General features: G+C 35.2%; 1 long non-coding RNA gene across 1 annotated transcript; it reads left to right on the top strand.

Annotated features, from left to right (window-relative positions):
- The first annotated feature begins 16,722 nt into the window (after positions 1-16,722).
- Positions 16,723-44,751, top strand: LOC144375877 (uncharacterized). Its single transcript, XR_013435727.1, has 3 exons — positions 16,723-16,815; positions 37,105-37,160; positions 44,314-44,751. It is a non-coding gene; the product is annotated as an uncharacterized LOC144375877 (long non-coding RNA).
- The last annotated feature ends 27,338 nt before the right edge of the window (positions 44,752-72,089 follow it).

Raw genomic sequence — 72,089 nt, 5'->3', positions numbered from 1 at the left:
TACTAATCCCAGAAGCTTTTTGGCTTGAATTTCTTTCTAAAGTTAAAAAAAAAAAAAGTCTAGATTTCCTTCAAACTAAGCCTACCTATCAATACACTAACTATATTTAATATATTAATTATTTCTATTCGTTTATTCATCAATCCATTCACTTAATGATTCATCCATTTATCTATTCATTCAACAAATATTTACCAAATCCCACTCAAAGAGTTGTGATAAATGCTTAAGGCATACATAAAAGTAAATCTCTATTCACAATAATCCATAAGTTATTATGGGAACCAGATAAGCAACTAGTCAATAAACTATGTGATGAGCACTATAAGCACTATAAATGAAGTTAGGGATGGTTCCTTTTTCAAGGGTTAAAAGTTGCACAATTGTGAAATTTATGATAAGGTATTCAGTAACATACATTTTTTTCCTGGAAACATTGCACTAAGCAACTTAATATTGGAAAAATCTGTGTAGTAACTAAGTTTTTGGAAAGGTGGAAGTAATACTTAGAAGTATTGTCACTGTGAATTATTGCATGACATTATATGCCGGCAACATGACAGGCATAGTTACTAAAATAACCATCGTGAGCCAATTATTGTAATTACCTTTCCATGGCCAGATACATTCATAGTAGTCAAAGGAAATGGAGTTGGTCTAAGAAGGTTGCAAAACTGTAAGAAGTAGGGGAAATAATCTCAATTGAGCATTGATACAGGATAAAGGGAGTTGGATGAATGAGCAATTTAATCACACAGTTCTTTTTGTGCTTTGCTTTATTTTTGTTTTTATTTTTTGTTTTTTATGGTAGAAGATCATGGGCTTAAGGAAATGAACGAAAGAGACACAAAGTCTTATATATATTTATATACCTATGTACATATAAATATGTATATTTACGTGTGTGTACATGTATAAAAATATATATATTTATATATACGTAAATATATATGGGTACATGTGTATTTTCTCTCTCTCTCTCTCTCTCTCTCTATATATATATATAGATAGATAGATAGATAGATAGATAGATAGATAGATAGATAGATAGATATATACATACATATATATTTTTTTTTCCTTGAAGTCTTTGTTCTGCTTCACCAGAAAGGCACTACCTCTCTCAAAAAAAAAAAAAAAGATATATATATAATGAGACTCAGAGAAGTCCTCAAATAAAATCTCCAGATTTGAACTTTTTTCTTTCAGCCAAATATATATTTGTTAAAAATTCATATGAAGTCTAATGAATTTACTTCAGGACTTCTCTGAAACTCCTTAGAACTTTTTTTTATGAGACTGGGATTTCCTATCTGGTGAAGCAGAACAAAGACTTGAAAAAGACTTGAAAAAGCTGTGCCATGGATAATTTTTAATTAACTTTGACAGCAATAAAAAGCACAGTTAACTTCAGATAGAGCCCTAATATCCAGAGTATACAAAGAACTCAAATAATTAGACAATAAGATAACAAATAACTCAATCAACAAATGGGCCAAGGACCTGAACAGACACTTCTCTGAGGAGGACATACAATCAATCAACAAGTACATGAAAAAATGCTCACCATCGCTAGCAGTCAGAGAAATGCAAATCAAAACCACCCTAAGATACCATCTCACTCCAGTAAGATTGGCAACCATTATGAAGTCAAACAACAACAAGTGCTGGCGAGGATGTGGGGAAAAGGGTACTCTTGTACATTGCTGGTGGGACTGCAAATTGGTGCAGCCAATTTGGAAAGCAGTATGGAGATTTCTTGGAAAGCTGGGAATGAAACCACCATTTGACCCAGCTATTCCCCTTCTTGGTCTATTCTCTAAAGACCTAAAAAGAGCATGCTACAGGGACACTGCTACATTGATGTTCATAGCAGCACAATTCACAATAGCAAGACTGTGGAAACAACCTAGATGCCCTTCAATAGACAAATGGATAAAAAAAATGTGGCATTTATACACAATGGAGTATTACTCTGCATTAAAAAATGACAAAATCATAGAATTTGGAGGGAAATGGCTGGCATTAGAGCAGATTATGCTAAGTGAAGCCAGCCTATCCCTAAAAAACAAATGCCAAATGTCTTCTTTGATATAAGGAGAGTAACTAAGAACAGAGTAGGGACGAAGAGCATGAGAAGAAGATTAACATTAATCAGGGATGAGAGGTGGGAGAGAAAGGGAGAGAGAAGGGAAATTGCATGGAAATGGAAGGAGACCCTCAGGGTTATACAAAATTACATACAAGAGGAAGTGAGGGGAAAGGGGAAAATAATACAAGGGGGAGAAATGAATTACAGTAGAGGGGGTAGAGAGAGAAGAGGGGAGGAGAGGGGAGGGGAGGGGGGATAGTAGAGGATAGGAAAAGCAGCAGAATACAACAGACACTAGTATGGCAATATGTAAATTAATGGAAGTGTAACTGATGTGATTCTGCAATTAAAAAAAAAAGCGCAGTTAAGAGCTTAAAATGTAGGTTTCTTACTAGTAAACCAAGGGTGAGCCAAGATGCTTGGACTTTCTAGTACCTAAGAGCACCATGTAAAGACAAGAGAATATTTGGGGAATTTACAAAAAGCTAAGCTGAAGAAATATGTGAAAACCATAGAATTATTGGCATATATTTTTATTTACACAATTACTTATATTTATGCCAGTCTTGCTCAAATACTGAATCTAGACTTAAACATATTCATAATAGTTAAATAGAGACCTTCAACTTCTGCTGCAGATATGCAGGCTCATTCTCTATGGATATGCTTATCGGTTTGCCTTGTGACCTCCATTCTCTAAGTGGAACAAGAAAAGTAATTGATTTTCAGTTAGTCTACACTTTTACTTGTTATAAGACAACAATGAGCACTTTCAACTCTCTTCATATTGACCGAAGACCTGAAGTTTTTCAAAGGGTTTCAAAAACAGAAATGGTATAATTCTAATTTTGCTTTTTAAAAGATTACTCTAGTATACAAAGCAGATTGGAGGATATCCGCTATGGAAACACGAAGATGAGTTTAAAAAGCTATTCTATCAATGTTAAGTAAGAAATACTGATAGTTCCTAATAACAATGCAATCTAATGTTGCTAAAATGTTGTAAGGGCAAGGAATAAGATATGAGAAAAGCAAAGAACCGAGATGCCCTGACAGATGCCCTATTGTGACCTTGAAGTTCTTAGGTGTATGAAAAAAGCTTGGCTTGAAGAGAAAGACTTGGAATCAGGAGAAAGATGTTTCAGTGAATGAAGTAGGACAATGAAGAGCTGTTGTATGACAGGATGAGGAAAGAAAAATAGTGGTGTATTTAAAATAGCAAGAAACTATGCATAATTGAATTTTATGCTTATTTTTTAATATCAAACTGGATGTATAATGGTCTTTCAGAAAACTGGTGAGAGACAAAGTCACCTGTGTTCTTACCTGCAAATCTGTGAATTGGAGGAAAAATAATTTCCATTTGATATAAGTTGAGTAAATATGGCATGTGCAGGGTAACCCTGGTTTAATTAAGGCACTTAGGTGGAGGAAATATATGGCAAGATGAAAGCTATATTGGGGACAATGGATCTTGTAATAATTTCTAAAATTCAAAAGATCCCTGAGAAAAGTGAAGAGTGGAACATTTTGTCGGAAATGAGAAACAATAACAAAAAATACTGAAAATATAACTGCAAAAAGAAAATCTGATTTTCTAGATTATGGAACCAGTAAAAAACAAAAAAGAAAAAAAACAGGAATTTGAGCAAGTTGACTCTAACCCAGCTTAAGAATTCTTAAGCTTTATGTACCCTCTGACCTCATCAAATTCCATTAAGTATTAGCAGAGGCTTGGTGGCTTTAGAGAGTCACTGGCCAGGTGACATCTATGCTAGGCAGTAGTAAATGGTAAGCTTGTAATTATATAGTAAGACAGGCAGCTGCAATAGGAAGAAGCAAGAGGCTAAACATACAATTAGTGTCCCTTTACAAAGTGTGGGCCTCAAGAGTTGTAATATGCTGGTGGGGCATATTCCACAATTGGACTTCTTTTAAGAGATGCTGGGAGCTACCCCCTTGTAGTCTATGTAACTTATTTTACCAGTTAAGAGAGTCCATATTTTTATGTAGAGAGATTTGGAATTAATTTCATAAAAAGATGAAACCTTGAGTACAGGACTTAAGTCTGCATTGGCAAAGAAACAACATTAATTTTACTTCAATTGTATATTTATTATAAGGAAGTTTAGGAAGGCTCACTGAGTCCCTCTGGGCATTCAGACACTAAAAATAAGACCATTCATCTTGTGATAGCCACTCCAAATGAGCAGATACAAACATCTATTCTTTTTTTCTTTTTCTTTTTGGATTATCATATTCTGCCCCAAATCCTAAGACATTTAAGACCCCTTTTCAAACTTCTTTCACTGTAGTTCCTTACCATCTCATTCCTAACCAGGAGCATTAGTACTGGGGCCTCTCCTGTTGTTCATTATTTCTTTATTTTTCAAAAATGTCTTCCATGTATAAAACCAATGCAGAGCTCTTAGTGTCAGAATTTTAGGTTTTGTTGATGAGAAAGATTTTGCCTTTTTTTAAAAAAACTTTACTTTTGCAGGCAGTAACACAGTGTTATCTTCAGAGAAAAGTGTCTGATAGTAACATTGCACTAATTAGAATTCAATACCTTTATTATATTAGAGTTAAAATCTTTTTTAGGAAAAATAAGTTTTGTGAATTATTATTATTGTTCTCATAGCTAGTCTTCCTTTCTAGGTGTGACAGTGCTGTTATTTGAGAGCAAGGCCCAGCCTGAATGACTTTTTTTTATTAAGATTTCTTAGAGAATTCAGAGTAGTGTTTTCTGAAAACATTAAGTGCTGATTCTATTTATCTAATGTTGCAAGAAGTAGATTTCCCTCCTTCCACAGACTTTCACAAAATATAAAAGAGTAATTCATTTTTTTTCCAATCATTTCATAGGAATAGTCACATGAATTCCAGAAATCAAGATCATAAAAAGAATATTATTCTTTTGAATTTATTCTGCCAGAACCTTTCTAAGTGACAGTGAAATAGATACGTAAATATAATTTAAAAATCATTATAAACTAGCATCCTTTTCAACATATAATTTAGAAGTCAAATGATTAATTGGTTTTACATCATCTTTATTTTTAGGCACAATAATGTCACTTCTGCAGTATTATGCAGTTCATCTGAAAGGTCTATCAAAAACAGCTTCACCCAAATTAGGAGGACAGTATATAACTCTCAGCATTCTCTAATGAATTATGTGGTTGAATATAACATGCATTGCTCTGGAAAAAAATAGTAATGATGCAATATTTGTTTTTATTCCATTCATTGCATATGCCAAACTTACCTTCATGTATAAAAAATAATGGATTTTTGAAGACAATAAAAAATTAATGATTTTCAATTGAATATTAAAAACCAATTGGTAATTAATAAACAAATATATTCTAGGCTATTATAGTAGTTTGCTATTACTGCCCTGATAAGTTTCTATAACCCTAATTACTTAAAATGACACAAATTTATTATCTCATGTTTTTGTAGTAGTTTGGCTGAGTTGGTTTCCCTGCTCTGGCTTTCATAAGACCCAAATAGGGCTGGGGATGTGGCTCAAGCAGTAGCGCGCTCGCCTGGCATGCGTGCGGTGCAGGTTCGATCCTCAGCACCACATACAAACAAAGATGTTGTGTCCGCTGAAAACTAAAAAATAAATATTAAAAAAAAAATCTCTCTCTCTCTCAAAAAAAAAAAAAAAAAAAAGACCCAAATCAAGTTGTGAGCTGTCTCTTATCAGGAGGCTCTGGGAAGAATATACAGTTCCTTGTAGCTAATGACTGAAGTCACCCTTTCATTGATGCCTGTCAGTTGGGGCCCTTCCTACCCCAGTCTTGGTATATGGGCCCCTGATTCTCAAGGCCAAAAACAGCATGCTGAATTCTTCTCATGACTATAGTATCTCTGACTTTCCCTCTGCCAAATCTGTTACTGCAGCCAGACAAAGTGTTCAGCTTTTAAGAGTTCCTGTGATTATATTGTGTCTACCCAGATAATTCAGGATAACAAATCTTGAGTTTGATAACAATTTCATTTGCAAACTTCCTGTTGGCCATGTAATATAAGATATTCACAGACTTCAGGGATTAATACATGGATATCTTTGGGGACTATTCTTTAAATTGTTACACCCACTAAAAATAAAAAAAGAAATGCAAAATTACAAAATAACAAATCTATGGAAAGGGTCTCTTTCTCTCTAATAGTGCTGTACTTCTCGGAAGGGAAAAGTTCTCTCTCTCTTTCTTTCACACACACGCACACACACACACACACACACACACACATGAATAATAAATAATGGCATATATAAACTACAGAATATTATACAGTCATAAAAGATGGTGTCATTAAAGTGTATTTTATTAATCAGTAATATAACAAAATGTAATTTAAGCAAGCAAAAACAAAAAACATCCCCAAACTAGGTATACTGCAAAATCCATTTTCATGTCTATCTAAAGATACACATATATGTACACATATTTATGCTTTTGTATTTTCACATATTTATATAATATATACACAAGCATAAATATATCTGTATGTATGTATGATTTACATGGCATATATAATATCTTTATATACTAAACATATGAGAATATGGGCATCACAATCTCTGGGCAATGATATTATATTTTTCTTTCCATTTTCTGTGTTATCACATTTTATAAAATATCATAATTTAAAAAAAAATGCTATCTTAAATTTAAAAGAATGATACCATGCAAAATTTATCCTATGAAATAACTTTTCCCCCTATACAAACACACACACACACACACACACACACAATAATACAATAATCCAAAGAGTATCACACTGCTTATTATGAATTAACCACAGAAGCACATATGGTATCCTGAGACAGGGCTAGGGAGAACTGAGGACATTTCATTGCTTATTAGCAGATCCATCACAGAATATAATTGAAGGAGATTTTTCCCTCCACATTTTTCATTCATGCATTATAGTTGTACATAATGGCGGATTTGTTGTTACATATTAGTACATGCACACAGTATAACAATATAATTCGGCCAATACCCTTCCCCAGTACTTCCCCTATTTTTCAGGTTCACAGAAACCTTTGTAATATATATACACACACACACACACACACACACACACATACACACACACACCATTTAAAGGCTTTCTTTCTCCAAACTTCAGTATAAAGATTGTCAGGTGTTTTTGTTTCTTTATTTGTTTGTTTTTCCCTGTACCTTGATTCTCTGCATCCAAATGTAAAAACCTCTGAGACAGGTTGCACTTCAGGTTCTTTGGAGTTGTCTCAGGCTGCCATATAGTGTTCCAAGGCACTTACATCACCATATCTCTTGAAGCAACCTCAGTGGACTCCTCCAATGAGGGAAAAATCAAACAAATGAAGCAAGATCCTTTCCTCAGCCTGGATGTGGGTTACTCTATACTGAATTGGAAGATATCGCTAGAGCCCTTTAAGAGTAAAAGAAAAATTACATGTGTACCTCATGCATTTTCTATGTCAAAAACATTTCAAAAGGATCTCTACTATCATCTTTTTCTTAGAACAATAAATCCCTGCCAAGGCAGTTAAGCACAATTCCAAGCCCCATCCCATGCCTTCATGTTTTGTTAATATCGAGACGTTGCTTTAAGTGAGGAACATTGACATACGTCATTACCAAAGGTTATTACTGTCATTGCTCCATTTTTTCTGAATTTTGCCAAGAAGGCAGTCATTCTCCTTTGGTCTGAATAGTGCTGTGTTTCTCAGAAGGGAAAAGTTAGCATTCCTGCAAGCCTGCAATTGGAGAAAAAGGTTTTCAGAGGCTGAATACTTTTAGGTATGACAGGCCACTTGCTACTGACTCAGAATAAAAGAGATAAAGGATCAGAGGATTAGATTGTCCCTAGTCTGTCCTTAGGAAAGCTGATCCACAAGAATTGTGGGAGTAAGATTGTCATGTAGTTTTTATTTTTTCTGGTTACATTTTCAGGAGTGGCAAGCATAGCACAGAAATCAAACTCTCATTAAAATGTATTGCCAAAAATTGGAGATAGTCTGTTAATCACAGGCTACAAATTGGAGACTCAAGCTTAAGCTACCCATGGATTAGTTTGGTCAGCAACAGGCTGCAGAGACATACCTGACTTTGAAATTTGGAGCAAAAAGCAAGACTGCAAATGATGTCTATGAATAGAAAAGAGAAAAATCCAAAGTCAAAGATCAATGTGGGGTGGGGCTGGGGTTGTAGCTCAGTGGTAGAGCACTTGCCTTGCATTTGTGAGGCACTGGATTTGATCCTCAGCACCACATAAAATCAATAAAGGTATTGTGACTATTTACAACTAAAAGAATACTAAAAAAAAGATCAGGTGGAGGAATGGATCTGGTGACACAAGTGCCAAATTTTGGTTTTTTAATGTGGTACTTTTGGTGTTGGGAAAGATCAGCCCAAAAGCCTTGCTGCTGAAGTAGCTCTGACACATTCAAATCATATCCTCGATAATCTACCTGCATGACAGGGCTATTTATTACTTTGCTTTATCTACTAGATTAGATCCTATAGCTTTAATATTTGGTTTGTCCTTATAGTTTGTTTGATATGCCCCATCAGCCCAAATTTCCCTTTCACTATCATTTAGATATTAATTATGTCCCAATTCCAACTTCAAGTTTGTTGTCCAAAAGGTGGACTTTGAAACCTTTGAACTCTACCTTACTTTTTGAATTACTGACATTGTGACATAGTCAGCCAGAGGCAGTCTCTCATAAAGGTAAAGACTTTAAGGTCTCTATTCAGGATCAAGAGAATACATTCCTGTAATATGTAGCCAAGAGTAATTGGATAATTTTCAATCTGCAATTGTTCTAGAACAAGACCTAGAAAATGAATTATTAATGCCATCTCTTCTTATAGAACAATGGCTCTCATTCTTTAGTGTGTATAAGAATTACCTAGGAAAAAAATATTTTTTAAATTACTTCTAGGGTAATTCTCTAGAAAATCTATAGCTCCACCATTTCCCACCATGTTCTTATGCTGGCATATGCAGAGTGCAATTTTCATTTTAGAGCGGGGTGAATAAGCTGGAATGGATGACAGGTAACATGGGGCCTCAGTCTCCCCATATGAAATGGTATCACAAATTTATGTTTTAATAAAATGTCTACATGTTATTCAAACAGAATTAGAAAGGATAAAAATGAAGACTCACTTAATAGTTGGAGGAAGATAAACACAGTCATGGAATGTGTATATGATTCCAAAATCCAATGTAGCAGAGCATAAATAGTCAATGTCCTCAAACAGTATTCTGATGTTTCTTCAGTGTCCCACGTGTCTCCACTCAGAGAGATATACTGACCAGGGAGTGGGAGTATTTGTTCCTCTTGACAGTTATGTTTCCTATTGACATTCTTGGTTGTAGCCAATCTCTGTGAGGTCATGCCATGTGCACCTGCTCTGTAGAGATGAAGTTGATTGTGGTGGGGTGATCGGTGATACCTGGCCTTGAGTATGCTGAGAAGGAGTAAAGCCTGGAAAACAAGGAACAAATCAAGGTAATAAATGGCCACCCTCCTGGGACTCTGGAATGGCAGAGAACTGCCCCATGGGCGGGGCATGGGGCTTTCTGCTACATTGATATCCTGGAGCCAGTTTTCAACTTCTCCAATTGCTTTTTAAAATATTAATTGAATTACTGGTTGTTTTTTCATCTGAGAACTTTCAAAGGCAGGGACCAGGTCTCATCCATCTTTTTGTCCTGAAAACCTAGCACAATTTTCAATAAGTGTCAAATAAATAAATAAATGATTGGGTAAAGAAATGAAAACACAGAGAAGACAATGATAGAGAGACAGTGGGAGAGAGGAAGGAATGCAAGTGCTTTAGGAAGAAGTGACCTCATCTTCCACCCCACCCTGATTTACCCCAGACTATGTGCTTCATTGTTTTACTCTTCAGTTGTTTCTAGTGACATAAGCACCCTCCAAACAGTTGGCAACAAAAATGGGACATTTGATGTGTATCATGAAGAAATACTTCTACATGTTTATATTGATAGTTTATTTATTTTTTTCTTAAATCCCTTTTATTTCTTCTTTAGAAATCCACTGATGAGATCGTGTTAAAGAGCTAGGAAAAGAACTTCGTTTTGAAGTCTAATATATGTTCTATTTGAAAGAACTGCTACTGGTGTCTGAGAATAATTAACAACACACTTTAATTTATGAACGCCTGTGCTCAAAGGTCCTCATCCGTGGGAGGGGTAGAGAGAGAAAGAAAGACTGGGAGGCTAATGGAAAACTTCATGTCCTTGTGCTCAGCTCTGGTGCAGAATCCGAGAGTGGTATTGAAGAGGCCAGAGGAACACTGCAGAGCTCCGTTTTACATATGTGCATTATAAATCGGTAACCTCCATATTTTAGGTCTTAGGCAACAGTCTCTCTCCTCCAGTGACTATGATTTAAGAATAACAATGTGACAAGAACATTGAGATGAGAGGATAAGTGAATAAAGAAAAAGGATGGTGGTGAATAATTAAAAGGAGGGGGAGAGAGGAGGAGGATCAAGAAACTGACTCATGGGGGAGCAGAATGTATTCATCTTTTCTTTGTCTTCTCCATGCACTGTACCTCTCAACTGGGAAAGCAGATGTCTTGGATGCTCAAAGGAAATAAAGGTGGCAATTAAATACTGACAAGAGAAATAATAAAAATAAAAAAAAAAAAGTACAGAGAAAGAAAGACCGCCTCCTTTTTCAACTGTATGCCGTGATCCTGTGATCCTGACAATCTTTTCCCCATTTATCAACATGACAAAGATCAGAGGATTTGATCTTAAGGGCCTGGGCAGTGAGGATTTTTGAGTCATCCAACAAATGGGTGTGTTTCTTGTTCACACTCTCCTCACCAGTCCCATCCTCCACCCAACCCCATCCCTGTAAGTAAGCAACCGATTTTCAGGGCACTTGCATGACTGCTGTAACAGGTCCCATATGCCCAGCCTCAGAGCCTCAGATGCTGACACTGCCCCAGCTGAGCTCCCAAGGCCCCGGACTGTCTTTAGTACTGCATCACCTTAAACAGTTCATATCCCCTACTCTCTCCCATCCTCCCCAGGTTCTGAGTGCTGCCAGGGGAATATAATAAACCCCAGAGAACTGGTTTGGAAGGACATTTTCTGTGCTTATTTCAACTGCCACTTCTCAGAAAACCTTTTATCCCACATTGCTCACTATTATGCTTCAAGTAGTTTTTCTCAAACCCTCAGCTCTAAAGAGATGTCCTGGATTTCTTTGTGCCCCGGACCTCAAATGATGACAGTTGTTCCTCCTACTAAGGTGACAAAAACAAGACAATGCCATAGGCATTCAAAAAATTGTCTCAATATTCCCTCTGCCTAATTATATGTCCTTTGTTCCCCACGCACAGGAAGAAATGCCCCTTTATCCCTTTTAAACTTAAACGTAACCTCTACCACATTTCATTCCTGCTTAACCCCACCTCCTTCTCTAGCCAGAGAACTTCTGGCTTTCATTCACTCTCTCTTTTTTTACCACAGGCTCTTGATGGTAAAACTCTGGTTAATATTCATTCCACTTTATTCCATCATGACCAGGCCTCTGTGTGGCCCAAACTTCCTCTTCTCTAACTTCATCATGAACTTGAGCAGCCTGCCTCCTACTCTCACTAAGGCATTGAGTTCACCAGTAAACTTCAGTATACGCTCTTCTTTGGGTTAAACTGATTGACTCCCAGGCTACATCCAATACATATCTCAGGGCTTTTAGAGTTACAAGGCCTTAGATTCACATCTTGGCTTTTCCCCATACTAGGTAATTACCTTGCTAAGTCATTTACCTTTTTGAGTCTTGGATTGCTCATTTGCATAATGAAAATGATAAGATTTACCTTATAGCCATATCACAACCAAGTGATGAGGGCCTTCTATTCCTCTCTTAACTCTACAATGGCTAGCAGAGAATTGAGCACAGAGCAGGCACTCAATGAACTTGGGCAATGGGTGGTAGTGCATTTGAAGTGACCTCAACAATAAATTAAATAGGATCAAATATAGGAAGAAGGGAAACATAGCTAGAAGGTTGAAGCATTTCTTTGTGGTGATTAAAAAAAATAACAAAAGATTTGAAAAGTAAAGGGCTCTTTAGTAATCCTATTGTGAAGGCCAAAAGTAACAAAGGCTTACATTAAAGTATCAGAAGATGAGTCAAAGGAAGGTTTCTTGTGTTTTGAAAGAAATTCAGAGGGAAGTTAGGGAGGTCTTGCTGCCATCTATTATCTGCCTTTCAATTTTATTCTTCTTGCCTCTTAATGGAGAGTAGAACCGTTTTCTACAGCTGTCTCTCTGGTTTCAAATGAGACAAGGACAATGCTTTGACAAAGGAGATGCTACCACTCTGCTTCCTGCTTCCTACAGCTTTTAAGCCGATAATTCTGTCCTTGATCACTGCATAATTATCTTCATTATATTAGATCCTCATATTATCCTCGTTTCATAAATGAGGAAACTGAGGTTCAGAAAGATTAAGTGACTCACCTTCTTAAGAAGTCCTCTTAAGATATTAATGTGATTAAATCCCTGTTCCTACAATAGGACACTGTAAAAAGCCTTGCATCAGATTTGTATGACAGAGATATATAAGGAAAAAAAAATCGCTGTAAGAAAAAGCTTCTAGATTTGACAGTCCTCGGTATTATCTAAGTCTGCAGAAACATGAAGTTCTTTCTGCTGGCATGGTTGAAATGAGCAAAATTAAGCCTCATTTTAGCAGTGATTTTTACCATACCTTCTTACATATTCTTTCTTTTAATTAAATAATTAGCTGTACTGCCACAGATGTGGTGAATTGTAGGACCTTGAATGCAAGATCTCCTGGGAAAGAACTGACAAAAACCAGAAGGGCCAGGGCTGGGGTGCTAAGCTCTTGGGGTTTTGACCTTAAGGGGATTAAGCAGCTTCCCAGTGTCCAAGGTACTGGGTGGTCTAATTGAGGGTTGATCAACTCTGATGTGCTGGTGACACATGGAAATAAGCCAATAATATGCAGAAAGTGGTAATATTTTGAATAAGTTGTATACATAAACCCAAGTGTTGGGAGCACCCATAACTTTAATGCAGTATCACAGAAGAAAAAGGCAGGGCTTGGATCTTGGAAAAATGAGGCTGAAGAGAATTAGGGAGATTAGAAATTGTCAGAACTCCAGGGAGAAATTTGATGCTCAGATATTCCCCCCAAATAAAGAAAGGAATGTAAAATGTGAATTAAGAAATTGATGGGGCTGGGGATATGGCTAAAGTGGTAACGCGCTCGCCTGGCATGCTGGGTTCGATCCTCAGCACCACATAAAAATAAAATGAAGATGTTGTGTCCACCAAAAACTGAAAAATAAATATTAAAAAGTTCTCTCTCTCTCTCTCTCTCTCTCTCTCTCTCTCTCTCTCTCTTAAAAAAAAAAGAAATTGAGGCACATAAATAATCACGTGACTTAGTAAGGACTAAGTCCCAGGAACTATTTTAGGCATTTTGCATGTGAATTACAAATAAATTCTTTCATTCATTCACTCTCTAAAAACAGTATTATAATCAGCAATTAGAGGAGGTAGTAAAGTGAAGATATAATAGCCTGACCTCAGAATGCATTTTAGTGATATGGGGACCTTTATACTTTCCCCTCCTCCATGTTTAGACACCCTGAACTCTTTCTATCCCACAAAGGGTCAAATCCTCTTTGCTCTTTGGACCTTTGGTGTATCAGTTTTCCTGTTCCATGGTTCTTTGCCTGACCTCCTCAGGCTGCACCCTAATCTTCCCCCACCGTTTACTAATTGCTTCTAATTTCAAAATGATGTAAATTCTTTATATACAAAATGATGTTTTACTCAGCCATAAAGAAGAACAAAATAATGGCATGTGCTGGAATGGAGGGAACTGAACAGCATCATACTAAATGAAATAAGCCAGGCTCAGAAAGTCAAGGATCAAGTGCTTTCTCTCATATGTGGAAGCCAGAGCAAAATAAGGAGGAAACGGGAAATAAATCTCATGGAAATAGAAGATCAATGAAATAGAGGGAGGGGATTGAGTGGGAGGGAAGAAGTTTGAGAAAAGAGAGGAACTGCAGGATGAAATTGGCCAAATTAAGCTATGAAACCTGTATGAGTATACCACAGTGAATTCCACCTTTATGTATGTCTATAAAGCATCAATTAAAAAAAAACAATAAATATAAAGTAGGAAGAGTACAGGTAGGGGAGAAGAAGAGGGAGGGGAAGTAAAGAAGAAGTAATGGGGACAGAAATGGGGAAAATCATATTCCATACATGTATGATTATGGTGAATTGAACCCAACCATTATGTACAACTATAATTCACTAAGAAAACATTTTTTTAAAGTGGAAAAAATAATACAAATTCTAACCTTATTAAATATTTACTATACACCTGCCTCTGATCAGGTGTATAGCATTTTGCAGTTATTTTTTTTAAGTCCTTATAATTACTATCTGAGCTAAATAGTATTAATATAATTCCAGTTTTAAAATAAAACAGAATAGAAAGGTTAAATAACTTGCCCCCTCATATTCAGCTAAAATAAGGAAGAACTGGCCTTGAATGTAAATAGACTGACTTCAGAGTCCATGATTTTATCTGCTCAACTATATCATTTCCCAGATGAAGAATTTTTTTCATTAAAAAAATGCTAACATAGACTTAGTAAGGTACTCACAAAATACATATAGAAAAACATTTCTGAGAACTAAATGTGAGACAAAGTGTTTTTTGATTAATTTATAACTAATCAAGATTAATGAAGTGATACAAGTCCAAATGAAAAATTTTACTAATCATTAGAAGAAAATTCTATAAAAAAATGTTGATAGAATTAGAATAATAATTAGACTGCCAAAAAGACCCATTGTGAAATGTTAAAATTGGCATCAGTGAAATGGAAAATTTTCCTTAATTTTAAATATCATTACTTGCTGCAATGCTCACCTGATATAATGGTGGTCTGTCAAGAATTTTTTAAAAAGAAGAAAAGAAAAACTCTTTGTCTGAAACAACTCAACTTTTATCTAATTTGATACAGAATATAATTTTGTAAGGTTTTTTTTTAGGTTTTGGAAGTCTAAATTCCATGAGGATTGATAGAAGATGTGTCATTTTTTTTTTTTTAAATGAGTGTGTCATTTAAACTTCCCAAAATCTGAGTAAGGATCATTTGCAGGGACAACAGAAAGTGCAAATATCAGGACACTTACAGAATTGTTTGTACCTGTTGTCTTTTTTTTTTTCTTGCATTGCTGATAATGTGTCTGCTACTATATAGATCCAGGTGGGTGGGTTATGAAGAGCAGTCTATTCGCATTTTGGGTTGAACATTTTTGGAGTTGTTTATATGCCTGATTTAATGTAGTAGCATCTCTGCACCCACACATGTTTCTGGCCCTTTTCCAAAGTGGTGGAGCTGCTTCCCTGTACAATACCTCAGCTCCCACCACTAATGAAGGCAAAACCTCTGGCATTTCAGTCCTAATGCACCCACAAACACAGGTCGAGGTAAGTGTTCACAAAGTTTTATGCAAAATTTACAGTGCTATAAGAGGTCATGAACTATTAACCCTACAAGGGGTATTTTTGTGTTTACCACACAATGTTAGACTAATGATTTGGATAATAAGCCAGCAGTATGTAGTATCTGTACCTGAAAGTCATTTAAGTCTGAATTAACGAGTTTGCTTTTGAATACATAAAATTATTTTATAATCTTTTCCAAATCTCTCACTATCTACAAAGAAAAATCAGGAACCACTAATCCTTTTTTACATATCTCCTTCTCCCCCTCACTGTACTGAAGATTGAACCCATGGCCTTGTGGGTACCAGGAACACACTCTATCACTGAGCTATATCCCTAGGCCTGTTTCATATTGAAACAGGGTCTCATTAAATTGCAGGCTGGTCTTGAATGTGTAATTCTCCACCTTGGCCTCCAGAGTGTCTGGGATTACAGTTGTGTTCCAACTTGCTAGTTCCTATATACTTTGCAGACAGTTTTTAGTGATTCATGTCCCTTTAGCAATAAATACTGCCAAACTTCAAACAGCTTGTTATCCATAACCAGAAACAGAAATTAGCCCAACCAAACAGTACTGGTGTTAAGAACATCATCTTAAAACATAAGTGGAACCCAGATATATTGATGCTTAAAACTTTATTTGCTGTGTGCCTTGATGATCTTTGACGTTCCATGTCTACCAGGCTATAATCACTGCTCATCATCATCTTCCTCTGCTACTCCTAGCACTATCTATGACTAGGCTTCTGGGTAAAACTAGGGTTCAGCTTTATTTTCCAGTGATTAAGGGACCAGCATTTGCAATCAGACAGAGATGGGTTGGCTCCAACCACTTAATGTTTGTGTAATCTTAAAGAAGTTACTTAAGTATTTTGTACTTCAATTTCTTTTTATTATTAATATTTGCTTATTTGTTTTGCAACTAGGAGTTAGCATTTACTCAATGCTTAATATGTGCCAGGGATTCTTTGAAGTTCATTAAACTGACTCATACAAGCCTTCTGAGGATAATTGGAGGTTGTAATTTTCCAAGTGGGAGAGGTAAGTAGGAACCATATCACTAAGGGCTCAGCCATAATATTAAAGAATTGGGACATGGACAGGCCTTGAGGTTTAACAATATCATCCTGACCACCTTCTAATGGAAGAACACGGTGAGTCTCTGGATATGCCAGCTATCTAAACAGAAATTTAAATCACTATCAGACAACAATACCTGAGTGGTAGGAATGTTGTGTTTTTTATCATATTACAACAGCCAAGGTGGTTGCTAATAGCGGGGCACTGGATACAGATTTGATTGGATAACTTTTGAGAAATTACATGTCCAGTGAGAATTTTATTTACCATAATTTAAGAAATTTTCTATTACTGGATAGTTCTTTCTAATTTCTTGACTATTTTATAATAATGTTGAAATGAGCATTCTTGATTTAAACCTTCAACAACATTTTCATTTATTCACATATAGAAACTCAGCAATGGTATATTGTTTAACAGCATAAATATTTTTAAGGCTTACAATACAAGGCACTGAAAAAAAGGATATTCCAATTTCACTTTACCTAGCAAAGACTTGAAAGTGCCTGATTCTTAACATCCTCAGCACAGTTGGATTATCCATACATTTGATAATTATTGCATGAATAATTAATTTGCAATTACTTCATGAAATACAGAAAGATGGGCTTGTATATTATCTGAGTTACCTTTGTTAAATGCCTGAAATCATGTCCTCTGTCCAGTATAAGATGGTTTATTGATTTTCCTGTTACTTTTAATTTGTAATGAAAATATTTAGGCCATGGCTTTACATGTGGGACAATTTTGGCTATATCTTGTAAATTAATTTGCTGTTTTAATTGTCATTTTTCTTTTAAAATGATATGTTGTGCTATATTCAGTGGCTGGAGTGAAATCTTTGTTTCTCCTCCTTTGGGCAGTATATTACTACTGAATTGTAACATGTTTTATGAATTAATATCATCATCTCTGTTTTATGTTTCAAAAAATATTTTGTTTGACATTTACCTTTTACTTATTATTCATAGAAATTGTTGACATTCATTTATATTTTTATTTCCATGTTGTTCCTTCTGTTTTCATAGTTTCTATTTTTCTGACATCATAAATCAATACACAAGTTATTGTATTTCATTTTATTCTTCTTTGATAATAAAAACATTTAAGCTACAGCCTTCCTATTAAGTTAATTTTTGTTTTTTTAATATAATTTACTGTTATTTTATTATCATTATATTCTCAAAATATATGCAACGCAGACATTAAGAGCTAGAGTTTCATAAGTCCCATAATTCAAACTCTGGTCTCTTAGGAGCTGTCTCTCAGTACTAGTTTCTTAACCCTTCTATACCTTGCTTTTATCATACAAAATAAATAGCAATGATAGTATCTACCCCATAGAATGTGCAAATATTTAGAAGAATCTACCCTGTCAAGGCACTGACCTGGATGCTTGGCTGGAAGACAAGCCACACCCCTGCCCTCGTGGAGCTTACATTCTAGTGGGGCCTGGAAATGAACAAATAAACACACAAATATGTCACCTAATGTCAGGAAGTGAGTTAGTGCTTAGAAGAAAACATAAATCATGGTAAGGATGTATGTATAGCCCTGGGCAGATATTCTAAATAAATGATTATGGGTTATAATATATAATGTATCTAAAGTACTTTGTCCAGTGCCTGACATATAATGAATACTTAACAAATGTTAGGAATTATGAATTGCAATTTAACTTTCCTCTTAAACTCTGAAGTTATTCTCGGGAATATTTTGTCAGTGTGTTTGTTTTAATGTTATGTGATAAGATTACATAGGCAGATTTTTTTTTAATTTTTAGTTTTTTTGCCAATTTTATGCAGAAAATGTAGCCTATATCTTCTGTATTTTAAAATTTTTAAATATTTACTTAAAAAATAGAATAAAGGCTAAAAAGTTCAAATCTTCTGTATAATGACTAACAAGTTAACTAACTATGTATTTATGTTTTTACTCAATAGGTAATTTATATTAAATATATTATTTAAAAGATCATCTCTTTTGTTATTTGTTATATAAAGGACTTACAGAGATTTGTGTTCCTGATCTCTTCATCTTTATAATAATTTTTGGTTTAAATATTTCTCTATAGTTATTGTTAGGCACAAATCTTTTTCATTCATACCTTTATTTTGGACTGTATCATTTATCAGAATGAAATGGTGTTTTGTGCCCTTCACTGTCTTGTTTGGGTTGATATTCTTTGAGAACCTCTTGATACAGATTTTACTATTATCAAAGAAATGCACAATTTTCCTTTGTCTTTGTTTGAACTTTTAAGATCTTCTCTTCTGTTTTTGAGTTTGCCGGATACTAATCTGTGTTTTCATCTCTTTGGTGCCATTGTGTTTTAAGTGCATCTCTTCTAAGTAGCAGAGTTTTTTGGTGTGTTTATGTGTGTGTGTGTGTGTGTGTGTGTGTGTGTGTGTGTGTTTTAAGCATAATTGAGAATCTTTTAGAAGCTTTTTTGTTACTGTGCAGGTTCTATGTTGCTGTTTGTTTTTTTTCTTTTTTTGTAAGTTGGGTTGCCTTCAACTTGTTTTTAAATTCAACCGACACATTGAGTAAAAACACAAACATGTGCATGCCTGAGTGTACACACACATTTTTCTATAATTACTATCATGAAATAATTCAGATTTACTCCTTAGACTTCAGATCACTCGTTCCTTCTGTTTACCCAGTGATAACCTGACCTGTGCCACATCCTTTAGTTTAATATATGCTAAATTAGGAAGGCTCTCCAGCTTAGTCTAATAGATACCATCATAATGACAATTCCTCTATGACAATTTTTTTACCATATCCTAGATGCCTGCTAAGACAAGAAATTTGCTTCTCTGGTTAAAGCAAAGGTGCATAGGCTTTGTGCAAGCGTTCAACAACAGTGATTATTAAGCCACATACACATATCAATTTTGAAAAGATATAGATTATTATTTACTGCATGAGGATATAAGCACAGAGTGACAGCTGCCCCATGTTATACTTCCATTACATCTCCCTGCACCACCTAGAAATGCTCATCATTCAAAAGTTAGTGAAACAACTCAAAGGTAAATCTTGCTGCATGAATAATATTGATAGAATATAATACTTTCATAGTCATTATCCGAGAAATTCATTTGATGTGCATCTATCTGTAATAAATAATTAGCAACCCCTATATGATGCAACTCATAGGTAATAACTTGAATCATATATGTACATACATGTCTATTCTTTGTATACCATTTTTGGCACCCCCTAGTTAATTTTCAGGTAAACACAATATAAATCCAAGTAAGTGAGAATAATATTGACCAAGACAAATATAAGACATTGATCTGGGCCAAAACCATAGGCAATAAAAAGCAAACATACAAACAACAACAATAAGAACTTCCCCACAAACCATTCTAGGTTAACAATAATGCTTCAGTTAATATATTGCAGGTATTATAGTTGTGCACTGTATTTCTTTCTTTATTCTTTTTTTTTTTTTGAGAGAGAGTTTTTTAATATTTATTTTTTAGTTTTCAGCGGACACAACATCTTTATTTATATGTGGTGCTGAGGATAGAACCCAGTGCCATGCGTGTGCCAGGCTAGCGCGCTACTGCTTGAGCCACATCCCCAGCCCCTCACTGTATTTCTTAATTCACTTAATTGTGGTAAGTATTCTGATTACCCTACAAGTTTTATCCAATCCTCAATCTTGACTGTCTATTTCACCATCTTTATGGTATTCAAAGCTTTTCTAGTATTTGCTAGGAATGAATAACTTAGACTCCTTCTTATAGGGAAAAAAAAAAGAAGACATTTCTCAAGATTCTGACTAGTGGAAAGGACTTTCTAATAAAGAGACTTCATCCTGATCCACTAAAGAATTGTTGCACTTGGGATGGAGAAAAAAATAGATTGTGAAATAAAATCTTAGCACATAGGAACACAGGTGAATTTTATCAGAAAAGGATACATTTTCCATGATTTTATGTATTACTATCAATGAATCAACACCTAGGGGATTATTTCAATATGCCCTGGTGGCGGGCGGGGTGGGAGGGCAGGAAAAACTCAGAGAGTATCATTAACTTAAATTTAAGTAAAATTGTAATTGTAGAAATACTGAAATTTTTGAAATTGAAATGTGTACAACTAGCTCCCTGGCCCCCTTTCTGGGAGCCTAATTAGAACCATATCAGTGTTGCTAATATAATGCCCTTCTATCTCCATAAGAGATGTTGATGGAGAAAGAAAGACCAAAGTCTTTAGGAGACTTTCAATGGTCAAAAAGGACAGCCAATGGGGCATAGGGTTGTGAAATAAAATGCAGGACATTAGGTTAAATTTGAATTTCAAATAACAATAAATAATTATTAGTATGATTATATTCTGTGCAATTCATGGTTCATCTGAAATTCAAATTTAACTTGGCACTCTGCATTTTTTATTTGCTAAATCTGGAAATGCTATTCAGGAAGCTTTCAGAGACAGGGAGACCTCAAGTAGCTTGGAGTTCTCATTATTCTCCCAAATAAAATATTTTCATTACTTTGAATACTTCCAACTTCACTTCTTAACTATCATTATAAAATTTGATTTGTCCTGCAAGAGCAAGGGTTTTTTTCTCCCCTCTAAATTGATAAAATATTCTTAATCTATTCTGAAATGTCCTTTCATTTGTGAGATTATCATGTGCTCTCTCATCAGTATTTTAATATGAGAATCACTGCCAGAACTTAAATTCATCAAGTTCTTACAAATAGTAGCTTCAAGCACATTTAAAAGAGTTAATGTACAAAGGGAAAAAAATACTAGATGATAACTGACCAGATATACAAGGGAAGACAGGAAGAAAGAAAAAAAATTGGTAATTAAAAAAAGAAGAAAATAGTAAGTGTTTGGATCTGACCATTATGGTGTTTCGATTTTCCTGTGAGTAAATTAAAATTGAGTAAACTCACTGCATTTGCATATTTAGCTCAATCTAAGGATTTTCATGGCTTCTTTCTAATTCTTCCAGACTCATTCCCTTGTGTATTTCTAAAGCTTTAAGATAAATGTACCCGTTTATCTTGTCACTTCGACAATTTCAATTGAAAGGCCTTTTAACTGATGTCAGTAAGAAAACTACAGCTATTTGTAAAAAGAATTTGAGTGAGGCAGTTTGAAAGCTCCCTTGCTCACTTTTCCCCCAAATGGGGGATAGTTGCCTCTGTTTGGCAAAAGGAAAATGTTAAATATGCTCCAAGTCTCATAATGTAAATGTGAACAATGGGCCCCCCAAGTGTGTGTGCACATGTGCACACATAAGGTTGGGGTTCAGGCCATGGCATTAGACTCCTTTAGGTAATTGGAAGCATAAAATTTACTTCACTAAAATCCCAAAGATAGGGGTGACAGATTCCTATGTAAAGATCCTTAATCAATAGTTTCAAAGGAGGGAATGAAATACTTGAATGGGGTTCCCTAATCTCCAGTCAGCCGATGAACTTCTAGCCCTCACACCGTGATGTTGATCTCCTAATGCTGTTTTGGTGTTTGTGCTCCTGGCAGCTAAAACCCACCTGTGGCTTCAAAGAACATCTCCTACAAGTGAAGCCAGCTGGTCTTTCATCTGCTTCTCCTTCTGGGAAATGGAGGGAGATGTTCTGGCTTCCCTGAACCACTACCGATTTCTAGTTGTTAACATACATCGGGGAGTCTCCAGAATGCCAGGCTTGCCTCTTGGCATGGCTGTTTACAATTATGCATGTCTCCTGTTTGGTTCTTTTAGGAGAGCACAGGGAATGTCAATAGAATTGTAGGTCAACTGACTCTGGCCTGGCATGCTCAAGTTCATCTTAACATGGGCAGAAACATGCTTTAAATTCAGGGAGTTGGAGCATCATGTGGCTACGCTGTGGATCCTTTTGATTGGACACTGTTTGGGGTTAATTCACTTATACTTCTCTAGTCCCAATAGTAAGGATAACAGTGCTAAAAGGATTGTAGAGATATCTAGCTACCTGACCTTGAGGACACCACTTTAATTTCAGAATGGCTATTGCATTCATGGTAAAATAAGGGAAATAGTTTGATTAGCGTGACTTATAGTAACTCTCCACCACTCTCTGAGGGAACTTATTTGGTTCCAGTAGCAGAAAAGCAACCACACTGGCTAACCCACATGTAGAGGGTTATTTTTTTCTCACATAATAAGAAACATGGGAGTTAGGTAGTGATGCTGGCACAGAAGCTCCCCGATGCCAGCAAGGAGTAATGCTCCAATATTTCTGCTCAGTGACCGACTGTGGTTTCATGATTTTCACCTGTGATTTCCAGATAGTTGCTCTGTCTGTAACAATTGCGTCTAGGCAGAAAGGTCAAAAGGCAGATTTCAGATGAACATACCCGCTTGGTAAAAGCTTACCTTAAAGTTTCACCCTAAAACTTATATCTAATTAGTCATAATTATGTCACAGACTCATCCATAGCAGCAAGAAAGGTTGAAAAATTTACACGTTAAATTGGGTTCATAGCCACCCACATGAACAATGGATTCTCTTAATATGAAGGGAAGAAGAGACACTGGGTAGTCAATCTGAGCAGAATATGCTGTAATTTTTTTAAGATTCTGTATTTCTTATCATTTTACTGCCTTTACACAATGAATCTTTTTAAAATGTTGAGAATATTTTTTTTTAAGTTGAAGAGAATTCCTGCAATTTAGAGACCAGTTAGCCTGCTTGAGGAAGAATGGTTCTGGAATGTTGACCTCCTAACCCTCCCAGGATGTCTCTCACTAGTACACTTTGTCTTTTTCTTGGCTAGAATTATTTTTTTCTTCTCTCCTTCCTGTGCTTATTCACTCGACCTCTCTTCTTTCTTTCCGCATCAGAGTTTTCTTAACTGATAAACCTTTTGGGGGAAATTTTTTTTTAATAACTTGTAAAACTTGGATGGTTAATAACTTACTTGTAATAACATTCAAATCCTCTAATTGGCTGTCTTCCATTCAAGACATGCTCCTTTTAATTACATTCACCTTTCCAAGACTGAACTACTTAAATTCCTTACATCTATAATTTCATTGTTTAATAATGAAAACTTTCCTCTCTTCCACCATTTCAGGGAGATTTTCTTCCTGTGTTCTTCACTGATAGGTTGTTATTTACAACTCTTCATGCCCTTTTTTTGCATAAGAATTACTTACACATGTCCTTTTTTATGTGACTTCCTGGTATCCCCCCATAGTGGGCAGAGTACATTTTCCCTCCCCAGTGCTGATAAATTTAGCCACATGTATGATTTTTACCAAGGAAATGTAGGTGAAAGTAAAAGCATTGGAGTTCTAAGTGGGTCTTCAAGAGGCTTCGTGTTTCCTTTTGCTCTCTTATGCTCCAGTCACCCATCAAGAAACTACTCCTACACAGTCACTCAGCCAAAGCAACAAATGAAAAAGGCCTGTGATTAACCTGGAGCCTGAATCTAAATCCAGGTGTCCCTCACCCTGAGCAGGATTGCTCCAGCATCCATCCCCAAAGAACTTATAGCTTATTTATACACTATTCATCTTTGGGGATAATTTGATTCACAGCATGATAGTGGCAATACCTGAGTAATTCAATTTGCATAGGGGACCTGTGCCTACTTCAGGGCATTCATGGTTGGGATTAGTGGTCATAAAAGCTGATAGGTAACTTGGTAAAGGCAAATGGCCTTTATAACTGTGGTAATTTCAGAGGGATTCGTGAAATATCTTGAAATTCTAGGGTTTCTTCTAGGAACAATCACAATGGGAAATGGAGGTCGGCCTTAGGAAGGAGACCATTACCCAGGATTTGTTCACTCCTGCTAGTTCAACTGCTATAACTTTTAGACTCATGCATCTCTTTCCTATTAAATGTGGTTCTTCTGTCCTAATTGGTGAACACAACTGAAGTACCCAGACCTGGTAGATTTTTTCAGAAACTGTAAGGAAACTTTAAAGAAAGATGCTATGGGGACTTGAGGTACTATAATCATAAATAATTTCACCACATTACTTGGCTTCCAGAAAAGGGCAGTTGAGGACTTTCAAGGAAACTGAAGTTGCTGTCTTCTCTAAAACTGAGAAGTGCACCTTGGCACCAACATAACCATCTCCTCTATTTAGCCCAGATCCTGGATGTACTTAAGGGCATGCAATAAAAAACTCTTAACACCCCTGGCTCCTTACCATTGTGGCAGGCACCCACCTGGGAAACAGACACATCTTTGGTTCTGTTATCGACCAGCAGGGACCAAACACTGGATTGCTAGCAGCAGCCTGGAAAGAGTTGGGGAAGAAAAGTTTCCTCAGAAGCCCAAGTTGGCCGCCCGTGTTGGTGGCATGAGGAAATCCTGAGAGACCCCCTCCAATCCTTGTCACTACAATTTCTCTACCCGAAGTAAAATAAACCAGACAGCAACTGCATCTGGTCACCCTCAGAGGGACAGCGGCTGCAGCTGGTTTCTCTCCCGCAGGGCTTTTCCGTGATACGGTGCCCACTCTGGCACCTAGACAGCTGGCAACCTTTCCTGAGAACTTCTTAGAATTCTATTTTCTGTGCTCTGAAGCTTGCTGCTGTTTGTAATTACCCAGTGACCAGTGGAGGCTTCAGGCAGGAAATGTATGTGGTTGAGTAAGCCCTCTGAAAGCATGAGCTTCCCTCCAGTGAAAGGTGGCTTGCTGTGAAGTCAAGGTAGCTGGAGAGCCTTCTTGAGAAAGTGTCTCATACTCTGATTTTTAGCATGGCTGGAAAAACAAAACAAAACATGGAAGCATTGTACATTTCCTACTAGAAAACAGTCAAGCATTTTTTGCTCTAAGATCTAGACTTAGAGCAATACCCAGCTTTTTTTTAGACAAAGAAGTTTCTAAGTAAATCTGAATCACTGAGATGAGAGGCTTCTGTGTATTATGGTCTAGATTAACAGTTCACAAACTTGAAGTCTTTGGGGGAAGAGGAAGACCACAGAAATACCCAATGCTGACCAGGTCAGAAAATTGTAGCTGGCCCCTGGCTTTCTGGGAGACGGTGGGAAATAGGAGAGTCTGGGCAAACTGGAGAGTTTATTCCATGCCTAAAGGGTATTGATGCCACTAGGTTCCATCTGCCTGTTGCTATTTGGGAACACAAACCTCTTTTCTGGAACAGGAAGCAACAGCTGAAACAATACCCATGGGCATTGAAAGGCAGAGGTTTCCTTCTCCCCTATCTGGTGACTAAATAAGCCTTCCAGGATTCCTATAGAAGAGATGCACAGAAAATCTTTGCAAGATGACTAATGTCATATGGTTCTAAAAGTTTGGGTCATTTGATGACTGCACCGGAAACTAATAATTTCATCCAATAAATTATAGGAGCTTGTACTAGAACATTGGGGATATTACTAGTGAATTTTCAACAATGAAATTGCTATCCTCAGATATATACACCCTATGAGTTTTGAGTTGTTTCTGTCAAAGAGAATTATGAAAAGAAGGAACTGGAGAATGAGTATAGATAAAGGAGACAAATGGATGAAAGAAAATTTGTTTTGCAGTGATGTGCTAGGAAACATAAGGGAATATAGAAGAGGAAAATATCTCTATGTCAGATCTGTGCTCTGGTGGTTTGTAAGGAGGCAGAGGGCTGAGGACTATGTAAAAGGTATGTATAGAAGTTCAGTGAGAAGACACAGATTTTGTAGTTTCAAATCACACAGTCAAGTAGCTCTTGAATATATGATTGCAGAACCAGAAAGAACGAGGAAAAGTCTTGCTTACTATATTATGTATATGAATGATATTTATTGGGGAAAGTGATCCAGAAATATGTGTAGGAAGAAAGGACCATAAATAGGAATTAAGAAAAAATGCACTGTTCATAATTTAAGATTTTTAATGCAATTAATTTTACTTTTATTTAGAGAACTAGCTTTCCTTATTATTATTATTTTGTACCAGCAGTTATGGAAAACCACAGAAACCAAATTATACTGTTTTGATTAGAAACTAATTTATTTGAAGGATATTGGAGAGCTCACAATATCATCAGGAATGCCACAGAGCCCAGTTAAGAAAAGGAAGAGGAAAAAAGGAAGTAAGATGCATCCAAGAACCTCCTTACAACATCCCCAGAGTCCTCCGAAGGTGCAGGCTCCCTGCTACACCACAGTTCAGGTTCCATAGCTGTCGCAGCACAGCCTCCAGGCATGTCCCAATCTTTATTTTACTTCCTTGAGATTCAAAGTGTCTGGAGGCAGCACCTCCTTGGTCAAGGTTAGTGTGATTTTCTGCATCTTAACTGATCTTTAAATTTCATAATGGGAGGGAAGCTTCTGACACATTAAAATTAAGTAAATACACAGAGAAAATAGATTATTGTTTTCCAAGGGATTAAGGGAGAATAGAACTGAGACTAATAGGCAAACTTTTTTTTTTTCCAGGGTGGGGCATAATTGAAATGCTCTGGAATTATCTAGGGGTGATCATTGCTCAACAGAGTGAATGTATTTTCAAAAGCCCATTGACAATACAATTTCAAATGGTGGATTTCAAGTTATATAAATTGCATATGGACTTAAAAAGGAGGAAGAGAGGCAATGCAGTCATTAAAAAAAAGAATAGGCTGCTATGAAAATAGTATGCAAAAAGTAGGAAACTTGTTCTAGAAATTCAAAATTTGAAGAAAGAAAACTAAAAATCAACTCATTGGCAAATCAATAAGTTGACTCCATCTTAAGACTGATTTATTAAAACAATGGACAGAGTTAAAAATATGACATATATAACAAAAGGAATGTGAAGGAATATTTAAGAGGTAATATTTAAGAGGTGATAAATAGTTCAAAAGAACAAATTTACCAAAAACATTAATGTTCAAGCTGTGGAAGTAGCCTATTAGTGGATCTTTGTTGTGAACTGAATTGTATTCCTCAAAATCTATACATGGACTCCTAATGCCCAAGGTGATAATATTCAGAGAGGGAGACTTTAGAAGATAATTAGATCATGAGCCCTTATGTGGGGATTAGTGCCCTTAAAAAAGGAGACAGGAATCTGTGTGTGGTGCTGCATATCTGTAATCCCAGTGAATTGAGAGGCTGAGGCAAAGGAATTGCAAATAGCCAGCTTTATCAACTTAGCGAAATCTTATCTCAAAAAAAAAAAAAAACAATTAAATGATGGGATTTAACTCAGTGGTAGAGCAGACCTGGGTTCAACCCCAGTACCACACACAGAAGAAAAGATGCAAGAGATGTCTCTTTCTCTCTCAGTTATGTGAGGCTATAGCACAGAGGTCACCATTCATGTGCCAAAAAGGCGCCCTTCCCAGAAACTGGCATGCTATCACTCAGATCCTGGGATTTCCAGCTTCCAGAATTCTGAGAAATAAATTTCTGTTGTTCAAGTCACCCAGTCTGATATCTTATTAAAGCACCATAAGCATACTAATATGGCCAAGATATCAATCTAGACTTTAATAATCAGCATTAAAAAGAAAGAAAAACAAGAATGCTAGCTAGCTAATAGATCAGTGCTATAGTTTGTTTGTTTGCTATGCTACCCAGGTAGGCCTTGAACATGCTCGGCCTCCTGAGTAGTGAGGACATAGGCACACACCACAATGCCCAGCTATGGTGCTATGATTTAAATAGGTATGTTCCCACCAAAATTTATGTTGCAGCTTAATTCTTCATCTATTGAGAGGTGATAAGATCTTTAAAAGGCATGTGGATCATAAGAAATCCTCTCTTATAAAGGAATGAATACCATCCCCTGGGAATGTGATCTCACTTTCCTTAAACTGAATTCGTTACTACAAGAGTTGGTTTTTGTAAAATCATGTGTTTTGCACCTTCTACATAAACTTGCTTACCCTTTTCCTTTTCTGCCGTATTATGGTGCGGCATGAGACCCTCAAAATCTGAACAGATGCCAGCACCATTTGTACTTTGTAGCCTCCAGAATCATGAAATAAAATCAACTATTCTAATGTTTGTGAGTTATTTAGTCTCAGGTGTTCTATTATAGCAACAGAAAGCTGATTAAGACAATCAGAATGTAGCATATATAGTAGTAATACACATGTACATATTGAATAGTATGCATAATGTAATTCTTATGTTACATTGTGGTCAAATATTTGATAGTCAATAGTGATCTAATAAAATATCAATTGGGTAGAAAGTATGATAATAAAGATTAAAGTTCAAACAAATAATGAGAGATTATTTCCTCATATTGAAGAAAATCAGAATTCTGTTATGTTGAAGGACAAATTGAATACTCAAATAAAAATGGAAACACCTGCCACTAGGAGAAATTTCATAATTTTAAGGATAATTATACATACTCAACAACCTGGATATCAGAGGATAATACAGTATTCTCCTCAAGTTTTTTCTCCTTCTCGAGGAGAAAAAAGAGTCTAGACCAAAACTATATGCCTGAAAAATATCAATTGAATGGGAGAAAAAAATGAAAACACTTAATGACAGGCAAGAACTAGGTAGTTTAAAACCCACACATACTTTATGAATAAAAGAATTTATTCAAGAAGGTACTCTACCAAATGAAAAAAAAATAACCCAAGAAAGAGGACAACGTGGAATATATATTTAAGTGTGACCCAGAAGAAGGGGAAAAAAGCTTAAAAGCTTTGAAAAAGGATTTCATTAAAATTGGATGCTGAGACTATTACCTTACCACAGAGTTTAAATGACACTGGGTAACAATTCCTTTCCTAAGATAAACACATTTTCTGATTTTACAATGAATAATTGTACACATTTAAAAAACTGTGAATTATATGCAATGAATTTCAGTCTCTAGAAATCAATTGATTAAATATAAAAGACACATAGGTATAAGACCAATAAATATTAAGATAAATCTTAATGTAAATAGAATAACATAATAGAAAAAAATCACAGTTAAGAGAATAATGACGGAAAAAAAGGTCATTGCTCTAATACTCTCATTTTCATATGAGGAAATAGATAGAAACTGCCTAAAGTCAATAAATCACAACACAGGTTAAAGTCATAAAGGAAATAGCAATAAGATCCACTAAACATAACATCATAATCAAAAACGAGTAGAGGGAGCATAAACATTTTAACAATTGCTTATGCCAAAGCCTATATGAGGGGGGAATAGAGCTCTGTTTGTGATTCTAGCTCAGTGTTCTGAGGGGGTATGGAGTGAACTGATGACACTCATGGCCTCAGTGAAGGGGTGCCCCTGTGTCCAAGCCTTCTGGCCCCAAAATTTGCAGTCTTCTCCCACTCTGAATGAGCTTAAACATGTGACTTGCTTTTGGCCACTGGTTTCTTAGCAGAGTTAATGCAAGCAGAAACCTGAAAATACATTTTAGATTTCCCTTCCCTTTCTTGCTTCCTTTAATTGCCATGAGAACATGTGAAGTATGATATGATCACTATAAGTCCTTTTGATGATATTCATAAATATTATAAATAGGTCGCATGTCATTTAAGATATGTACATCTATAATAATATAAAAATATGTATAAGTATTTTTATATTATTATAGATGTACATATATGCCAAATTCAAGTCAATTGCTGTCCCTAAATAGAGAGCGGTCTTCTGCTGTATCTCAAATGCTTTGTAATTAAAAATGTAAATTGAGCATGATTAAAATTGATAAAATTATGTAATAAGTACATAGGTATGACATTTTTTCATAAAACTTTCTATATGTACATACACACACACACACACACACACACACACACACACACACACACAGGGGCATACCTCATGAAAATTTAAACTTATTCATACAGCAGATTGTCTAAGGAAGGAAGCTCCGAAAGAATAAGACTTCTGCCCATACAGTGTTGTGCCAGATATACTCTCCACTCTCACAAGTTAGTTGTATATTAAGAAAGACATACAAGGCAAATAAACATAAATAAATACATAATTAGCACCTTTATTAAGTGCTAAAAAAATGTGAGCAGCATTTGTTGATGCTGAAAGGCTAAGGAAGTGGTGTAATCAAGTTTGTCCATTCTGAGAATGAGGCATTTAAGCTGAAGCCCAAAGGATGAATAAAAATTAACCAAGAATAAAGTGAGGGAAAGATTCTTCTAGTTATAGGGAACATTGTTTGTAAAATCCATGATCAAATTCAAGAAACTGAAAAGACATTGTATTGATGAGCAGAGTGAAAAAGTGAAAGTCGAAAGACACAGGGAAGATGCTAGATCAAATGGGGACTTTTAGGCTATGATAAGAAATTTGAATTTTATCCTGGGAACCATGTAAAGCCATTGAAGTAGTTTAGGAAGGAACATGTGGTGATCCGATTTATGTATTTTGAAGATTACTTTGACTGCGAGGTAGAGAATTGATCTGACAGGGACAAGACCTTCAAGATAACAGTTTCAAACCACCAAAACTCATACAAGTATTAGGTATAATTTCTCACAAATCATCTTGGGCTAATAACTGGTCTCTGGAGGCATAGTACCTTGATAAGAGTAGAGACCTTTGAGATAAAGAACATTGAATTCAAATTTCAGCTCCACTACATATTAGTTCTGTAATCTTAGGAAATGATAATAATAGGCAACATTTACTTAATTCTTATTATATTATCAGACATTATGCTAAGAATTTTTATATTCATCTCATTGAATCCTCAGAACAACTCTATGGATTTAGGTGAAACATACTATCTCCACTTTAGCACATATGACAAAACTGAGACTTAAAATGTTTATTAACTCACTGATGCCATATGACTAATTGGTGAAATCAGGTTTTGAACTCAGGCAATCTTGAAACCCCATGATGTGCTATGCTACCTAATTCATCTCTAAATTAGGTATAAAGGAAAAAACTCACTGAAGTGATACAAAATTAAATCAAACAACTTATGTGAAGTTGCAAATTCAGTATTAGCAAAGCTGGTATTTCTGCATGTATTTAAATGAATAATACAACCATGCTTTCTTTTTAAAAGCAATGTCTTAAAATTTTCAAATTGTTATAGGTTCTCATGAATTACATAGTCCAATAAGCTAAGAGACATTGAGAAAATTAATGTCACGCTCCAACGCATCGTTTCCACTGGCAAAAGTCATAACTTTTCACTGACATCATTGCTCAGAAATCAGCCAACAACCATATCTGGAAAACACAAAGTAGAAATAAAGGTTGGTAATCATTCTGGCAATCTTCAATGGAAAGGCATAATAACAGAACTGAAGGGAACTGGATCAATGGTCAGCTGACAAAATGGAGGCCTATAAAGACAAATAAAGGGGACAGAAATAGGCATTTTCTTAATTCAATGCTATAATCAGTAAGATTCACAGATATGTGCAAATGTCACAAATAGGATTTCTGATGAGAAAGAAGTAACAATTTTGATCTTTCCCAGCGAAAATGCTGGGATCATCATGGTATCTATCACCAAAGTTTTTTTCTCTCTCTCTCTTCTTGACTGCTCTAAAATAGGACGAGCAACTGACCTCTGCCCCTTCTAAAATGATGCTACCTACTCTCATTTGCATATAATATTTTATGAATTGTTCAAAACCACAGAAAATGTGTTGCAACTCAATAATGATGAGTACAAATTATGATTGTTTCATGATCACTAAAGTCATATTGAATTTTGACTACATCTTGGTATTCTATATTCTTTGTACACCATAGAAATTAAAACCCAAGTAATGTGATCAGTCTAGGATTGATCATAATTGTAACCGTATCACCTAGCCCATTCATCCAAGGGCCTATTTTGGGATCTGAAAGCAGTCCGAAAATTTAGGCAAACCCATTTTCTATTCTGCATTTTCACAATCACCTTACTTTTCTATTATAGCCTATATGAGAAGAGACAAGAAGTATATAAGGACAATTGACCCTAATTAGTAAAACACTTGGAACTACAGATTGAAAAAAAAAGAAGAAGGATATGGAGATATTTGTAGATAAGCTCTCAGGCTTATATGAGAAAGGTAATAGTGACTCAAACTCTACATCTGGTTTTTGCCAGACAAATGTGATAAACACAAAGAAACACACAAAGGAAAAAGAATAAAATAATCGCTCCTTTTCTTACCTCCAGTTATAATGATTAGGAAAAAAAACATGAAAACCAAGATGAAAGATGAAGAATTCACTCAAGTACTGCAGAACAAAAGCAGAGACAGGAGTGGAAAGAAAAAGAAAAAAGTTTGCTTCACACTCAATGCTTTTCAAAACATAGCCCTTGACACGTCCCTTAACTCCTGCCTCAGGTACCATATTTGAAAAATATTATGTGCCTCATGAAGTTTGTTAAGATTCAAATGTGATAATGGGTAATGTATACACAGGTTTATAACAGTCTCTATACATAGTAGACACTCAATAAATGGTAGCTTTTACTATTATAATGTTATCATTACCATTGTTAATACATGTTGTTGAGGTCTCAAAGGCCACACAACATTGCTTTTAGCCTCTTGATACTTTCAAATTGTACAGTTCATGGACTGTAATGTGCTAAAGAAATGCTCCATGATTAATGAATTGTTGAACAAGTCAATATTTTTGCCAGTGGTTCCCAGAGTTAGCATATAGTAAGGAAGGATTTATGGTATTGACTCCATGTATAGTTAAAGCTCTTAAAGAGAAGGCAAGTAATCCAGATTTGCTTACTGAGAAAAGGTTTGATAGTTATGAGTCAAAAGAAAATCAGAGAGATCTTACCTACTAAGATTCCAGTGGAGTATATGGGATTTTGCTCTTTTATTCTGCCTGAAATAATATCCTTCATAACATTTAATGCAGAGTGCACCATAGTCATCTTCTTCATGTTGTGCAAGATTTTTATTGAGTATGTATTAGTCTGTTTTCCAATTCAATAACAAAATACTTGAAGCTGGATATTTATAAAGATAAAATTTTGGTTTACCTCATATATATGGAGATCCAAGATCATGATGCCAGGCTCTGCTCAGCTCTGGTGAAAGCCCCATATCATCTCAACGGTAATAGTCCATGAGAAAGAGACATATTAGATGGCAGAACAGGAAGAAAGAAAATCTGGGGAGGAGACGTTCTTGCTCTTTTGTAAAGACCCTCTCACAGGAAATAACCAGGATCTCATGAATACTACATCAAGTCCTAAAAGCAATGTCCCCAATGACCTGAAGACTTCCACTAGTCCCACCCCTGAAGCTTCTACTAACTCTTAACATCACCATACTGGGGACCCAGCTTCCAACATACAAATCCTTGGGGCACACACTTAAACCACGTGTAAACCATAGCAGAGTAATCATAATACTGTAAGCACTTTGAGGACAAAAAAAAACAACTTCACATTTGATTATATTTTCAGCTTACAACAAAGCCAACACCTAGTGGATGTTCATATGGCTGGGTGAATTTCTCTCATAATATCACTGAAAATAAGCCTTACACATACTAAATACATAGTGATCATGAGATCACTATGAACTAAGTATGACTATGAGATCACTATGAACTAACTATCACCATTGCCGTTTAACAGATGGGAAAACTGAGGGTGAGAAATTCAAGTCATTTGTGCAGCTATTAAATTTTCCAACCAAGACCAGATTATCAGATTCCAATCCCCAAACTATTTGCCACTTTAACCATGTCCCGTCTCTTTTGAGCTTGTGTCTTGCTACCTCTAAAGTGTTCTCTCCTGCCCATTAAAGTAGCCTCCTCTGTTTTTCTGATAACCACATCCTTCATCCTACTTTGTACTTACATACCCATTCATGTATCTGTTTTGTTTGTTTCCTCCCTCCTCCCCAAATAGATTGTTATTCCCTCAAAAATAGGGTTAAATTTGTCTTATTGTTAACTTCTAACCAGTGTCTCATAAAGTGCTTGTTACATAACAAGAGAACTTAAAAATAAGTGAACATGAGATGAAAGAATAAATGCAGGAATAATTAAATAAAGGTCAAAGGAACTATAAGTTTCTTAAAATAAGGACTGTGGCTATCCATCCTAATTTCCTCAGGATCTTGCATAAAGTCAACAAACATTTGTTGAATAAATGAATGTTCATGTCCCATCTGGGACATATCAAATCAGAAACCAGCAAAGTGGAAGCAACAATGTGTTTTAACAAGTATTCCAAAGGAGTCCTGGTTCTCAAACTAAGTGTAATCTGAGAAGTTGTTAAGGCAGGGATTCCTGACTTCACCCTGAGTGTTTCTGATTCAGAAGTTCTGGAAGGGGCCTGAGAATTTACATTTCTAACATGTTCCAATATTTTATTAATGCTACTGGCATAAACACCATAATTTGAGAACCATTGATATCGATTTTAGATATAAATCTAGAGTTGATTCCATATTTGAATCATCTAATAATTCAATATCCCGGCTATAGTCCAGGACATTTAATCAGAATGTCTAGGTATAGATTCATGTTTTTTAAAGTTCCTCAGATATTCCAGTATATAATCCAAATTTGAGAATCACTCTCATTCAGTGCTTCTCAAACTGAAGGTACACATTATTAATTAAATATTAGAGTGGGTCCCTTGCTCATCAATTGTAGTCTGTAGAGCAGTAGCGTGGATATCTACTGTAACATAGACCTCTAGTTCCACCTCACACCTTTGCTTTTTAACAAGACCCTTAGATGATTCTTTAGCACATTATCTTTAAGAATTTGAAGGCACTAAAGATATAAAATCCACTGGGGAAAAAAATCAGCATAATCCCAGACTCACCACTTAGTGTCAGATAGAAAGTGCTGTTCTTCAGGATTTCTGAGCTCTGCATGGTAGTCCTCTATTAATCCTCTGTAGGCCTTTGAATGTATCTGACATATGTGTTGGGTGTACAGATGTTGATCAACCCTCACACAAGTGCCGCTTTCTCCAAGTCCTTCTATTCCTGGTCTATTGCTGTTTATATTTTGCCCTGGTTTGTACACCATACCACTCTCCTTTCCATTCGCTCTAGATCTTAAATATTTGTAGTCCCTTTGTGGTACACCACCGAATACTATGATTTCTACAATTTTAGAAGAACAGTCTTCTCAGGGAATGAGATAATAGGTGGATGCTCCCATAGAAGAGGCAGACGCATTAAGATGAGATGAATATTCTTTCTTAATTCTACTAATGACTGAAACACAAGAACCAACACTCTTTTTATGCTCTCAGAACAGATGGAGAAAAATTTTAAACTGCCTCTCATGAGTCAGAAATCCAAGTACTATTCTAGATTCTGTGACTTTGGAAAGCTTGTTTATCTCAGCTCCAACTAGTCAAGTTGTAGAATAACTTTGCCTTTAAAAAAAGAGAAGTCATAGAAAGCAACAGTGCCAACAGCCAAATTCGCATTTTCCCTGTTACTCTGTGGGATAAAAATGGCTGGCTTGGCATCAGACTTCAGTTTTGGAGAAAAGGATGGAATGGAGTAAAGAAATTCTAAGCATTCTTCTCTAGATGTTAAAAAAAAAAAAAACAGCATGGATGGAAAAAAAAAAAAGAAAGAATAGAGTCTGTGCAGCACACAAAGGCACTGTAGCTGTGTCCCTGAAATGACAAAAGAGGAAGGAAATAATTGAGGATTATTGGGAAAGTCCTCCCTGAATAACTAAAGTCCCAAAAAGGAACGACAGTCATACTAAAGTATACAGTACTTTGCTTTTTATCTCATCTGATCACAAAGGTTTATGAAGGAACTAATACATGATTATGCCATTTTACAGATAGAAAAGCCTGAGGTAGCTGGGTATGGTGGCACAGACCTATAATTGACTTAGAGAGTCCCTGTCTCAATATAAAAAAAAAAAAAAACTAAAAGGCTGGGGATGTGACTCCCTGGTAAAGCACCCTTGGGTTTGATCCAGAGTACACCCCCCTCACACCAAAAAAAAAAAAAAAAAGAAAAGAAAAGAAAAGAAAAAGAAAAAGAAAAGTATGAAGCATCAAGGGTCAATGTTTTAAAGTCACACAGATCAGGAATATCAGAACAAAAAAAGTAAAAGCATTTTATGACTTTAAATTCCACAAAAATTATCTTGGAAGTATTCTTATGTGCTCCAAAGATGCTAAATGCTCCCCATTGTTATAGGGCTTTGATGATTCACCCTAATCTAAGAAAAATCCTTCTGAAGACCCACAGAAGGAGAAAGAAGGAGGCAGGTCAGGTTACCAAGTGATTCTCCAACTCAGTGTTTTTCAAATGTCAGTAGAAAATAAAAATTGAACAAGTACCTGTTAAACACTTGATTTTTTCAGGCACTGCTCCTGAAGACCCTGGTTTTAAGTATCATGGATGGATCTGGGAACTTACATTGTTGTGCATCATCTTATTACATTCAGGCTACAACAATAATGTAGTATCAAAGTGTGATATCAATAATACATGTTTATTTCTTGCAGTCCTGGAGGCTGGGAAATCCAAGTTCAAGATGCCATGCCAGCAGATCCAGCATCAGGTGAGAGCTTACTTTCCAGTTTGCTGAAAGTCATCCTCTTTCTGTGTCCTTACATGGTAGAGAACAAAGAGAGAGGAAGAGAGCTTTCTCGTGTTTCTTCCAATAATGGCACTGATCCCATCACTGTGGTTCCATTCTCATGACCTAATTCCTTCCCAAAGACCCCACCTCATAATACCAAATCATTAGAGGTTGGGATTTCAATAAATGAATTTTAGGAAGACACAAAAATGTGGTCCATTATCACCATGTAAGCCACTTTTTTCTTTTCGTTAGAGAAGATGAACAAGGATTGATTTTTAACTTATCAATCAAGATTGGTATCATAATTAAATGAAAATATATGTCATTTAAATATATCTAGTACCTTTTTCTTTAATTCAAGGTATGTCCAGGCATCCTTTATACAGATATATATCAATCATTGTTATTTTTTTAATTATCTGATATTAGAGAGATGTTTTGATATGATGTGGTCTATAAGTATCCTCTCCCAATATAGGTCTGAACTTCCTACCCTGTGCTCACAAACCACTTAGATACAGGTATGTGAGCCTAGAGTGCTAAAAATATTTTAGTTGAAATAATCTGAAATAATCAACTTTGCTTTCAGGAAAATAATTTTGTTTATCATCTCAATGTTTAAAATAGCAATTTACCTCCTTTTGAGGGTATTGCTAGCTTTCTGCTTTGATGTTTATTGCCTCAGATCCTTTTTTTAGTAGATGGAATATAAATTCCAGTAGGTAAATTACTGAAAATCTAGGTTGGAAAGCTGTATGGGAAAACCACATGGGCAAGGCATAGGAATCTTTGTTGTTGATCACTGTGTTCACGGATGAGGATTTATGGAGCTGGGATGGAATTGGTTCAATGTATAGGCGATGAGTGAGAACATATGCAAGTTAAATTACAGCATATGTGGATTATAGAAGTTGTCAAAGAAGGAAGTGGTGATAACATAACAATTTAGAAATAATATAAGGAAGCTAGGGGACAGATAAATCATGGTAATATAATTTAGTTAGGTTGGCTTTAGTAACATGAAATAAAAGAAATGAAGTGTGTAACAATATGGGAACAAAAATACAAACAGCTAAACATTGTGCATCACTTATTATGTGTCACAAACTCTTCTAAGAGCTCCACATAACATATCTAAATTAATTTTGGAATAAATTAAAATTAATATTCCTACTTCAAAGATAAAGAAACTGAGACAAAGGAGGCTAACAAATTCAATTAAGTCAAACAGCTTATAAGTGACTGAGGCAATTGGGTCCATAAGTAAATTATATGGGATTTGAAATTCTGCCTTAAATTCTACCCGCCTGTGTACTTGTGTCATGTCTCTGACCCTCAGCCTTGTGCCCTACCATCATCCTTGAGTCTCTTCTTTCCAACATGGCTTATCTGTTCTGATATCTCCAGCCTACTTCAAAGGGGGAATTCAGTCCCATGGAAAGTAGGATGAGATGATGAAAACTGTAAGTCACACAAGTATACCCAAAACAAGGTAGGATGATGATAAATTTCCATCAAACTCATTAAACATAAACAACCAGTCTTTACAAATTCAGAACCAAACAACTCATGTCCTCCATAAATTGTAGTGATTAAATTTAATCAAGGGTAATGACTACATAATCCCTGGAATAGTTCATCTACATTTTTTTGAATGCATTTAAGTCTTGCTGAGGAAGGCTCTCGAATTCCCTAGAGTTTACTGCTCATGCGCTGAATGTTGCTCAAAAATTAAAATAGTCCTGTTTGTGGTTATCACATCCAAGGTCAGAATGCAAATTTTGTCTTACACAGGTATCAAACAACAACATTTTGCAAAGCCTATTTTGCTTTTCTGTTCACCACCCCATTTTGAAAAGGAGTCTAAATATTCTGGATAAGTAAGGCACCCTTTTTACTCTTTACCTATTGCAAAATCTCCCTTACAACCAAAAAGAAATTCTCCATAGAAATAGTTGTAATGGGATTTGAGGTATGATAAGATATGCACAGTTATGTGGAGGAGTAAAGATTGATTGACTCTTTTACTCCATGAAGAGAACAAGGTTATTTATCGATTAGATGTTTTATAGCACTTTCCTCTGAAAGGTTCAACTTATGCACAGATGGGGAAAAGTTTGTCCAAGGGATATAATTTATGGGAGGTGAGGGAAGCAGGTGGGAAAACAGTAAAAAATCATTAGGAAATATACAACTCCCTGAAAGATGGGATATTGGAACTAGCATGTGATGGAAAATACGCTATAAATGGACTTGGAGAAAACCCATGAGGGAAAAAGGGGATCAAGATGCATGCACACACATCCACACACACAAATGAAAAGACTTTAGAAATTATTAACTGAAACATTTTTAATTAAAGTAATAAAAGCACGTGGAGTTTTGTGACTACAAAGTGATAGGGACTAGGATCAGTGTCCAGATCTATAGAGCTCAATAACTCCAGATTTTCATTTTCTCTTCCTCCAAGCCCAGAGAATCTCTTTACAGATGAAAGAGGGATTAGCAGGGGCTTGATCCTTCCCTTGCTTCTGCTTCTCCTGGACACTCTACTCTATCCAAAAGTTTTCTGCCATTCTGAGCCTTCAACTTTGGGAAATAAAACCTTAAGGGCAGTGGCAGAGTGCTTGTCTGGCATGTATGAGGCACTGGGTTCAATCCTCAGCACCACATAAAAATAAATAAAATAAAGGTATTGTGTCCATCTACAACTAAAAATATATTTTAAAAAGCTTACAAAGTATTTTAAATCTATGTCTAGTTTATTTTCTATCATAACTTTCCTGAGGCAATGGTCAGAGACTCCATGATCTTTTTGAGTGGAAAGAGGAGATAGGAAAAGGAGAGAGAGAGCAGGAAATAAAAATAAATAAATAAAATATTCATCCACACACATGCATTACCACAATATAAGGGACAATGAAAGAGAAAATTGTGGGATCCATGCCATAAGCAAAGGAACAAAGGATTGAGCAAGGAAGCCTTATTTGAAGGATTTTTTTTTTTCTTTTCAACAACATACTGGGAGACAAACACCTTAGAAGAGCCACAAATTCTCAAGGGTGTATTAACCCTCATTTCCAAAGAGAGGATAAATCATTTGTGCCCAACATGACACTCAGTGCCTGCTAATATATATTTAAGGCATCATAATGTCTTTCCTCAATTAATTAATTGACTCCCACAATTCATAATGATTCACCATTTTTTGATTTTTGCTATCTGCTCCAGAGATTACGGACTTCATTTGGACCTGTGGCAATTATAGCCTTCATCTTTCTCATAAAATGGGCAAACTACAACCCAATTATCAAAGTTATCAAAAGGCTTAAATTAGAAAATATGCACAAATTTTGTAAACCATAAACATTTACAAATTATGTGAGTTATTGTCATGTGTTATTTTGCAATATATCCTTAATGTGCACCTATAAGGTATCAACTCCTATTTTTAACCCACTCCTCTACCCCTGTAAACTTTTCTAATCCACCTGCAGTTCTTGTGTGTGCTATCTGCTATCATCAGGTGAGTTGTTTCTCCTTGATGCAAGCCTATCATTGCCATCACTTCTCTCTGCCCACATGATAGCTCCATCTCTTTGCTGCTGATTGGTTGCCGTTACAGGTGATAGAGGCTGATGCAGATGGATTCCAGCAGTTCTCATGAGTATTTTATGTGCTTCTGCTGATTTACAGCCAGTTCAGCATTCCTTTAAATGGCCATAAATTGGATTGATGTCATAAATCATATCTAAAGAAAGTGCCTGAGCCCCAGCTCAGGCAGCTATGCTAATGCCTATGAAAATAACAAAGAAACATCCTCATTCAGGCCTGACTCTACCGCATTAAAAGGCCAAATTGTAAGGAGCTGTCAGTTACAGAGAGGGGGGAAAGGTAAAAGGGGGAGAAAGGTCTTTGTAGGGATTATTAATAACATAGCCAGGAGGAAAGTATAGATGTGTGCCACTGAGAATAAACAGGGGGGAGAAGAGGGACCACTGAAAGAGTGATAAAGGAGAGCACTGTGTATGGAAAAGATAAATGCAAATGAAATATACTGTATGGCAATGGATTATATCAGTGGTTGATATATGGGATTGAGTATCACATTGTTGAGCTGGCAGCCATTAATGTGATATAGTGGATATGATATGCCCGGTGACAGCAGACCTGGTGCAGGGAAAATAAAGAGCATGCTGCAGTCTTTGAAAACAAAGGTTCAAAGAAAAGACAGGGAACCATAGTACTACAGGTTTATGAAACTAAAATTGTGTGAGATAATTATGGATTCTTACAGGGTTCATTATTCTTTATCAGCTCTGCAATCTCATAAGTAAGGAAAGAGCTCTTTAAGGGAAATACCCATTCTGCTCTCCAGGGGTATTAGAAGTGGAGCTTCCCTATTTCATCAAGGATAGCAAAAGTGACCCAAATATTTTCTATGGTGAATGCACTTTGCTTTGATATTTTAGCCAGAAAGAGTGACATCCCCCGAAATCCTCAACAGAGATGTTTCAAGCCAGAATTCATGTTTAGGATCATGCTGAATTTAATTTACTTACAGGAATTATTTGCTACTCTGGTTAACTCTTTAATGCCTCTATAAGACCTTCAATGAGAACCTACTATGTGCCAACACTAGTACTAGAGTTTCAGAAATTGATGTTAGGAAGTCTTTGAAATATTTACCTATTTATTTGGTATCTATTCCTTAATCTTTGCATATGGATGGTTTGTCCATATGCTGTAGCTGGGCTGTTTACAGAAAGTCACAAGACACAATATTTGGTCAGATCTCTCAAACCACTCTTAATCAGTTCCCAGTCCATGCTGATTGTCATTCTGTTGTCTCTCATATCTTCATTCTGTGCTCTGGTGCATAGCACTTGTACCAACACTGAGGTTTACAAAATTGGTGTGGCTTCTCTTATGACTTATTGAACCTTAATTTTCCACTCAACTTTTGGTTTACCTCTTGCATCTCCTATAGCTGGAGACTTGTGTGAGAGTTCTCACTTGAGCTCTCCACACACCTCTTCTCATTACCATCACACACAGCCCCAATGCCAGCATCCCACGGGCCACCCCTTTTTCTTATATGCCCTTGTCTCTGCACTTAGAATTCTCCCTCTAAGAATCTTATCCTCTCCCCCAAGAATTTAATTACCAACCCCCCAAATAATTACAAAATTTTCTGGATCCTCCATCTCCTTTCCTCTCCTTCTGAATTCCAGTCCTAAGGACCTTTATGAACCACCAATTGACCAGGCCTTATTCCATATGGGGCTTAAGGGGGGAAGCCTACTTTTCCTAATGTACCTTCTGTCTCTGTTAGAGTATGATCCTCTTTCCACATAGCTTAGTCATCCTGAATTTCTTTTTCTCTCTAATCAGTCTCCTTACATAGTTAGTTAGAAAAGATCTCCCAATCCTGGGAACTGACTTTGAAATCTCCTAATTTGATGTTCTAACTATCACTGCCTGAGTTCAAGCCCTGGTACTTGTAATGCTCTAGTTGTGGGAGGTCCACCAAAGGCCCATATGTTCAAGTTTTGGTCTGCAAACTGTGGCACTATTGGGAGGTTGTAGAGCCTGTAAGATATGGAACCCAGTGGGAGTATTTTGATCACTTGGAGCATGGTTTCAAAGGGGATTGTGTGTTCTCCCCTATCCACTTGCTCTCTCTTTCCCAGGTCAGTTGTTTGCTCCATTACATGTTCCCCATCATTATATGGTACCTCATACCTCACCATAGGCTCAAAAGCATAAGACCAATCAAACCACATGGACTGGAACCTCCAAAACTATGAACCAATATAAACCTTTTCTCTTATAAGTTCATTTTCTCAGGTATTTGTTACAGCAGCAGAAGTGAACTAACATAGTACTAATCTTCCCATTTCTATTTTTTACCATTCCAATCTATCCCATTCTACTTATAACTAATTGAAACTTATTCTAAAATGTGTACCTGATGATGTCACCCCTTTACTTGAAAACTTCTCATTTATCACACTATGAACCATAAAATAAATTAACACTTATAAGTGTTAATTTATTTGAAACTGATTGAGTTACTTACCAGGCATTTTATATGGCTCCTAAATACTTTGTAACCACATTTTAAAATACACACCCTTAACACAACTTATTTTGGTTTCACCAATCAGGAATACTTATAAGTCCCTGAACATACTTTACAATATTGACCAGGTCAGTGAAGGCAGCCAACAAAAGAGGCAGGCTTCCCAGAGTGATTCCAGACAAATCTGTTCTCCAGATCTGCAACCACACATACGTTCCATAGGATTCTGAATTTGACCTAGGCTCTGTTGAGGAAGAGGCACACTTTTACCACGACACTTTGTCACTCTTTTGCACTGGCAACCTCAAAGTTATCAATAAGGACAGCTCAGACATTGATTGGATTGGGAAGTTCCAAATTTCAATAGTTCTCAACACATCTACACAAGAATCATTGTAGAACTTCTTAAAATTTAGATTGCCATGTCACCGAGTAAATGTGATTTGAGACCTGAATGGAGCCCAAGAAACTGTGCTTTAAACACACTCCCCAGAAAAAACTGAGGCTCCATCAAGTATAGAAACAGTTTGAATGAGCTGGGTCACAGCACCAGCTTAATTAACTGCCTTTCCCACTGGAGCTGAGGAATTCAGAACAACAGAAAAAAGTTGCAGGGTGGGCGGGGGGGGGGGGTAGAAGTGGTATGATGAGGGATGAGGAAGACAGTCGAAGCCACCCCAGCTCTTTTCAGACCTCAGAGATAAAAGAATTTTATTTTGAGGCTGTGAAATAAAAGCCTTTCCCATCTGGCTTCATGATATGGAAACACTGTTAATGAGACATCTGTAAATGTGCCACAGAGTCATGGTCCTTAAATTCTAAAACTTAAGCACCAGGCTTCTGTGTGTTCTGTCTTACACAAATGCTGGGGTCACTAAGGTGGGCACCTGACATTTCCAGAGGATCATACTTACATTTCTCACAAATTAAGCTAATGTTGTTTAAAATCGATACAAATCTCACTTTATATTCTGTTTCCTTGCTTTATAAATAGTATCAGTTCTAACCGTTTATATAACCTTGATGTTTGTTCTAACTTGGCAGCTGGTTAAACTGGCAGCAGAGCTCACCATCCCAGTGGTTCTTAATGACAGTGACACTGCCGCCATGTGCCCAGTCTACCTAGAAGACCTGGAGGAACATCCTGCTTAGGCGGTTTTCAGTACTGACCATGAACTCGTATTTCATATTGTTTCAACTAGTTTTCGGGGTAAACTCCCTGCCTTGAGTGTCATTGTGCTGGATGCCACTGAAAGCTCTCCAGCTATGTTGGTTTTTAACACAGAGAAGTCAACTTTTCTGTAATTGACTTAACCTTTGTGATCCTGTCATTTGTTAATGACTAGCTTTCTTTCATCAAGATCTTTCTGAACTTCCGTTTCTTTATTGGTAAAATAGTAAACACTCTTTTGCTTCTGTATCTTGCCAGTAAAGGCCAGAAAAACAAGTAGTGTGTGTATGTGAGTGAGTGAGTGAGTGAGTGAGTGAGTAGGTAAGAAGGTGAGGGAGAGAAGGAGGCAGGGAGGGAGAAGGTGAATGAGGTCAATGAGGGACCTGCCAGTGAGTTATCAGTGGGCACAGCGGACATGACCTTGGTGTGAGGAAGAGGGGAGTGAGTCCATAAGACATATTACACAGCTCTCACAAGAAGGGGAGGAGTAAATCGAGAGGAGGCCTCAGAGAACACAGCATGCCAGCCTCACAAAGCTGGAAAAGGGGCAAAACCTACAAAAACAATAGCAGAAAGAAGACTGGTGGGAGCAGAGTATATTAAGACCAGAGTTTTTCTTTTCTCTCAATTCAGAACCACCATCAGTGTCAGTTAAGTGGAGACTGTAAATGAGGATAGAGAAATGAAGAAAAGAAAATCAAAACAACTAAAGATATTCGGTAAGGAAATAAGGGGAAATAAGTTGGAAAAGTGAAGTACAAAAGAAGAAACAAGAATGTGACCACTTATATTAGACAAAGGTGCTAAAAGCATGCACTGGAGAAAAGATAGCATCTTCAACAAATGGTGCTGCGAAAACTGGAAATCCATGCAACAAAATGAAATTGAATCCCTATCTCTCACCATGCACAAAAGTTAACTCAAAATGGATCAAGGATCTAGGAATTAAACCAGAAACTCTGCGTCTAATAGAAGAAAAAGTAGGCCCTAATGTCCATCATGTGGGGTTAGGCCCCAATTTCCTTAATAAGACACCTATAGCACAAGAATTAAAACCAAAAATCAACAAATGGGATGAATTCAAACTAAATAGTTTTTTTTTTTTTTTCTCAGCAAGAGAAATAATATGTGAGGTAAATAGGGAGCCTACATCCTGGGAACAAATTTTTACCCCTCACATATCAGATAGAGCTCTAATCTCTAGGGTATACAAAGAACTCAAAAAGCTATACACCAAAAAAAAAAACAAACAAACAAACAAATAACCCAATCAACAAATGGGCCTAGGAAACTTTTGTTGTTTTTCTTGACCATTCAAGCAATGAAAAGTAAACAATAGGGGAGAAAAATTCCTTTGCTTTTAAGAATTGGAAATATTTTTTTTTAAAGAGAGAGTGAGAGAGGAGGAGAGAGAATTTTTTTAATATTTATTTTTTTTTCTTTGTTTTTTTTTTTGTATGTGGTGCTGAGGATCGAACCCGGGCCGCATGCATGCCAGAGGAGCACGCTACCGCTTGAGCCACATCCCCAGCCCAAGAATTGGAAATATTCCTTAAAACACACACACACACACACACACATTTTTGCTAGTATGTGTCGAGGATCTCTGGACAGCACTGCTGCTCATACATTGTGATGGTGAGCTCTGCTCCCAGTTTAACTGGCCACCAAGTTAGAATAAAAATGGCCCTTATAAACCTCACTTCCCTGGACTATTATACAAGCCACCTACCTGAAATGAACTGCCTCCACTCTCAGCTGCCATTGATTTACATAATAAATATTACTAAAAACCTATTGTATGTGTGGATTTTTCTTGATACTGAAGACATAGTAATAAAACAAACAAGGTCACTACTTTCACTAAACCTACATTCTAGGGGACTGAATTTTTTTTTTTAAGACAAAAATCTGGTTATGACTTTCCCTATCCAAAATCTTTTGAAAGCCCCTAATGCCTGCCTACTAAACTAAACTCCTCATCCTGATCCCCAACACCTCAACTCAACATCCAGATTTTTCCCTGATTTTGTTCCTTAATATCATTCACTTCTCAGAAGCAATACCCACATTCCCCAAATTCTGCTACACCACAATCACTTGTGAGTACTCTTATACAGCTCAGAATATTATCCTCACTTACTTTTTGTCTTATGGAAACCTATACTTATCTATCAAGTTTCAACTCAATGTCATTTAATTTCTACAGTTTTCCCTCAGCCTTGAAAGCAGAATTAATCACTCTCTTATCTGTGAGCCTGAAGCAGTTTATAAAAACCTCTGTCTTAGTGTATGTCACACCACAGTTTGGTTAATATGCATATGGCTCTTTCTCTCCACTTAGTCTATGCGTTACTCAAAGGCAGCCACTATATCTTATTCATTCCTGTGTTACCTATACCAAGAATATCCAAATTGCTCAACAAATATTGTTGAAATTCTTTAGAAATTTAAAGACAGCAACATGTTTAAAACATAACAGTTTTGTAAAATTCTTTGCTAAATGACTGGTAAGAATAGTAGAGGATAGGGATCAAATATTTGTTGCAATAGTTTTCATTTGAGGGTGAAATAAATCTAAAATTTGCTGAATGTAATAAAAATAACAGAAAAGACCAAAAGAGAAATGTGAAAAGAATATTCATTGCATTTTCATCAAACATAAATATCTGTGTTATGAAAGAAAGAAATTCTTTTCTGTGTCCATCAGACCACACCTTATGGTGGAGTCATGCAGTATCTAACATATGCAGGACATTATACAGGAACATGAATCTACAAGAACATGAATCTGCATGTCCCTTGTATGGATGGGTGAGAAAAATAAATAAGGATGCTAAGGGAATAATACAAGGTCAGTCATGTAGTCCATCCAACAAGTGAAAAGGGACAACTATAAAGACACAGCATGGAGCTGTGTTTTCCAGTTTTCATCCTAGGTAATGGACAGAGCACATAATTTTACCTCTTTTCCTTGAAAAATCCCACCAAATAAGAAAAAAGGAAAGCATACAAAAGAAAAGAAAAATCCAATGCTGTAAAGGAGGAATGCAAACAATTGTTAGATTTGTTGTATCTTTTTGAAAGATACAACATGATTTGAATCTTGAAGTTAGAGAAAACAGACCCAGGAGAGAATAGAAACTGAGATATATGTCATTCTTCCTAGGCCCTGAGGAACTCCACCATCTGTAGGCTTTTACTTCACTAATCTTGTCTTGGCCACAGCATTGGATCCCCAGATCTAAATAAAATATTCATTTTTTATAGTGGATGAAGAGGATAGAATCTAGCAAGAGAAGCAAAGCAAAGCTCAAAATAAATTTGAGAGTCCTACATAGATATACTACTAAAAAATAGTGCTAAAAACACAAAAAGTGAAAAATAAATACATACTATTGTTTGTATATCTTTGATGTTTGTATAAGTGAATTTATATTGTATCCATCCACGATTTGACTTTTCCACTCAGTTTTTGTTCTAAATGTTCATTGTGATAATGAATCTTTCAGACCAATAAACTGTCATTAATTTACTAGATCTCAAATCTTGGTCAATGTATCTGCCTCTGAAACATCTTAAATTTTTTGAACTAATAGAATAAAATATGAAGAGAGGTGGGAGAGAAAAGGAAGGAGAAGGGGATTTGCACAGAAGATGGAAGGAGACCCTCATTGTTATACAGAATACAGTATGATGCTGTGAGGAGAAAAAAAAAAGAAGTGTGTCACATTAGATTGGGGAGAGAGATATGATGGGAGGGGAGGGGAGGGGAAGAGGGGATAGAAAGGGCAGCAGAATAAAACAGACATTATTATTGCTGTATATATATATAGGTGACTGTATGAACAATGTGATTCTGCAAACTGTACAATCAGAAAAATGAGAAATTATACTCATTTGATTCAAATGTATGAATTGTCAAGATCATTGAACTGTCATGTGTAACTAATAAAAAATAAATAAATATATATATATATATATATATATATATATATATATATATATATATATATTGGGATAAAGGCTGCTGAAAAATGTTTACAACAGTGCCTCACTCATGGTTAATAGTCAATAAAGATTACCTATTATTATTATTTTACCATTACTATCAATCAATCATTTATATGAATATACAACAATTTATTATCTATTCTTCTTCTGATAAATTTCTGTGATAGCCAATATTTTTCTTATAAAAAATATTATAATGGACATATTTGTACATGTTTTCTTATGAATATTATATGTTTGTCATTGAGTTAGATTGAAAAATATGATAGCAAAACTTAAAGTGGATCAAAGACATAAAATTATACCAGAAATCCTGCATATACTAGAAAAAGATGTAGGCCTAACACCCTAATATTTTGATTCAGGAACTGACTTCCTTAACAATTCTCCTGATGTGCAAGAAGTAAAATCAATAGATGGGATGGCATAAAACTAAAAAGCTTCTTCATAATAAAGAAAATAATCAAGAACAAGAAGAGAGAGTCTACAAAATGGGAGAAAATCTTTGCCGTGAACCTCAGATAGGATGTTAATTTCCAGGAAATATAAAGAACTAAAATAACACCAAAAAAATAATAATACCCCACTCAATAAATAAATGGTCAAAGGAATTGAACAGGCAATTCATAGAAGAAGAAATATGAATGGTCAACAAATATATGTCATCACTAGCAATTAGAAAAATGCAAATGAAACTACCCTGAGATTTCATCTCACTCCAGTCAGAATGGTAATTACCAAGAATACAGGCAACAATAAATGTTGGCAAGGATGTGAGGAAAAGGGAACGTTCACACATTGTTGGTGGGACTGCAAATTGGTGCAACCACTCTGGAAAGCACTATGGAAATTCTTCAAAATCTAGGAATGGAACCAGCATTTGACCCAGCAATCCCACCCTTTTGGTATATATCCTTTTCAAGGATGTTTGTATAGCCATGTCAATATATGTAGCAGCTCAATTCATAAAACTAAGCTATGTAATCAACCTAGGTGCCCTTCAACAGATGAATGGATAAAGAAAATGTGGGATATATACACAATAGAGTATTACTCACCATTAAGAAGAATGACTTTATAATATTTGCCAGTAAATGGAGACTACTGTGCTCATTGAAAAAAGCCAGTCCCAAAAAAGCCAAAGGTAGAATGTTTTCATTGATATGCATAAGCTTATCCACAACAAGGGAGGAGAGGGGAAGAATAGGTATTCAGTAGGTTAGACAAAGGAAGATGAAGGGAAGGGAGGGAGGATAGGAAAAGAAAAGAGAGCAGAATAAATCCAAAGTCATTTTCCTATGTATATGAATATACCTAGTGAATCCCACTATCATGTACATCCACAAGAATTGGGTCCTAATTAGAACAAGATGTATTACATGCTCATATAATTTTACCAAAATAAATTCTACTGTCATATATAACTAAAAAGAACCAATAAAAAAAGAAAAATGTGATAGATCATTATAGTCATGATTCTCAACAAATTCTCCCTTTATCCATGCATATTGTCTCCTCCCATATGTAGAAGCTAACCCACAATAAGGGAAGAGAGGGGAAAAATAGACATTCAGAAGGTTAGACAAAGGAGAATGAAGGGAAGGGAGGGAGGACAGGAAAAGGAAAGAGATCCAAATCCTCCCATGTTGGTTTGTCTTATCCATGTGACCTCTTTGCCAATAGGATGTTGCTGCCAAATAATTCTCTATTTGTCTCGCACATTTTTGCACATCTTACAATTAAGGCACCAACTGGCTTTTTGTTCCAGCCCATCTTTTCAAGGATGTTTGTATAGCAAATTTCCTTAGAAGATAAAGATGGCGTCTACCTGCTGAACAAAGGACAAATTTGCTTAATATACTATTTCATATGAGTGATGTCTTTCTTTGGCTCAAAACTCGTGCTTTCTTGCAGCTTATATTAAAAGATTCAGGTTCTATGAACTTGAACTCTTCAGCCATCTTTTGAAACACACTCATGCTGTATACAGGAATGCTATTGATTTTTGCCTATTGATTAATTTCTAGCAGCTTTACTGAAATATCTAATTCCTCCTAAAAGACTGAAATAGATCCTCCTTGGATGGTCTATGCACTTACTCACATTGTATGTGAATAATAAGAATTAAATTCTTTCTTTTGAAACCTTTTCTTTCCTATGTGTTTACTTGCCTCAAAACAGACTAGGTCTTGTAATACTGTGTTAATAAGAAAAGTAATATCAATCATCTTTATGTTTTGTTTTGTTTTTTACTTTATTAGAAACACTTCTGCATTTTGTGTTGCATGTATTCCCTGTAGGGTGTTGATAGAGACTTTTCATAAAGGTAAGAAAATTTCCTCCAATTCTTTTGTCTTAAATGTTATAATACAAATGAGTCTTAAATGAGGTTGAATGCTTTTCTCTTAATCTACTGATGAAATATTTTTTCTCTTTTAATCAGTGCTCGCCTGTGAAACTCATATTTTTTTAGAAAAATACTCTTTGGTACTCTCTCACACAATTTTGCTGAGTTACCTGATACATTGGAAACAATTATCTACCTAACTTTTGTTTGTAAAAGTGAATATAAGAAAGGTGATAATTTCAGTGAAAGTTTCACAAATTGTGTTAGTCTCTGGCCAAATTGTTAATACACTTTGACAAATGAATAATGATAATGAGTTTATTAAAGATTCCTATTACTTTTTAAATTAGTAAGTTTTACTCTTTGGAGAATTGTCCATGTTATCTGTGCTTCAAATATTATTATTAAAGAATATGCATCATTTTCTTATGACTTTTAATCCCTCTAATTATCCGTAACTATCTTTCAAATCTTACTATTGTAGTAGTTTCTCTGTTTTTTCACCTTTATTGCCAATTGCCAGATGACTATTTATTTCATCTGTCTTTTAATATAGCCATACTTTAATTTTAGTTGATTGGTTTTTAGCTGATTTTTTTGGTGTGTGGGGAGGTAATGTTTCAACAATGATTTGGCAATAGTCAAACAATTCTGGCTCATTTCTATTTGAGTGTGTGTGTGTGTGTGTGTGTGTGTGTGTGTGTGTGTGTGTGTGATGCTTGCTTGGATTTTGTTATTATATTTTATAGATTTATTGAGGTATACTTGGCACAAAATAAACATATCTTAAATTTATAATTTGATGTGTTTTGACATATGCTTACATCAGTGAAATGGTCAGCATAATCTAGATATTAAGCATTTCTGTTATCCTAAAAGGGTCCTTATGCCCTATTATAATGCATTCATCACTGCCTCTCTGAATTGCATGATCTTTCAGACAACTACTGGTTTGTACCCCAACATTACAGATATTTTTCTAAAATTTTATATAAGCAAAAATTGAGTCTTTACACTTTGACCTACCTTATTTCACAAGTATATTTCTTCTGCAATGCATCTATGGTGACACGTTTGTCAATAGTTGGTTCTTGTGAGAACCAAGTATTATTTTTATTATACAGTTTATATACCTCACTTTGTTCATCAATTCAACATTGCAGGTTTTTAGCTTGCCTCTATTTTCTGTGCATTACAATAAAGCTGCCATACAGATTTGGGTATGTAAGTTTTTCTCTTGGTGAAGTACTTAGGAATGGAATGGCTATTTCATAAGGTAGCTCTATATTTAAAATTTTTAAGAAAATAAAAACTGTTTTCCAAAGTAGTTTTACTATTTTACATTTCCATGGTTTATGAGAATTGTTAAAATTCCTTACAACACCTGGTAGGAGCTTTTTAAGTTAATCTGTATATTATGTAGATTTACATTATTGTGGTTTTAATTTGCATAGCCCCATGACCAGTGATGTTAAGCATTTTTTCTTGTATTTATATTCTATCCATATCTTTTCTTAAGAATTTTTATCTTACACTTAGATCTATGATCCACATTAAATATTGGCATTTACTATAAAGTCAAGTTTCTTCTTCTTTCATTTATATATATAATACCATTTCTTGAAAGATTGCCTTTTTCCATTAAAATATCTTAGTGCAATTATCAAAAGCAAATAGCTATATATGTGAGAATCTATTTTGTGGCTCTCTGTTCTGCTCCAGGGACCTAAATATGTCTTTATGCCTAATCTGTGATGTCTAGATAACTGTATCACCACATTGTTTTGAATAACCTACTGCAATTCTTTCAAATTTGTTTTTAATATTTTAATATTTTATATCCTTGGCTTTTCCACAGAGCTTTTAGTATAAGCTTTTCAATTTCTACAAAATAAAATAGTTTCTAAGATTTTTAATGAGTTTACATTGAATATATAAATCAAGTTGGAGAAAATTGATGTTTTGACAATATTAATTGTTTCAAACCATGATCATGATATATTTATGAAAGTAAAACATTTTACTTTTTCTTAGCAACATTCTATAATTTTCAGTTTATGGATTTTACCTGTATTTTGTTAAAGTAATTTCTACTTCATATTTTATGCTAATTTAAATAGTAATCTTAAAATTTTATTTATATCATTTATTGCTAGTATAGAGAGAGACATTGTTTATATTATGACCTATGTCTTGCACATTATTAATTCTAGAAATCATTCATTTTCTATGATGTTTTACGTGGAATATTATGTTTACTGCAGAGTTTTACATTCTAGTATAAAATCTGAATTTATTTTACTTCTTACCAACATGGCTTCAACCACTAACACACCCTCTAATACAATGTTTATACTAAATATTACTATTGATATGGTTGGGGTTGAACCTTTCATCTTCCTATTGTACTATCTAGTCTATTTTGTTTTCTGGATTATCTTTGAATTGTCTTTTATGTTTCAATTTTATTTCTTTCATTGGTTTATTAGATATGTTACTTTTTGGTGATTGCATTAAGATTTAACCTGTACACATCTACTTTTATGTCAAACTATGCCACTTTACCTTCAATTAAATAACTTTAAAACAAAATTTCATTTTACTTTTTCTGAACTTTGTACTACTATTGTTATATAGTTTACTTTTACAGATGCTAAAAACCCACAATACATTTTTATTGTTTTTGTAATAGATCAGTCATATTTTAAAGGAATTTATAAAGAAGAAAGCATATCATATTAACGTACCATTTCTGCTTTTCATTCTTTGGGGTATACCCACATTTATGTCTGGCATTATTTTTCCCTCACTAAGAGTTCTCTGACATTTACCATACTTATGATAGTGAATAATATATTATTAGTCCACTAATGGTGATAACTCTCAGTTTCTCAAAACCTAGAAATTTTTAATCTGTGTTTTTGAAAGATAATTTTATGAGGTATGAGGTAGATAATTCCAACTTGCCACATTTTTCTGTATTTGGAAGGTATCCCTCCATTCTTTTCTTCCTTATAGTGTTTCTGAGTAGTCTGATATCATTATTAATTTATTTTTTCCCAACTCTGGCTTTTTTGAAAATTTTCTGTATCAGTTTAAGACAACTTTATCATGATGTCCTTTAGTGTAGATTGTTTCTAATTATGGTTCATTGAGCTTCTTTGATCTGGGTCTCTAGAGTTTTAGCTAATTCAGAAAAATTTGGCCGCTATTTTGTCAACCATCTTTATCATTTCCTTCTTTTCTATATTTTTGGAATTCTTTATGCTGCTATAACAAAACTCTTGTGAAAAAATAAAGGAGGAAAGTGTTATTTGGGCCCATCATTTCAGGTTTTAGGCCATGATCACTTGCTCCCACAATTATGGGGCTGTGATGAGGCAGAACATCATGGCAGAGAGCTTGTGGAAGAACAGAGCTACTCATCTCATGGCAGCCAGAAACCAGAGAAAGAGAGAAAGCAAGAGGCCAAAGACAAGATATCCCAGACATGCTCCCAGTGACTTATTTTCTTCCACTAGCCCCCAACTCCTAAAGTTTGCACCACCTCCAGCATTATGGGCTGGCAACCCAGCCTCTCTTTAGCACATGGCCTTTCAATGACACATCCAATCCAAACCATAACAAACACATATTATATGAACCAGTCAGTATTAACTATGGTTTCCCACAGTTCACTGTCATACTACCCTTTTGTGCTATATTTTCAGGATCACTGATATTTTCTTCTACAGTGTCTAATCTGCCATTAAATCCATTGAGTGTGTTGATTTTGTTTGTTTGTTTTATTCCTGTTAGCTTGATTTGAGTCCTTTTAATATCTTCTATCTATTTAATAAGTCCATGCTTTCTTCTTCATTTTGAGCATATGGTATATATTTGCAATCTGCATTGAATGTTTTTGTATGCTATTTATGCTACGTTTGTTATTTCTAGTTCTACTGCTGTTTGTATTGTCAACTCGTCATATATTTTTCTACTTTTTTTCATGCCCGATAATTTTTCATCTGATGTCAGACTTTGTTAGTTTTACAATCTGAATACTGACTTCTTTTTTCAGTAAAAATGCTTTTGGAACTTTGTTCTGTTTTACAGTAAAATTTCTTGAAAACAATTTGATCCTCTGGAGTCCTGTTTTGAAGATTTGTTGGTTGAGTCCAGACAGGCCGTCTACTAGACTGACAGTGGGAAGTCTGACAAGTAAGAAAAACAACTATTTCTGACCACATGTGATGATTGGTTCACATGCTTCCTTTCTAACAGGACTTTCCCCAACCTTATCAGTTTTCTCACCTTCATGAACCAATTAGTATTAAGCTGATCTTTGCAGATCTTTGTAGCCCTCTTTCACCACACAATTTCCTTCCTTCCTTCCTTCCTTCCTTCCTTCCTTCCTTCCTTCCTTTCCTTTCCTTTCCTTTCCTTTCCTTTCCTTTCCTTTCCTTTCCTTTCCTTTCCTTTCCTTTCCTTTCCTTCCCTGCTTTCTTTTTATCTCTCTTTCCCTCTTATTCTTTTCTGTGAATGTTTAGCACTTTGTACTTGCAATATCCAAATCCCATCCACCACTGGGGTCAAATTTACTTCCCTTTCCCTGCACTGCACCCTGGAATGTCTCTTTAAGCATTAAGTTAAGGCAGTGTACAGGTCATTTATTTATATGCATATTTTTTCATATTTCCCTGTTTGAATCTGTCTGTAGTTCAAGTTTTAAAATTCATTATTTCACATATTTTATTTAGTTTTATAATTATTTAAGGTGAGAAATTAAATCCAGTTTATATTCTATGTCCTGAAGCAGAAGGCTCAAGTTTTTTTTTATTTCCTTTTGTAATTACTTTTCTGTCAAATGGGTTTAAAACTATGCATTTACTCTAAAGTGAAGCTTAATCCTGCATGTGTGTTGTTCACTGCTAAATATTTTGTGATTTTTATTAGAATTTATTGTTTAATTCATAAATTATTTAAAAGCATGCCTTTAGGTTTCAAACATCAGATTTTATTGACTAACTTTGGCTACGATTTATAATTATAATGCTTTATTTCTAAATGGAATATGGTTTGCATGATTTTGTGTATTTTTCAGTTAATAAAACTTTCTTTATAGCCTATTAAATGGTGAATCTTACATGTTCTTTAAACTATTTATCCACTACTTATCATATGCAGGTTCATATAAAAATTGATTGTATTTAACTTGTTAATTGTTAAAACTTCCTGTATCTTCACTAATTTTCTCTTCATGATGCATCATTATTCTTAGGAAAACATGTTAAATGTTAATTATAACAAATTTATCAATCTTTCTTTGAATTCTTTGTTTTCTTCATATGTTTCAAATTTATAATTGTAGAGATATGGAATTTGTGATTTATGTATTCTGACAAATTATTCCATTTGTCAATAACATAATTATTTTGTCAGCATATGTAACTTCTTGACATGAATAAATCTAAATATCTCTTTAAATAGAGCATTTTTACATATAAACTGATGTTTAAACATGAAGACACCAATCATAGTGCATTTTCACTTAGTTTTATTTTGTTGTAGAAAGAGAAGTATAAATTCATAAATAAGATTACAATAAATTGCATATGAGAATAAAATCTAATTATGGCTATTAAAGTGCTTTTATAAGGATAAAATTACTCTATCAATACTAGATTTTCTAGATATCATTGGTTCTAAATGTATTCCTCTTTTTTAATTCTCAAAATCATAAATCCACTTGTTATGGTTTAGATGTGAGGTGTCCACCAAAAGCTCACGTGTGAGACAACGCAAGAAAATTCAGAGAAGAAATGATTGGATTACAAAAGCCTTAACACAATCAGTGGATTAATCCCCCGATGGGATTAATTGAGAGGTACCTGAAAGCAGGTGAGGTGTGGCTTGGGGAGGTGGAACATTGTGGGGCACCACTTTGGGGTATATATTTGTATATGGAGAGTGGATATCTCTCTCTCTGCTGCCTGATCATCATGTAAGCTGATTTCCTCTGCCACACTCTTCCTCCATGATGTTCTGCCTCATCTCCAGCACCGAGGAATGGAGTCAGCGTTCTACAGACTAAGACCTCTGAAACTGTAAGTCCTCAATTAAACTTTTCCTCCTCTATAATATTGTTCTGGTCAGATTTTTTTTAGTCACAGCAGCAAAAAAGCTGACTAAACCATCACTCCTTATTGGTAATAATAATAAAAACTGGGAACAGATGGGGTAATTTATATGCTAAAATAATTTTTTAAATCTTTTTCAAAAACTAAAAATTCTAGATAACTGCATAAGTTCCTGGGATAAGATATTAAGAGCTAAATTAAAGAGGATTGATTGGAGACACTCAATTTCTTAATATGTATCTCTTTAATCTTTGTGAGGAACTATTTAATTAGGTGTTCGTGTCATTATTAGTGACTAATTATTAATGTCATTATGAATCACCTGTTCATATATTTTGTCTATTTTAATCCAAGTGTTCATCTATTTTGTTCTAATTGTTAAAATTTTAATATACTAATATGAAATATTATGTGTATTCTTTCATTAGAAAAATTTTATTTAATATTGATAATAACTATGTATATATCAATTTTTATTTTTATGCAAAATAGAGATGTGACTATGATTTTTTTTACTGTAGTATTTCCCTGCACTTTATTTTCTTCTAGGCATGTTATGGCCATCTTCCTTTTTGTTTTAATTTTTTAATCATTTAGAATGCGTTATTTCCCCCAGTACATCTTACTTTCCACACTGACTTCTTGTGAACTACACCATATTGTGTATACAAATGTAGTTGGATCTATCTACTTTTTTTTTCAAGTACTGCTCATCAGTCAGTACTTATGCATACCAAACTACTTATTTTAATGACTTTGGTGTTCTAATAACATCTCAGTATTAACCAGTACAAACCACTTCTCATTATTCTTTTATTTTCAGTATTTTTAGGATATTCTAATCATTAAGTTTTCAAGATGACCTTTAGAAACATTTTCAAACTGTTCAAAAACTTTCATTGATATTTTGACTATAATTTGACCCTATTTTAAATTGTTACATATAAAAGATTAATATTTTTAGTATTAAGTCTTGATATAGTGTCCTCTATATACTCATTAATTTTTTCACACTAATATTAAAATTTTTATTAGATTTATTTGTACATATTTTATATGTATATGTTGCTTATTAGTAATGTTTGCTACTCAAGTCAGGAGACTTGTAACTATTAATAATTACTCTAGGATAAGAGGCATAAAGTGAATCCTATAGTTATTATCAATATTTAATTTTTTTAAATTTTCTAACAGGTTAGCACAATTAAATAAGGGCAAAAACCATTTCTTTTCTTATTTCCCTTTGGTACTTGCCTTAATTTGAAAAGCATATCTCACACAAAGTCATGCTTCTTCATAAGTGTAGTTCACAGCTAATGACTGACCAGCCCAGAGGAATGAGTGTTTGACTTCCTTGCTCAAACCCAGGGCAAACTGAAGGGTCAGCTCAGTATGAAATTCTATGTATGAAATCTTCATAGAGCCTAATGCATTGGTGCACACGTGTAATTCCAGCGACTCAGGAGGCTGAGGCAGGAAAATTGCGAGTTCAAGCCAGTCTCAGCAACTCGGTGAAGTCCTAAGCAACTCAGTGAGACCCTGTATCTAAATAAAATACAAAAAAGGGTGTGTCTCAGTGGTTAAGTATCCATGGTTTCAATCCCTCATAGAAAAGGAAGGAAGGAAGGAAGGAAGGAAGGAAGGAAGGAAGGAAGGAAGGAAGGAAGGAAGGAAGGAAGGAAGGAAGGAAGGAAGGAAGGAAGGAAAGAGGAATCCTCATAAAAATACCTGAGTTGTCCTCATAGAACCATCTGAGTTTTCTGTTAGACATTTAAGTTAAGCTTTTCTCTTTCTCCTGTTGTGCTTCCAACCCTTACCTTTCACAAATATTACTTGTTACACACACACACACACACACACACACACACACACACACTCCTAAAAACCTTTGTGTGCTAATCTGCCTGTCAGAATGGTCTTCCTTGGAAGTCCCTCCTGTTACAATTGGTGTCAGGAGTGGTCCAAGAAAGTGGATTCTGGAATGGGATTCTGGAGCTGGATCATCCATCATGCTGCCAATAATGAGAAATCCAAATCTCTTTAGGTGGAGTACTGAGAGCCCCACTACAAGGCAGCAATGCAGTTGTTAAAACCTTTGCCAGTGATGATTGGGATGATCTCCTGGTGGAAGTGAATGCTCTAGCAGTCCAATGCATCAGGTCTTTGAGATAACTGTGGATTTAGTAATTATAAGACAATGGGAGTGACTATTGCTATGCACAGCTGAAGACAATGAAAGGCTGAGAGTAATTAATCACAATTAAAAGTTAAGCGAGAAAGTTGAAGTGTATGCATCCTTGGTAGTATAAAACATGGGATACATTTCACTTAACATAATGATCTCCAGAGCCATTCATTTTGCTGAAAATGACAAGATATCATTCATTTTGGGTGGAAAAATATATTACTTTCCCTCGAATAATGCATATGTTAATGGGCATCTAGGTTGATTTTATATCTTAGATATTTTGAATAGTGCAGTAATCAGCCTAGATATGCATGAGTACCTCTTTGATATTATTTCTTTTGATATCAGTTCCTTTGGCTATAGTACCCACAAGAGGAATTCCTGGACATATGGCAGTTTTCTTAGGAATCTTGATACTATTCTCCATAATGGATGTAGTAATTTATACTTCCACCAAGAGTGTACAAGAGTTGACTTTTTCTTCCATATCCTCACCAGGATTGTTGTTCTTTAATCTTTTTATAGAGGTAGATTGAATAATAAGTAGCAAAACACAGAAGTAATAAAATCTAGTGTTCTGTAACACAGGAGGCAATTATTATATTTTATAAATCACAAAAGGAGCTTAAAGTCACAAAACAAAATAATGATAAGGTGGTTAAAATATTAATTACCTTGATCTGCTCAATATCTGTTGCTACATGTATGAGAATATCACACAGTATTATGATTGTGAATTTATATAGTATTGTATAAAGAAGTACAATTATTATGCATTAATTAAAAAATCATAAAAATGTTTAAGGAGAGGGAAACATTAACTACCCTGATTTGATCATTACACATTGTATGCATTTATCAAATTATAACAAAAATTTATACAATTAAAATTTAAATAAATATATAAAATACTGGAGATAAGAGTCATATCCATAACTTAATCTTATGAATAACAGAGGCTTAAAGGCTAAATTCCCAGCCAAAGCAAGCCTGGTGTGCCAATATTAGGATTCTGGATGGATAATATTAGGAGATTGATAACATGGGTTGGGGACATCTTGTTACATAAAAAATTTTTGATTCCTTGGATTCCTTTGTCCTTGGTGGGCCTGCAGAAACTGCCTGTTCTTCAGTCTTAAGGACTATTCTACTCACTTTGCTTGAAAATAATGGAAAGACCTTTCCTCAATCAGACAACATATACCCCACTGCAGGATTAACCCCAGCTCATCTCCCAGGCCAATAATTAGGGTAGTAGTCTTTTTTTGGAGGGGGCTGGGGTATCAGGGATTGAACTCAGGGAAACTCAATCACTGAGCCACACCCCCAGCCCTATTTTGTATTTTGTTTAGAGACAGGGTCTCACTGAGTTGCTTAGCACCTTGCTTTTCCTGAGGCTGGCTTTGAAATCTGCAATCTTCTGTCTCAGCCCCCTGAGCCACTGAGGTTACAGTTGTGTGCCACCATGCTTGGCTAGGGTGAAGTCTTAATGTAACCTGACCAGAGAAGGAGTAGGTTTGATAATGGAGGAAAGAAGGTATACACAAACGAATCTCCAGGAATTAACCAGCATGTGCAGGCAAAAGTAGAGAGAGTATATATAGGTAGAACATAAAATTAGATAATAAAAGAGCCAATCATTTTGAGAACACTCAAAGTATGTCAGGGTGTGGAACACACTGGCAAATATCCCAGAAGACGGAGTAAACATGTGGCTATAATGACTACTAAAAACTTGAGAATAGTGACAGCCAACATAAAATGGGGTAGAAATGCAAAAACTGGCATAGGGTAGAAGGAAGGAGGGATTACAAGCATGGAGAAGTAATTCTGCTAAAGTGGGTAGAATATTTAAGACTAAGAAACCCTCCATAGGCCTATGTTCTATAGGATAGCCAGTGTCTACAGCATTTAGAAAAGCAATAAAAATGTGCTGTTAAGGAGGACACCGGTGTTCAATATTGTCTCTCATCTGTAGAACAAGACCAGTGACTAGAGTTGTTACTAGAGATTTGGGCTTACTGATGTGAAGGGTACTTATAGGGCCCCCAAACAACAGAAAACACATGATAGGCCTTAGCTATCAGAAGCTTGATGAATGTTCTATGGGACCTGACTCTGAGAGAGTTATGGAGACCTGACCCATAGAGAGTTATGGAGATTTTTAATAGGTTACATCATCAGGAAAAGCCAAACATGTGGAAAGCTAACAAGAGATAATACTGCACCAGGCCATAAAGCTCTGGGTTCAATCTTGAACGCCATGAAACAAACAAAAAAGTTTCTGAGGGTAGTCAACTAATGACAATTTTTGATTCCTCATCCAGTTTCAGATGTGAACAAGTTTGCAGACCTATTATACAATGACTGATAGAAATATCAGATGCCAAAGAGAAAGAATACATTGTATTCTCTTTTTTAGCAAAACTATAGAATTCTTCTCCACTCTTCCCCCAAAGGGACCTAAGGCCATTTACTTAGATAAGCAGTACTTTAACGCTGGGAGTAAAACAAAATAGCAATAAATACCTAAATTTTAAACCTAGAATAAATGGGTGATATTTTCTCTGAATTTATCAATCTGACACCAAAAAAAACATAGGTTTATCAGGGAAAATGATAATGAATTACTACTAACTTGTCTAATCCTATGTGCAACTGCTGGGTCCATTGTCCTATCTTTGCTACAGAAGATTAACACAGCCTCTGGTACACAAAAATGCAGTCATTGACTTGGTAAATTGTTTTATATGTACATTTTTAAAAAACAGACATAGATTCAATTCACTTGGAATAATTAAAAAAAACTGCATGCTATAATGTAGTTATAGAGTCCCGGGCTAACTAGAAATCAGGCAGAAAACAACACTTCATAAAATTGATGATGTCATGCTAATCAGAGAGGATAGTCAAAAATTTGCTACTTCATTTTAGGATTTGATATAATTCATGAACCCTAGAGGCTAGGAGATAACCCTACAAATAATCACAGTCCCATCATATCAGTAAAAGTTCTAGGTGTCCATTGGTGGAGGGCATGCTAGAATACTTCTTCGAAGTGCTCTACAAATAACTCTACCTTGAACAGAAGCCATCCAGGCCTCTCGATTTTTGAGGGAGAATATTCTATGCCTAGGAATATGTTGTATAGGGTGACATTAAAAGTTGTCCATTACAGTAAGATATGAAGCAGAAACGTGCTCCTTGGCAGTTTCAGGCTATGGTATAAGCACAAAACAAATTAACTAACAATATTTACTTATTTTCTCTGACTACCATAAAGTTCAGTCCTGAAAGTGAAAGGAACTGAATTCTGCCAATAATCCAAATGAGCTTGGAAGAGAATCCTAAGCTCCAAATGAATCACAGCCTTAACCTATGTCTTGATTTCAACTTTGTGAAACCCAGAACAGAGAACACAGCTACAGTAAACCCAAACTTCTAATCTATGGAAACTATGAAATATTAACTTTGTGATGCTCAACACGGAGCACCATCTGCATAATTGGTGGTAATTTCTTGCACAGCAATAGAAAACTAATATACCCACCAGGGGTACCCTTTGGAGACATCGCAGAATACTGGGAAAAGATGCCTTGTGGAACTTGTGGTAACTTCAAAGGGAGAATCATAATGCAGATGTTTACTGTTCTGAAACAAAGCTTTGCTGCTTAACATGGAGAAACACGATACATTTTAAAAGCTAACTCAGAACTTACACTGGACCATGGTTCAGTTGGAACACATAAATATAGAACAACAGTTTTGCTTATAATAAATCAAGGTTTGAAAGAATCATGAAGTTATAACTTGGATAAGTTCAGCAATGATCCATTGTAGAACAGAAATGTTACATGTATGATTAAACATGAATAGCATGAGAAGACACAAACAAGCTGAATGAGCAGATTTCCTAGGTCTCCATGCCATCTACCCACTATTGGACCACCATCTCTCCCTCAGCTTATAATTATTGTATATAGAAGATGCCTCATGGTCAGGTTACAGAGAGAAAATTCTGAGCTTGGTTTATGTATGAGTTATTTTGGTGTTTTGGTAGTCAAAAATGGATAGCATCTATACTATGGTCTACCTTAGCAGTAGCTTTGGAAAATCTCATTTAGCAGAAAGCTTTCTTATAAGCAGATCTTTGTATAGTGCACCTGTCTATTCACTTTGTATGATAATAAAATAAAATCAGCACTATATATAATTATATATATGTATTAAATATATGTGTGTATGCAAAATGAGCATGTTAACGTAACCCTCAATTGGAAATATAATCCACAAAAAGAAGGTGCAATAAACACAGGTAGAAAAAATAATTTGACAAATGGATCTTAGCAAGTCTCTGTTATTGCTCAAAATATAAATTGTCACAATACATACAGCCACTGTAGCCATGCAAATTATATCTGGAGGTTATAAATTATCCCAATAACCATACTTCCTGGATTATCAAGGGTAGTCTAGTTACTGCCATAGTTCTTTTTTTTTCTGCTTGCCAGCAACCTAGACTTATGTTGAGTCATCATTATGATCATTCTTCATGGAGAAATCAACCAGCTCTTTTATGAGAAATTGACTTCATAGGGCTTCTTCAATCTTAAGAGAAGTATATTTATCCATTGTGGGTGCATAACAAATATCTTAAGCTGAATACTTTGGAAATTAATGGGGACTATTGCTCACACAGTCCTAGAGGTTTGAAGTTCCAAACAGTGTGACATCATTATCCTGGTGCTATCTTTGTCACACTATGCAAATACCAAAAAGGAAACCAGTCCCATGTATAAGGGGTCAATCATGTGGAGTGACCTTACTTTTTAATAATCCATTCTGAATGAAATAATATTACTCTGCAAGATCAAAAGTCATCCTTTTCCAGGGTAGTGCTTTTCTTAGGACCTACCCTCTAAAATATTCCACCAGGACTCACCTCTAAAGATCCCACTGCTTTTCGATATCACCACACCTGGGACCAAGCCTCCAGCACAGGAACCTTGAAGGGATACACTCAAACCATATCTAAACCTAGCAGTGATGATTCTGTTTACTAAGAATAGATATATACTCTGGTATGAGTTTGGATCTCAGTCAGCACCAATCTGAAAGATCTGTCATTGAATCCCACTTAATATCAGGTCAGCCAAGAGACTTACTTTTTCTATGAAAAGGTACTCGAGTAGACACATGACCATGGGATACTGTGATGGGTTTGTATTCCTTTACACATGTCATTTGTAACATTTATTATTATTTTTCAGATCTACAGGCTTACTGACTTTCATTTACTTATTTCCTTTCCTATCAGTTTTTGAGGTATTTATATTATATTCCCCATGGTGGATTTGTCTATTTCTTCTTTGATCAATCATTATTTTTAATATATTTTTGTTATGTAATTAGCATATACAATTTAGAACGCTCATATCTTTTGCTGATTGATTTGTAACTTTTCTGCTTAATTTGAAGTTGCTTCTTATCACTAATAATATTTGGTGTTTTATTATCTAGTATTAATATGATGGCACTTACCTTCTTTCACTTACTCTTTGTATTGGAGAGAATTTTCATCTTTTTTCAACTGGATAAAAACCTGTTTTTTATTTTGTGTTTATATATGTAAGATATGAACCTTAGGCTTGGGTTATTCACTATTATCCACATTTAATTCCACTCTTTTAAAATTAATTCATTTACACTTTGTATAACTACAGATATATTTATGTATATATTTTTCATATTACCATTTGTTTTTTATTCAACTACCACTTTTTTTTCCTTTCCTCAAATTTGTCCATTCTTTTGTATTTACATATTTTAGATGAATTACTATTCTAATTTACATTTAAAATATTAATCATACATTGCAATCATGTATTTAATACTCAATCCAAGACAGCACTGTTAAATGAAAGTACAAAGTAATGAAGTATGTAACTTTTAATTTCTTAGTAGCCCCACTAAAATGGTAAAAAAAGAAAAGAAATGTACTTTAATGACACATTTTATTTAACACAATAATACTGAATAACTATCATATCAACATGCAATCAGTATGAAAGGTTTTTTAAAAATGTTTGTTTTTAAGTTTTAGGTGGACACAATATCTTTATTTTACATTTATGTGGTGCTATGGATCGAACCCAGTGCCTTGTGCATGCTAGGTGAGCACTCTACCACTGAGCCACAACTCCAGCCCCAGTATAAAAGTTTGAATCAAATATTTTTATTCTTTTACACTTAAACACATTTTAGATTTGTCTAATATTGAGAGCCACAGCCAAAGGAGCTGTTTTGTTTGGCATGTGTGGTTCTAAAAATAATGTTAGTTTCTTTTGACAAGTGGCTCCTGAATTGTGCCCAGCCAGACTGCGGCATTTGGTGGCCTGTACGGGGAACAAAACCGTGACCTTGGCATTATCAGCACCAAGCTCATCATTTGGCATTACTCATATAACAGGAATCCCATACAATCTACAGGGACAAGGCATAGTTGAAAGAGCTCATCAAACTATTAAAATGTACTTATTAAAGCAAAAAGATGGAATTGGGAAGGGGTATATATTCCCCAAAGATAAACTTAAAATAACCCTTTTTACTCTAAACTTTTTAAATTTGAATTCATCAGGACTTAGTGCTGCGGAAAGGCATATGTGTCCAAAAAATGTGCATAAGCCCAAGGTACTTTGGAAGGATATTCTAACAGGACAATGGAAAGGTCCTGACCCAGTAATTGTCTGGAGTCGGGGGTCTGTTTGTGTGTTTCCACAGGAAGAACAGCAGCCAATTTGGATTCCAGAGAGATTAACTAAAGTTCTGACCCAGTGATTGTCTGGAATTGGGGGCCTGTTTGTGTGCTTCCACAGGGAAAACAGCAGCCGATTTGGATTCCAGAGAGATCAACTAAAGCAATTTCTACAGACCAAAAAGAAGATGATTTGGCTCAAATCCATAACAGCTGATATCCAAAACTCCAATTTGGTTATCCTTACATCTGCGACAGAACCAGGATGCTTTTTTCAATATCTATTTTATTATTGCCCTTTCCCATATCATGAAGTTCTATTTTGTTTTTTGAGCTCATACAGACCTAGGTTAATGTTTTGCTGATCAGTTCTATTTTTTTCTTTTTTTGACTATAGAGTTTTTAAACATTGCAATGGAGATTTCACCTGTAAAAAGTTATAAGGCCTTTACTATTATGTTATGTGTTGTATGTATTATATTATGTGTGCAAACTTGTGTTTTGTGTTATATGTTTGAATGTACATATGTCCATATATCATATATGATGAGTGCTCATGAAAAAATGGATCCAAGTATTTTTTTTTTATTCACATGATCTAAATGGTTTAATTTAAATTGGGTAAACAACTGTTGAGGATTGTTTTAATATGTGAACAAAAAAGGAGGTTAACAGATCTGTTTGTTTACTTTCACCTTTCCTTTTCATTATATTTAATAATTCTCTTCAAGACAATGTAAATTGTTAATAAAATTGTTTTCTTTTAGTGCCTTCTGGAATGTTACATAATTTTTTCTTTAGCCATTATTGCCAGAATTCCTATCTTCATCCCAGTGTCAGTGAAGACAATGTAAATTGTTAAGAAAATTGTTTTCTTTTAGTGCCTTCTGGAATGTTACATAATTTTTTCTTTAGCCATTATTGCCAAAATTCCTATCTTCATCCCAGTGCCGGTGAAGACAAAGATAAAACCAATCTACAGCTTCTGCAATAGCCATCACTGAACTGCTTGCAGAACTTGCCTGGACTATGTATCACTTGTATGTATTGTGAACTCACCTGTATGCATTGTGAACTATCTGTTGGTGCAGGGACTTGTGGTAGTGTTGGGGTATTTTTGCTGAAAATGTCATCGGTGGTACAATTTTTCCAAAAGGAGCCGTCAGTTGGCTTGGTGTATCTTCCTCCCTTCTGCTTGTCATGATCGTTCAGCTAAAATTTGGGGGCCAACAGAGGTGAGGTAAAGAATCTCACCCTTCCCCCCCACCCCCCCACCCCTGATGGTACCTCTCCACAGGTGTGGCTGTATACTGGACCGGTAGTCAATGACAAGTAAGATCCAATTACAATGGTACCAACCTAAGACAGGAGGCTGAGGCCCTGAGGTCAGCTCATCCGATGAAGGGTAAGGACAATATGTAGTATTGGACAACCTAAGGCAGGCACGGTCCCTAAGCCACATGCTTGTTGTTTAAACAGAGAGCGGGAGATGTTGAGAGCTACAGCCAAAGGGTCCCCAGCAAACTTCCAGCTGCCAGCAAACTTCCAGCTGCCAGCTGATGATTGGCTCACAGCGGCCCCAGCAACATCTAGCTGATTGGCTCCTCTGCGGTGATGCTCATTGGGCTGTTTCCCTGCCCTTTCAGACCACGGAGCTGCTCATTGGGGCACTTCTTTGGCTCCGCTCACACGACCCAGCCAATCGGCCTCAAGAGCAGGAGGATGGTGGGAGGTAGAGAGGCTGGTGTTGGGGTGAGAGGCTTGTGGGAAGCCGGTGGTGGCAGTTGGGCTCTGAGGGATTTTTCCTGAGGAGCTGTTTTGTTTGGTGTGTGTGGTTCTAAAAATAAAGTTAGTTTCTTTTGACAAGTGGCTCCTGAATTGTGCCCAGCCAGACTGTGGCATTTAATAATGTATGCTCAACAGTCATATATAGCTAGTGGCTAATGTACAACTTAGACATTTCAAAATACATCTTTGATTTATCACAATCTAATATATATAATGCATTTACTATTTTCCAAAAAAAATGATAGAACCTTAAAAATTTACACTCATCCTGCTTTTTTATGTGTTTATTGCAATTCATAAATATCATAACTATTATGCCTCATTGTTATTCAGTTATATTTGCCCACATATTTGACATTTAATTTTAGTTCATCATTTCTTCCTGCCTCAGTGTTGTTTTTTTTCCTTGTGTCAAATATTTGCTGCTCGAAGAACCACTTTTTATATTTCTTTAAAGCAGGTGAATTGATGGCAAATTCTCTCATGTATTTTCCCTTTTTACTTGGAAGTATTTTTATTCATATTAGAAATTTTGAAGGCTAATTTTACTAGGTAAAAATTTCTAAGTTGACATCTATTTAGTTTCAGCTCTTTTGAGCTTTTATTCTGCCTTTAGCTTCCACTTCCATTTTGGCGTCGTATATTCATTTGATTGCTTTTCCTTTGAGGGTATTGCTTCCTGTTGAATCTGGATATTAAGTCTATGGCCATACAACATGCCCAGTCTCACCTGTATCTGAATGTTAAGATGATCTTTTGCCATCATTTCTAAAAAGGTGTTCTATCAGGATCATAAATGTATTCTTCCTTGTATATATCCTGCTTGGATTTCTTGGGATATTTTGCATCTCTGCCTTAATGTCTTGTGTGAATAGTGAAGAAACTCAGCTATCAGACATGGTCATCACATTCTATATTATTTTCTCCTTGTTGCTATTATTTTATATTTATTTGTTTCCATTTGAATATATTCTACTGACAGCTTCCTGTATACAATATTGTGCCATTTCTAATATGATAGTAAACTCATTTAATCTTTATACCCATAGATACAGCAACTTAACTGTTAGAGTGCTACCCTTAAGCATCTTTAGCCACCTTTCTCTGGCATTTTGAAACCCCTTGGGTCATCTTTTAATCAAGAATTGACAGTACAGAGATAGAAACAATTTTGTTCTCTTGGTTCTGTTTAGGATTGCTTGTACTTAGGACATACACATGTACACATTCTCAAGAATTTCCCCCTTCCTCAGTAACTGGATTTGGGTAAAGATTGTCACTTTACGTTCTGAATTGTTTTGCATTAATTAATTTTTCCCATAATATGTTTAAAATAGTTAGTAAAAATAAAAAGTAATTGGAAGTAACATAAATTCTATATTTAACAGTTAGTAACTATCCCAATATTAGTTTGCTGAGTTTTTTTAATTGTGTTTCATTGCTGTAATACTAAAATATGTCAAGAATATTTTCAATAAGCCATGTGAATATTCTGTATTTATGCTTTTATATATAAGCAATATATATATATATAAAAGAATTTGTTCAAAAGTGAACAAATTAGCTTGAAAAACCTACATGCATTTTATCTTAGGGATAATTTTTGGGAGTATATTTGAGATCAAATAAATACTTTTTAACTTATAGGTACATTACTCACCTTCTCATCACATAATAAAATACCTGACACAAGGTATTTATAAGGAAAAAGAGCTTTCTTTAGCTCACAGTTCTGAGGGTTCAGAGAATGGTCCTGCATTGGCTCAGTTTTCGCGAGGGCCCTTGGTAGATGGTAGATGGCAATGGCAGGGATGTGTCAGGGCAAGCAGTCACTTTGGGAACCAGGAAGAAAAGAGAGACTGGGATTACACATTGCTTTTTTAGGGCATGTTCTCAGTTGACCCAAGGATCTACCATTAGGCCCCACTTCCTAAGAGTACACACTACCTCCTAATACTGCCACCCTGAGGACCATATCTCCACCACATGAACCTCTGGATGAACATAAACCATATTCAAAGCACACCAATAGGTAAGTTGTTTTTGTTCCTTGTCTTATCCGCTCAAATGTTTATTACTCTATTTTGACCTGCATATTTCTACCATTTTTTAAATGCTCACAAATATGTTCTGCCTGTGTCTAGGTATTACTCTCTTTATTATTATTTATTTTTAACACACAATATGTTTTGGTGGGGTGCAAGCTCAAGAATACTCCAGGAGTGTTGCCTTTTTCTATTTTCAATGCCCAGATATTTCTTCACCATTTTAATGTTTCACAGTGATCACAGGTGATGTGGAGAAAGGGTTAATGCCTGTGGATTTGTATGCTTCTAGCTATAAATATGGGAGTCTCTAAGTTTCCTAAATTGGTTTTAGGCCTGCCTCATAGAACATTAATTACTGAAAGCATAAAGGTAATTATGGAAGAAATGGACCTCCCAATTGCTAAAATAAGACCCTCTTTGCTGTGCTTTTGAACCCTCCCCACCTGCTTCACCATTTACCAGGTACCTCACTTATATTTTATCTTCTCCTTTACCTACACTCTATCTTCTCAGGATACAAAAACACACAGATAACCCTACTTCAGCACTCTGGCAAGAGGGGAGTGTGCTTCTTAAAGGAAATCTATAGCAACTCTTTCTATAATGAGAACAATACTCATGAAAGAAAATAAGCACCTCCTAACTTTTTTTAGTAAAATTATAAAAATAGATTTAATTAAACAAAGACAGATATAAACCCATAAAATTATGTACATAGATATTGCTCATAATTTGAGACATCAAAAAGTACAAGTAGAATATTTGATAAAAATCAAAGAACTATTATAATTTTTAAAAGTGAAAAGGAATTACCCTAGAAACGACAGTTCTAAAAGCTTAATTTTAGTATCAGGAAAATGCTAACATAATGCAGTAAAAATCTTATTAATTCTTGACACAGGGGACCAGAGAAGGGGAAAAAAACAGAATTGCAATTAACTTGCTTGAGATTATCTAAATTTTTTTTTATTAAAGTAACAGAACATCTAGATATCTAGGGACTAGCAGTCCTTTTGCTATCCTAAATAAACCAATATTGGATTAATAAGTTTTGCTGTTAATACAAAGCAAAGTTGTGAATTTATGAAAGAAAATGGCTTCCAAATTAAAAAACAGCTTTTCAAAGAAAAAAAAAAACATTTTACTTATAAGAAATAGGACTTTGAGACAGACCTAAACCATTGTATACATTTCACAATGAAATTCAAATTTGAAATGCAATTTAGAAAATAAATTTTTAACACCAAAGTGTTTTCTAGCAACAAGCAATTATGATCATAACCAAGAAATTTTTCTGAGAGGTGTATAATGTTATTCAGTACAATGAGAAAATTAAAGACAAAAAAAAATTGTGCTTTATTGGGTTAAACTCATGCACCTGATTAAGAATTGGAAGAGTGGCACAAAATGAAAATAGAATAAACATCAATAAGCTTAACGTAGGATGACTGTTAAGGATTAATATTCCACATCCTCTTATTATCAACTTGTAGCATAAATGCCTCACTATGATACACTTAATAATTATGAAAGTAATATTGTTATTCCAAAGAGAGAAAAGGTAAACAAAGTAGAGATTATTTAAAACTAAAAATAAAAGCCAAACCTAGTAGTGAAACATGCAATTATAAAACTAAAAATCATCAATAATATATTGGAATTATAAGTCTAGATTAAATTAATAAAAATTGAAAAATTAGAGTTGGGTTCAATGTAAACGTATTAACTCCTGATGTGTAAGGATATTCACAACTTGTTTTTATATTAATGATTTAAGAACTCAGATTAAAATATTTGTTATAATATTTTTATTATACCATCATTGGTATAATAAAAATAGTATCTCTAAAACCCAACATGCTATAGAAGTATAATGAATTACAGTAGATGGGGTAGAGAGAGAAGAAGGGAGGGGAGGGGAGGGGGGATAGTAGGGGATAGGAAAGGTAGCAGAATACAACAATTACTAATTGGGCATTATGTAAAACTGTGGATGTATAACCGATGTGATTCTGCATTTGGGGTAAAATTGGGAGTTCATAACCCACTTCAATCTAATGTATGAAAATATGATATGTCAAGAGCTTTGTAATGTTGTGAATAACCAATAAAAAAAATAAATAAAAAAAAAAAGAAAACAAATTATTCTCTTTATATCTGATTCACAGGAGAGTAGTCACTAGCCATGTGTCAGTTCTAAGTCCTTGAAAGGTAGCCTAGTACAAATTGAGATCTGCTGGGGCTACAAAAACTATACTGAATTTCAGAGACCTTATGCAAAACATAATGTAAAATATCTTATTTGTAGTTTGTATATTAATTTTATATTGAAAACTGAGTTATTTTGAATGTCTTGTACTAAATATATTACTGATTAATTTCACCACTTTC

This window comes from Ictidomys tridecemlineatus, chromosome 3 (genome assembly GCF_052094955.1).
Source record: "Ictidomys tridecemlineatus isolate mIctTri1 chromosome 3, mIctTri1.hap1, whole genome shotgun sequence".
Lineage (NCBI taxonomy): Eukaryota > Metazoa > Chordata > Mammalia > Rodentia > Sciuridae > Ictidomys > Ictidomys tridecemlineatus.
This window is presented reverse-complemented; position numbering and strand designations above follow the sequence as displayed.